Source organism: Camellia sinensis, chromosome 8, assembly GCF_055761805.1.
Source record: "Camellia sinensis isolate YWXY chromosome 8, ASM5576180v1, whole genome shotgun sequence".
Taxonomy (NCBI): domain Eukaryota; kingdom Viridiplantae; phylum Streptophyta; class Magnoliopsida; order Ericales; family Theaceae; genus Camellia; species Camellia sinensis.
In genome coordinates this window covers 163,502,341-163,574,429 of record NC_138968.1, presented here as the reverse complement: position 1 = coordinate 163,574,429, position 72,089 = coordinate 163,502,341, and the positions used below count along the sequence as shown (strand labels likewise).

At 38.4% G+C, this 72,089-nt stretch overlaps 1 protein-coding gene and 2 long non-coding RNA genes across 10 annotated transcripts; 1 reads left to right on the top strand and 2 right to left on the bottom strand.

Annotated features, from left to right (window-relative positions):
- Positions 1 to 1,525: 1,525 nt before the first annotated feature.
- On the bottom strand, positions 1,526 to 4,355 carry LOC114319104 (uncharacterized). Of its 3 annotated transcripts, XR_014338604.1 has the most exons (5): positions 4,095 to 4,355; positions 3,853 to 4,005; positions 3,622 to 3,738; positions 2,274 to 2,369; positions 1,526 to 2,052 (listed from the first exon to the last, which is right to left on the bottom strand). It is a non-coding gene; the product is annotated as an uncharacterized LOC114319104 (long non-coding RNA). The 3 variants fall into 3 exon arrangements; XR_014338603.1 differs by lacking the exon at positions 4,095 to 4,355 and having other exon boundaries at positions 3,853 to 4,082; XR_014338605.1 differs by lacking the exon at positions 4,095 to 4,355 and having other exon boundaries at positions 3,672 to 3,738; positions 3,853 to 4,082.
- Positions 4,356 to 16,677: 12,322 nt separating this feature from the next.
- LOC114319052 (uncharacterized) lies at positions 16,678 to 18,773 on the top strand. The gene is made up of 3 exons (XR_014337229.1): positions 16,678 to 17,336; positions 18,160 to 18,303; positions 18,381 to 18,773. It is a non-coding gene; the product is annotated as an uncharacterized LOC114319052 (long non-coding RNA).
- Positions 18,774 to 29,012: 10,239 nt separating this feature from the next.
- Positions 29,013 to 42,412, bottom strand: LOC114319069 (25S rRNA (uridine(2634)-N(3))-methyltransferase). 6 transcript variants are annotated; one of them, XM_082884022.1, is made up of 6 exons: positions 41,872 to 42,412; positions 40,077 to 40,281; positions 37,976 to 38,876; positions 36,677 to 36,724; positions 29,408 to 29,474; positions 29,013 to 29,324 (listed from the first exon to the last, which is right to left on the bottom strand). In XM_082884022.1, exons 1-6 carry the CDS (start codon positions 42,047 to 42,049, stop codon positions 29,101 to 29,103), a joined length of 1,623 nt encoding a protein of 540 aa, XP_082740148.1. In that variant the 5' UTR covers positions 42,050 to 42,412; the 3' UTR covers positions 29,013 to 29,100. The 6 variants fall into 6 exon arrangements, with proteins under 6 accessions (XP_082740148.1, XP_082740149.1, XP_082740150.1 ...); XM_082884024.1 differs by having other exon boundaries at positions 29,168 to 29,311; XM_082884023.1 differs by lacking the exon at positions 36,677 to 36,724.
- Between the last annotated feature and the right edge of the window lie 29,677 nt (positions 42,413 to 72,089).

Sequence of the window (72,089 nt, the reverse complement as noted above, 5' to 3'; positions counted from 1 at the left end):
ATTCATTATATATTTGATATGTAACAAAGTCAATTTTGTAGAGCTTCCTCCACTCACAACTCATTGGATCAAACAAGACAAACATGGGACAATATATATATATATATATATATTGTTGGACAATCTTCACTGTATTCCGAATAAATTAAGTTTGTCTACTTAACAACAAACAAAAGAAATAAAGGAAATGAGAGGGAATGTTTGATTACAAAAATCAAACCAATAAATAAAAATATATAAATAAAAACAGATTTTTATTTTGTTACAAAAACAAAATCAAAATCTGATTTAAATAAAACAGAAAATAAATTAACAACTCACTTGATTAATTTCTTGAACAAACTTTTGATCAAGTCCAGTGTTTAACACTATGTCCTTAAGACAGATTTGTCCTCTGCACGGTACTTTCAGATTTGCGGACGTCTATTTCCCAAAATAAAATGATCAACAATGAATAAATGCAGCACTACAATTTATTCGCACAACAAACACATTATGTGTTTACACTCTTTCTCACAAGAAAATAATGTAGTTAATGCAGCAAAATATGCAGAGAGCAAAAGCAGAATTTTGGACGAAAATTTGAGTAAGAAACCAAGTGAGGGACTTGTCTTATTTATAGATGAATTTGTGACTTTTCATTTTGAACTCAACAAGTGCAGTACCTGTTCAGACAGATGCAAAATCTATTTAGTTTGAATTAAAGAGGTAAGGCTCTGTTTTGAACAGATACAATCTATTCAGTTTGAATTTGAACAAATAACTGAATCTGTTCAATTTCTTTGGACATATATGGACCTGTTTGGGTGTAGGGAAAACTGGACAGTTTTTTTCGGAATTAATTTTGAATTTTGGATAGATTTTATTTTACCAAAAAATAAAATAAAATTCAAATTTTTTTGCCCAAAAAAATAGGTATTGAGCCGGACAAGCCCAACCCAACCTCACACCACGCACCCGGGCCCAAGCCCAACCTGCCCGACCGGACAAACGGCGGCGACACGCTCGTGTGGTTATTTTTGGGTCTAATGGGTCTAGCCCAATTTGCCCATAACCTCTCCCTTCTACAAACTTTCGGTGCCCCTTAGGGCCCTCCCCAAGTTATAATCCTATGCCTTATAAACCCACTCAAAACTTGTCCACCAAATCAATATGGGACAAGCCTTAAACCAAACCTTTAGGAAATTTCACTAAAAACACCATTTCCATGGAGCTCTCTTTGGCTTTAATTTCTCATTCACCCGATAATGGTTTTGAGCAACCAAATATATCCCATGAATCACAATGTGGCATAGAACGCGTTACCACTTAGACCCGCCAAATTTGGCGCATGGGTCCCACCTAAAAAATAGACCAAAGTTGAGGAAAAATCTAATTTCCAAAACCATTTCCAACATATATGAAGATGTAACTCGCTAAAGAAGCAAAAAACATAATGCAGCAGTAGCAGCAGCATACAATACAATATATTGCAGCCCAACACAAGTGCGACCTATAAACAAATTGCAAGTTACAAAAACCAATCTTAACCAGCCCAACACAGAAACAACATTTACTCAACAAAAAGACCATCACACTTTGGTTTGAAGCAGATAAAATATTGCAGCAGCAGAAAATACCTAAGCTATAATATTTATGCATCACATAATATATTACAAGTCATGTGGGAAACAAAAAGACTATCATACAGTAGATACCACATTCAAATATGACCTTTCAATAGCAAAGAAACCCACTCCATCTTGTCATTCTCATCTAAACTGAAGAACAAGTCAACTTTGTCTTCATTTTTCACTATCATAGATGTTGGCATCAATTTTTGGGTATTACTCATTGGCAACTTCAGAAGTTCTGCATTAACCAACCTCCTTTGTTGGGATAGGTCATGTGAATATCCTATCCTATGAGCAATCTCCACCATCGTAGTATTAGTATTCTCAATGAATGATCCAAGATTTTTTTGCCATCTCTGATAGTTCAGTGAGAATCCCCTCAGCAGGTCACGCCCTTTTTTCCCAATTTTAGTAGAGTCAGCACGGTTGGAAACATTACCTGCAGCAGACATTGAGTAAGCTACGCTACCCAAAATATTAAAAGCAACTACCAATTGACTACAAGAGCTAAAACATAAAGCATTAACAAAAACCCAAACAATAAACTTAAAACTCCTAACAAAACTACAATTTTTTTAAATCATGCACTAAATCAATTCGTTTTCTGCCCAAAGAATGTCTTTATATCATATAGGCGGCACTTTGTAACAGACAGCTTACCACAGTATAAACGTACAAAGCAAAAAATATGTTCTTTGGTTCCCACAGCAGCACACAACTAAACTCCACCAAGACTCAATCCCAAAATAGTAATTCCTAAGAACATAGAACATTGTTAATAAAGAACAAGATTAACATTAAATTATGTTTGTCTCAATCACATAAGGAACTATCCAGTGAACTTTTTTATTGCAATCATGAGGGAAAGAACTTGAAAGTACTATTCACACATATATAACCAATAATGGAATTGAAGACTTTAATTCTCATAAAACTAAAAACCCATCAAAGAAATAAAAAAAATTAACCACTTGAGCCAAGGTTCGATAAATTAAATTACTACTTACATTTAATGAGAGCAAGGATTCAAAAATGAACTAATTCAAAACAAAACACCACCACACATAACCAAACCAAACCAAAGGGGAAAAAAATAAACTTGTCCAAAGATGCTTAAGAACACCTCATTCAAAACCCAAATAATAATAGAAAAGAAAAAGATGAGGAAGGAAAAGGCAACAGGCGAGCAATGGTCCAATCCACAACGTAAGGAAATACAAATTGCAAGAAAATGTGGGAAAACCTTTTTCATAAGCTATGATTTCTTATATGCATTAAAGTTCCTCATCTTTTTCACTTCCCAGAACAAACCAACCATTGACCTCAGAAACAAATATTAAAAGAAGGATATATAAGGGAGTCATATAAATAGTGATTACGTACAGGAACCCAATTCTTTTATGAGTAGCCCACTTTCTCACCCTCGGGAACTGATTTTGTCTTAACTGGGAAGACATTTAAAGCAAACAAATAAAAACCAAACCCATGAAAAGAAATGTAAAACAAATCAACCCATTTTGGAAATATTTGAAGTTTGGGTTCCATAATTCCATTAACATTAAGAAAAATGCAATATAATTTCTAGAGCACTCATTGTAAAAAGTAGAATATGCTTCACAACACAAGCAATTGCCAAAATATATACCAGTTTCGATGCATTCTATATAGCAAATTACGAGGGATATAGCAGCATACTACTTTGTCACAAACAACCCAAAAGTTATTTTCTCTTGTTCCATCAAACAACCAATAGTTATGACACCACACTTGATTAACATTAAAAAATTTCCCATGACAAAGACTAGTAATTCCACATAATTAGATATCTCCTTCAAGCATCACAAATCACACAACACCAAAACTCAATCCCAACATAGTAATTTCTAAAAAAACAGAGAACCCTATTAATAAAAAAAGAAACTATTTGATGGGCCAACTAAAAAAAGAACAGAGAAGCACAGAGAGAACTACAGAGAGAGAAACAGAGACAGAGACAGAGAGAGCTAACAATGGCGAATTAGAGGCAGACAAAAATCTTTGAAGTGAAATTGAAAATACGATTTAGGTTTTTCGGAGGATTGAGATGTGTTGTAGCGGACGAATGACGAGCAAGCATCTCCAACAACTGTAAATTGCATTCACATCCCCAATAAGGTTTGCAATCAAAAATAATAACTTGCTTAACAAAAAAAAATATTGCCGATGCAGAATCTAAAGATGACAGAGAGCTAGGGCACACTGAGAAGAAAAGAGAGCTTCTTTTTGCCTCTCCTTCTTGCTGTTGTTGCTTTCAAGGATGAGTAGGGTAGACTCTTCAGATCGAAAATCTGAAGAAGATAAAAGCTTCTCTTTGCCTCTCCTTCCTCCTGCTACTGCTTCTTCCAATGATGAGCTAGGGCAACAATGGGTAAATCAGTAATCACGCTCCTAATACCAATAGACTAAATTTTCAATGCCAAGTGTTGGAGCAGACTATGAAACCTGTTAGCAAGGCCTATCTTACGACGTCCAGCTTATCAATTCGTTGTTCAAATCTACAAACAAATATAAAATTAACTGGGCCCCACCTATATCTTAATCTCATCTCTTCTTCTACACCCCAAAACAAATGAGGCCTTAGAGAGATAGAAGAGAGAGAGAGAGAGAGAGAGAGAGAGAGAGAGAGAGAGAGAGAGAGTTCTGTTTGGGATGGGTTTGGTTTGGGCGACTGAAACGCGTGGGTCTTTTTTGAATTTGCTTCTTGTCACGTAATTCGGACATTGTGGGGTTACGGTTATTGTGTGGATCAAACATTATTATTATTTATAACAAATCAAATTAGAAAAATTATACTGGTACTATTTATATTTTGTCCTTCTATCATTTTAGTTCATATATTTTTAATTAATTTAATTTTGATTTTTAATTTTAAATTTTGTATCAATTTAGTCTAATTGATAACACCATGAGAGTTTTTAACTAAAAATGATTACTAAATTGATTAAAATTAACTCACAGTAAATTTATAATTTGCCACTAAAAGCATAACACATACAACTTATGCGTGTGGTTTTTCATTAAAAAATTGCTAACAAATAAAATCAATTGAATCAAATTAAGATAAAATCATAAATTTAAAATCAAAATTGAGCTAATAAAAATTATAAGAACAAAAATAACACAAAGATAAAAGTACAAGAAATAACAATATAATTTATCTAATCAAATTCTATATTTTTAATTTTTTCAATTTAAACTCTAATATTTCGAATTAAATAATTTAGTCAATTTTCTCTCTTTCACTTCCATTCCCTCTACATGTACATACGTAGAAATACACACCAAAAAAACAAAAAATGAAAATCCATAGGCTTAGAACACTTGGTCATTGAAACTATGAGTGCTGGATGCACTACAACATTTTTTTAGTTTAGTGACATTTGAAAGTGCCACAAAACAGTAGTGATACATCTCCTAAAAATAGAGTTCTAAACCGAACTCTATATACTTGTCTATGAAAAAGAAAGAAGGGTAAATTACAAACACACCCTTTGAGATTTATTTAAATTATAAATTACCCTCTGTGGTTTTAAAAATTACATTATACCCCCTAAGGTTTCTAATTTCATAACAAATAGATTCTTTTATTAATAAATATCAAGTTAATTAACATTTTTTAATAACGTTAAAATTTTATTTCAATTAATAATTCAAATAATTTTATTATTATATAGGTGAACAGTTAGAAATTTCACTTTTTCAATTAATTCTGTTAAATAAAAAATTTTGACGGTGAGGTATTTGTAATTTTTCAAATCACTAGGAACAATTCATATTTTAAGTAAACTGAGGTGTATTTGTAATTTACCCAAAAAAAAAGATACAAACACCACTATCACTGTGGTGCCCACACCATTACAGCTCCTAAACATTATTCATGTAAAAAGACAAGTTGTAGGCAATGTAAGGAATCAATTTGCAAAGGGGACTTGCCCAAAGGAAACACTATTATTATTTTTTTATAATTAGGTATTCAGCTCATTTTATGCGCATCTTGATTTATCTAAAGGAAACACTATGATATTTATCATTTCAAAGAGTGTATATCATATGCACATGTTACGTAATTTAGTGATAAATGTTGCATATTTTTTTTTTTTTAAATGATGATTTTATCCCTGGTCCACTTGCGATGTTGCTTCGACTCTTGTCACTTCCAAAATTCTAAACTTGAGGAGACTCCAACCATAGGAGTTTTTCCCTTAGACCACTTGCGGTGCCACTTGGCCTCTTGACTTTCAAAGCTTTGAAATTTAGGAAAGGTGTAAAAAGAAAATGAGTGTAAGGAGTTGATTTGGTGCCTTACAAGAATATGCACTTTTAGCGATTACTTTCTACGATCAATATAAAAGTTGGTAACTAAAAGTTACCTTTTGGCAACCAAATATTAATTAGTCGCGAATGGTCATTATTTTTGGTGACCAAATATGAGTTGGTCACAAAATGTCATATTTTGGCGATCAAAAAATGAGTTGGTCGCAGAAAGCGGCATGCTTTTGGCGACCAACTACAAATTTGGTCGCGGAAGGTCACATTTTGACAACCAAAAAATAAGTTGGTCACGGAAGATCAAAAATAAGTTGGTCGTAGAATTGACGACCAAAATTTTAATAGCTAAAAATTTATTTTCCCCGACCAAAAATATTTTAGTTGCCGTATATTGAGTTTTGGCTACTAAAATAATTTAGTCGCCGAATGGAAAATAATTTTTTTTTTGTTTTGGCGACCAAAAATGGAGTAACCAAAAACTTATTTTCAGCAACCAAAAAAAATTAGTCGCCAAATTAGTACTTTTAGCGACTAATATTTTAGTCATCATTGATTGAGATTTGGCGACTAAAAAAGTTTGTCGGCGAAGGTACCTTTTCTGCGACTAATCTGGTCTTTTGGTCGCCAAAAGTTTGGGAGGGAAATTTGAAACGTGGATGTAGGAATTGAAATTTTTTTGCGACAAAAAAACTTGGTCGCCGTAAAACGACATCGTTTTGTACCAAGAAAACAGAAAAAAAAAATTAAAAAAAAAACCCTAAACTCTCCTTTGTCTCTAACTCACTCTCTGTGTCTCTCTACTTTGGTCCTAATTTCTTAAAATTTTATTTTCATACCTAATATTCTCACATCCTTATTCTAATAAACAAGGAGCATCGTTCAAACAAAAAAAAAATGGCCCTAATTTCATTCTCACTTGCCCTAACCCTAGTTCTCTCATCACTCATTCTCTTTCTCCCAGTGGGGCCGCAGATGACAACACCTGTGTGGGCAGAACTCCCTGCGGCGTCCAGGTAACCATCCTCCTCTCTTCTCTCTCCCTCTCTCGCTCTCTCCGTCTCTCCCTCAATCTCCAGTTTCGTGCGACTCTACCCTGTTATTACCGCAGCTCTCCATCTCCATCTTGGTGCGACTCATCTCCCATTACCGCAGGTGAGAGCTCTCTCTCTCATCTTCCGGATGTCCACACACCGCCGCTTTGCCGACCATACTTTTTGGCCGCCACTGCAAAGCTACATTCCAATGCTACTCCTCTTATAGCGACCCCGGTCTTTTTCCTTTAGATTATTGTATCCGGACTTAGGTTCCGTGGATCCTGTCAGTATATATTGGTTGTTGTCGTCCTTTAATCTCTTTGTATTTGAGTTATAAGATGTGTTGGGCAGGTCTGTTACAGGTCGGTTGAGTTTAGATGCCAAAACTAGTTGCCCAGATTTTGACCTGTCCGCTCGAGCGGGAGTTTGACGCTCGAGCGGGGATTCTTTTGTTGCTTGTACGCTCGAGCGGGGCTTTTGGTGCTCGAGCGGGATTATCACCCATCCAGTATTTCCTGTGCAGTGTTGGACGCTCGAGCGTGGGATTGGACGCTCGAGCGGAAATGTGTGAGTGCCGCTCGAGCGAGGAGTTGGTCACTCGAGCGGGGGCCTGGTTCTGCAAAAGTACTGGGAGTGCGTATTCGACGCTCGAGCGGGGTTTTCCACGCTCGAGCGGGGAGTCGACTACATCAGTCCGTGATTTCACTTTTTGGATCACTTTTTGACCTACTTTTCTTTCTTAACTTTTAAAAACCGCCCCTTGAGAGTCTCTCTCTCTTTCTCTCTCTCTAAACCTGCCTTCTCTCTAAGAATTGATCTACCAAGGGTGAGTATCTGACCTTGGGCCTTTATTAAAAAGTTAGAGTGGGTTGAGTGCTTCGTTTTAATCTGAGAAACTTGGGATTTGGAGCACGTTGGTCTTTGGTCATCATCTCCATTTGAGTTCCTCACTTCAAGGTAGGGATTTCCTACTCCATCTTATAAGTTTTGTTCTAAGTTTTGGTATTTTGATATGTTGGGAGTACTTTGGTAATTTTGGGAAAAACCCTAGTTGTATTAATAAATTAATTTGTATAATTTGTTTGAGGAAATTGGGGAATATGGTTGAATTCATGAAATTGAGGAATTCATTGATTAAATGGTGTAGTTGGATAATTTAAATCACTCACTTGTTGAATTGTTGTTATATTTATTTCCAGTCTAGAAATAAACTATTTTGGGCTATCGGTGGAGGATAGTCGTGTTTGTTGTAGACAGTGCATGTGAATTAGGGAAAATTGAAACTAATCAATTTGTTTTGGTCATAAATTTAGACTATTGAATTAATACAGAAAATACATGTGTTGATTGAGCATTGCATATGCATATTGTTTGGGAGGAGATAGGGGATGTACTCCACGATTTAGGGAAAGATAGGGGATGGACCTCTAAACCGGATTTTGTTTGGGAGGAGATAGGGGATGGACTCCATTAGCATCACTATTATGTGTGCTTATTATATTGAAGTGTTTTTACATGTTATTGATACAGCACTACAATGTGTATCAAACGGGAAGTATGAAGTGTTTTGATATGAGCCTGAGTCTCATTTGTTTTGTTGATATTGAAAGTAATGTGAATATGATATATAGTTCACTGTTGTAAGTTTGGCCAGGTTCTGAGCCATGTTGATAATAATGGAAAGTGAAATGTGTCTTAGACATTAGTGTCATGAGGCTGTATAATGATACAATTGATTATCTTGGCTAACCATCTATTGAATGTTATAGCTTTATTCAATGCTTATATTTGGTTTAGTATTTTTCTACTGGGCTGTGGCTCACCCTTTATGGGAACATCATTTTCAGGTTCAGGTGATAAGCTACCTCCAAGGACTTAGCTTAGAAGGGTTGGACTTTTTGAATTTTGAAGACTATCTTTAGTTAGTTGTTTTTATTTGGTAGTACATGTAAACATTCAAGCCTAGGGCTATACTTGTATTTGAGTTAGAACTCATACTTTTGTGTCCAAGTGTTGGCTTGGAAAGATGTAAGCCCGTAGGGCATTTAATTTGATGTTACATGTAATGCTTTTATTTAGTAATACTCTGATGAATGAGATAATGAATTGTTTTCTTTAAATATGGCATGTCAATGATATATATATATAATGGGTTTATTTTGAGGGCGTGACAACTTGGTATCAGAGCGTACCGGGTTTGAATACTTTGGGTATGTGGGAAGTGATTAGTATCACAATGGGTTCGTCTCGTTTGATAGAGACTTAGTGAAATGTTATATGCTTATATGATAACATGTTTATGTGATTATGTGGGTATGGAATGTAGTTCCTAGCATGTTGATTGGACCCTTGAGTTTCTAGTAGTCTTGTTGGAAAGGCACTTGATCAATGCTGCTTCCAACCGGAACTATAGTAACGCTTCGGGACTATCATCATCCAGGAATGAAATTCGTAGGTGCTTATGTGATTATGTGCTTACGTGGAATGAATTATTGTTGTCCAATGCATTAGGACGCGAGTGTTTAGCTTCGGCACATTTATTAATGTGCTAACGTCTGTGTTTCCTTTATTAGGATGTCAGGACGAGGACGAGGACGCGGTAGGCGTGGTAGGCCGGGTAGGCAGGAGGTGCCTGTGCCAGAGGAGATTCCGGCAGTTCAGGAGGGAGTTGGCCAGGCCAATGTGGCCGAGCCAGTAGGCTAGCAGGCTATGGGCGCTCTAGCCCGAGAGATAGCAGGGGCATTCAGGGAGTTAGTAAGCATTCTCAGAGCTGAGAATCAAGCGCGGGTTGTTGTTGCGGATGCAGGACCTTCCTTTCTGAAGAGGGAGTTCTTCCGGTCTAACCCGGATGAATTTGTGGGTGATCCTAAAGAGCCACTTAAGGCAGATGAATGGCTCGAACAGACAACGAAGACGTTTGAGATGCTTGGCATCGAAGACGAGGGGTTGAAAGTGACCTTGGCATCTTTCCAGCTGAAGGGAGATGCGGGTCAATGGTGGAAGTTCACTAAAGGTCGTATAGAAGGTACATGGGAGGCTTTTGTGAATGCTTTCCAGGAGAGGTTCTTATCTCCAGCAGTTAGGGAGAAGCTGAGAGACCAGTTCTGCCAGCTTAGGCAGTCAAGTTCTTCAGTGGCCGAGTTTGAGGCTGCATTTACTAGCTTGTCCAGGTTTGCACCTGAGTTGGTGGCGTCTAAGGAACGCCGTTGTATCGAGTTTGAGAAGAAGTTGAGGCGTGGCCTCAAACTGCGAGTTGGGGGAACCATGATTCGGGATTACGGGCGTATGGTCGATGCTGCAGCCCACATGGAAATCATGATGCAGGAGGAGGAGGAAGGACAGAAGGGCTCCAAGAGGAGTCAAGATGGTCAGAGTGATAGTAGGAGACAGAAGGGTTTTAATCCTCAGCAGTCTCAGGGTAGCTTTTCTAGATCGACTTTTCCTGTGCCGAGTGCTAGTTCGGGGAAAGGCAGTCAGGGAGACATTACCTGTTTCAAGTGTGGCCAGCTGGGCCACAAGTCTCCAGTTTGTCCCCAGAGGGGAGGAGTGCAGAGAGCAGCATCATCTTCGGCTCGATCTCAGAGCCAGAGTCAGGGTAGAGGCCAGCCACTCTCGTGTTATCAGTGTGGTCAGCCAGGGCATATGAAGAGGTATTGCCCGCAGTTGGGTGGCACACCTGGTGCATCTGGTTTGAGGCAGATTCAGGGTCAGCAGCCAGCTCAGTCGGGTCAGGCCTCAAGGGCCAATCAGGAGGCTTCATCGTCCCAGTCGGTGCAGCAATCTTATGCTCCTAGGGGTGAGCAGGTTGATCAAAGGTCTTCTGGGCGCGTGTACGCTGTTACCGCGCAGGATCTTGTGCCAGCACCATCAATTGTGAGAGGTACCTTCTTGTTTTGTAACTCAGTTGCTAGTGTTTTGATTGATACGGGTGCATCTCATTCCTTTGTGTCTGCTGCATTTGCATCTGTTTTGGAGTTGGAGTTAGCGCAGTTAGCATCCCCTATTTGTGTAGTGTCACCTCTTGGGGGTGAATTAATCTTGAAACAAGGTGTCAGGGGTTGTGATATAGAGGTCGCCGATCATAGAATTCCGTTTCCTTTTGTAGTTATGCCCATGAAGGGCTTTGATGTTATTTTGGGTATGGACTGGTTATCATCATACCGGGCAGTAATTGATTGCTACCGCCAGAGGGTCACTTGTTGTACCGTGAGCGGGGAATGTTTTCATTTTCTGGGGGACCGGGTTGGTAGTGTTTTGCCACCGGGGTATGATTCGCGAGGGCGAAGTGAGTTTAGTGGTCTACTTGCTAGCTTTGAAAGTGGTGAGTGTAATGAGACCCAGACTGTGTTGCCAAGAGTGGTTTGTGAGTACTCGGACGTCTTTCCCGAGGACCTTGTTAGTTTGCCACCTCACAGAGAGATTGAGTTCTCTATTGACTTAGTGCCCGGCACGGCGCCGATTTCTATGGCACCTTACCATTTTGCCCCAGCTGAGTTAGTTGAGTTGAAGATCCAACTCCAGGAGTTGCTAGATAAGAGCTTTATACGTCCTAGTGTTTCGCCATGGGGAGCACCGGCCCTCTTTGTTAAAAAGAAAGGTGGTGCTTTGAGACTCTGTATAGATTACCGGAAATTGAATCGGGGTACGGTTAAGAATAAGTACCCTATGCCTCGTATAGATGATCTGTTCGATCAGTTGAAGGGTTCCCGTTGTTTCTCGAAGATAGACTTGAGATCGGGTTATCATCAGTTGAGAGTCAGGGAGGAGGATATTCCGAAGACGGCATTCCGTACGCGGTATGGCCACTATGAGTTTTTGGTGATGCCATTTGGGCTCACCAATGCACCGGCAGTATTTATGGATTTGATGAACCGGATATTTCGGGAATTTTTAGATCGTTTTATAGTTGTCTTCGTGGACGACATCCTTATCTATTCACCTTCTGAGGAGAAGCACAAGGAACATTTGAGATTGGTGCTTGAGTTACTTAGAGCCCATAAGCTTTATGCTAAGTTTGGGAAGTGTGAGTTCTGGCTAGAAGAGGTCAAGTTCTTAGGCCATGTAGTTTCTGGGGAAGGAGTGTCTGTTGATACATCCAAGACTGAGGTAGTGCAAGATTGGGCATAGCCTAAGAGTGTGTTTGAGATCCGCAGTTTTCTGGGGTTAGCTGGGTATTATCGCCGGTTTGTGAAGGATTTCTCCAGGTTAGCTTCACCTTTGACTAGTTTGACTCGGAAGGGAGTCAAATTTGTATGGAGTGAGACTTGTGAAAAGTCGTTCCAGGAGTTGAAAGTTAGACTGACCACTGCTCCGGTCTTGATTATTCCTGAGAGAGGGTTAGGTTATGCAGTTTATTGTGACGCCTCACGAGAGGGTCTAGGTTGTGTGTTGATGCAAGAAGGGAAAGTAGTTGCCTATGGCTCACGTCAGTTGAAAATTCACGAGAAGAATTACCCTACGCATGATTTAGAGTTAGCAGCTGTGATATTTGCCTTGAAGATTTGGAGGCACTATCTTTATGGTGAGAGGTTCGAGGTATTCTCGGATCATAAGAGTCTGAAATATCTGTTTACACAGAAAGACTTGAACTTGAGGCAGAGGAGGTGGATGGAGTTTATTGAGGATTATGACTTCGAGTTGCATTATCATCCGGGGAAGGCCAATGTGGTGGCCGATGCCCTTAGCAGGAAATCTGTTGGTGACATAGCTAGTATAGCCATCCGGGAATGGGAGATGTTAGGTGCACTTGGGGAGTTTGATTTACTTCTGGGCGAATCCGTTGGAGCTGCAGCCTTGTTTTTTGTTGTTGCGCAGCCGACACTTGTGACTCGAGTGTTAGAGGCTCAGAGAGGTGACCTTGAGGTAGAATCTCTTCGAGAAAAGATTTCCAATGGGAAAGTTGAGAAGGGTTTAACGGTGTATCCCGACCTGAGTGTGAGATACCGAGACCGTCTGTTTGTGCCGGAATCTTGTTGAGAAGAGGTACTCCGAGAGTTTCATCATTCACGCCTTGCGGTGCATCCAGGAGGTACTAAGATGTATCAGGATTTAGGTCGCCAGTTTTGGTGGCGGGGTATGAAGAGAGATGTGGCAGCTTTCGTGTCTAAGTGCCTTACTTGTCAGCAAGTGAAGGCCGAGCATCAGAGGCCAGCGGGTTTGCTGCAACCCTTGCCTATTGCTGAGTGGAAATGGGAACATGTCACTATGGACTTCATTGTAGGTCTTCCGAGGACTCAGCGGGGTAGTGATGCCATTTGGGTGGTTGTAGACCGGTTGACTAAGTCGGAGCACTTCATTCCTATGCGCGTGAGAGATTCGATAGACCATCTTGCCGACTTGTATATTCGGGACATAGTGAGATTGCACGGGGTCCCAGTAACGATCGTCTCGGATAGAGATCCTCGTTTTACTGCTAGGTTGTGGCAGAGTTTGCAGAGTGCCTTGGGCACCAAGTTGACCTTTAGTACGGCTTATCATCCGCAGACTGATGGGCAGTCCGAGCGTACTATTCAGATCCTTGAGGATATGCTTCGGGGTTGTGTCCTTGACTTTAGTGAGACGTGGGAGAGGCACTTACCATTGGTGAAGTTTGCCTACAACAATAGTTTTCAGTCTAGTATCGGTATGGCACCGTTTGAGGCCTTGTATGGCCGACCGTATAGGTCTCCAGTTTGTTGGGCCGAGGTAGGTGATGCACCTTTGTTGGGTCCGGAGTTGGTTAGGGAGACGACGGAGAAGGTTGAGCTTATCCGTAGGAGGCTTGTTACAGCCCAGAGTCGCCAAAGGAGTTATGTCGACCGTAGGAGGAGGCCTTTAGCGTTTGAGGTAGGTGATCATGTCTTTTTGAAGATATCACCTAGGCGAGGCTTGATGAGGTTTGGGAAGAGTGGGAAGTTATCCCCTCGGTTTATTGGTCCTTTTGAGATCCTTGAGAGGATTGGCGAGGTTGCTTATCGGTTAGTTTTGCCGCCGCAGTTGTCCGGAGTTCATGACGTGTTTCATGTGAGTATGCTTCGGAAGTATGAGCCAGATCCATCACATGTATTGGATTGGACCGATTTAGAGGTAGATGAGGATGCCTCGTATGAGGAGAGACCGGTCCGGGTCTTGGATAGGCGGGATCAAGTCTTGCGAGGCAAGACCATTCCTTTGGTAAAAGTTTTGTGGAAATATCACGGGGTGGAGGAAGCCACTTGGGAACGTGAGTGGGAAGTCTGCAAGAAATATCCAGACATGTTTATCGATTTGTAATCTTGTATTTAGATTTTGTAATATTGTTAAACTTTAGAGCTTTATATATGTCTTAAGCTGTAAAACATTGAGAATGTTTTGGTTAATGGAAATATTTTGGAACTTGTCTCGAAATGGAAGTTTAATAGAACATTGCATATGTTGAATATATATTGAAAATTGTTGAAATTGAAAGAAAATTGCATAGTGTTAATGCAGGTGGAAATATATGTTATTTTACATATTGAGAAATGCCTCTTGATAAGAGATGAAATGGCCGGTGTTGGGTCAAGTTGTTTATTTTGAGTTATCATATTGTGGGAATTTGAAAAAAAAAAAACTTGTTTTCGAAACCTTATGCTTAATTTCGGGGACGAAATTCTTTTAAGGAGGGGAGGTTATAGCGACCCCGGTCTTTTTCCTTTAGATTATTGTATCCGGACTTAGGTTCCGTGGATCCTGTCAGTATATATTGGTTGTTGTCGTCCTTTAATCTCTTTGTATTTGAGTTATAGGATGTGTTGGGCGGGTCTGTTATAGGTCGGTTGAGTTTAGATGCCAAAACTAGTTGCCCAGATTTTGAGCTGTCCGCTCGAGCGGGAGTTTGACGCTCGAGCGGGGATTCTTTTGTTGCTTGTACGCTCGAGCGGGGGTTTTGGTGCTCGAGCGGGATTATCACCCATCCAGTATTTCCTGTGCAGTGTTGGACGCTCGAGCGTGGGATTGGACGCTCGAGCGGAAATGTGTGAGTGCCGCTCGAGCGAGGAGTTGGTCGCTCGAGCGGGGGCCTGGTTCTGCAAAAGTACTGGGAGTGCGTATTCGACGCTCGAGCGGGGTTTTCCACGCTCGAGCGGGGAGTCGACTACATCAGTCCGTGATTTCACTTTTTGGATCACTTTTTGACCTACTTTTCTTTCTTAACTTTTAAAAACCGCCCCTTGAGAGTCTCTCTCTCTTTCTCTCTCCCTAAACCTGCCTTCTCTCTAAGAATTGATCTACCAAGGGTGAGTATCTGACCTTGGGCCTTTATTAAAAAGTTAGAGTGGGTTGAGTGCTTCGTTTTAATCTGAGAAACTTGGGATTTGGAGCACGTTGGTCTTTGGTCATCATCTCCATTTGAGTTCCTCACTTCAAGGTAGGGATTTCCTACTCCATCTTATAAGTTTTGTTCTAAGTTTTGGTATTTTGATATGTTGGGAGTATTTTGGTAATTTTGGGAAAAACCCTAGTTGTATTAATAAATTAATTTGTATAATTTGTTTGAGGAAATTGGGGAATATGGTTGAATTCATGAAATTGAGGAATTCATTGATTAAATGGTGTAGTTGGATAATTTAAATCACTCACTTGTTGAATTGTTGTTATATTTATTTCCAGTCTAGAAATAAACTATTTTGGGCTATCGGTGGAGGATAGTCGTGTTTGTTGTAGACATTGCATGTGAATTAGGGAAAATTGAAACTAATCAATTTGTTTTGGTCATAAATTTAGACTATTGAATTAATACAGAAAATACATGTGTTGATTGAGCATTGCATATGCATATTGTTTGGGAGGAGATAGGGGATGTACTCCACGGTTTAGGGAAAGATAGGGGATGGACCTCTAAACCGGATTTTGTTTGGGAGGAGATAGGGGATGGACTCCATTAGCATCACTATTATGTGTGCTTATTATATTGAAGTGTTTTTACATGTTATTGATACAGCACTACAATGTGTATCAAACGGGAAGTATGAAGTGTTTTGATATGAGCCTGAGTCTCATTTGTTTTGTTGATATTGAAAGTAATGTGAATATGATATATAGTTCACTGTTGTAAGTTTGGCCAGGTTCTGAGCCATGTTGATAATAATGGAAAGTGAAATGTGTCTTAGACATTAGTGTCATGAGACTGTATAATGATACAATTGATTATCTTGGTTAACCATCTATTGAATGCTATAGCTTTATTCAATGCTTATATTTGGTTTAGTATTTTTCTACTGGGCTGTGGCTCACCCTTTATGGGAACATTATTTTCAGGTTCAGGTAATAAGCTACCTCCAAGGACTTAGCTTAGAAGGGTTGGACTTTTTGAATTTTGAAGACTATCTTTAGTTAGTTGTTTTTATTTGGTAGTACATGTAAACATTCAAGCCTAGGGCTATACTTGTATTTGAGTTAGAACTCATACTTTTGTGTCCAAGTGTTGGCTTGGAAAGATGTAAGCCCGTAGGGCATTTAATTTGATGTTACATGTAATGCTTTTATTTAGTAATACTCTGATGAATGAGATAATGAATTGTTTTCTTTAAATATGGCATGTCAATGATATATATATAATGGGTTTATTTTGATGGCGTGACACCTCTTCATCTACTAGCACAACTCTTCACTTGTATATAGCATAGATTTATAGATTTGCAGTTTCTTGTAGGATAAAGATGCAGAAAAAAAAGGCATTCATATGTGTATTATTTGTTCGGATTTAGGCCGAATCAACAAATTTGATTTTCAGTTAATGAGAATTTATTGCCAATGGTTTCAATTGCAACACAAGCCTACATACTTATTTAAATGCGATGGAAGTTTTTGTTTTTGATTGCCAAGCTTAATTGCTTTAGGAGTTGGAATTGTATTATTTAAAGTTTGCTTCTGTATATATATGTATATATGTATGTAGGTGAGGCTGGAACATGAAGAGTGCTACTGTAATTATTATAAAAATGTTTGATGGCTTTTATTTTGAATAAGTGGCATGTTGATGGTCAGTGAGATTTTGCAGATCTGGTTTATTTGACACTATTTAGTATCAAATGCAAATGAGGATAAGGAAGTCTGTGTAACCAAAAGACCAAAAGTTAGTTGGGAATGATAATTGTTACAGTTTTACTATATTGTTAATTAGAATGTGGTTAGCAGTTGTTAGGTTAGGTTAGGTTAGTTTAGTTAGGATACAACTGATGTATATATATTCTGTTACATTCAAAAAATGAAGACATAAACTTCTATAACTACTGCTGAGATTTCATTTGTGAATACCTGTTACTAATCATTAGTGAAAACCTTGCTTTGTGCTTTTGAAAATGCAGAACATGTGTCATTTATCAAAGATGTAGCTGCAACTCAACAACCGGAGCATTTGCCTCATCGTTTGAAAATGCTTCAGGTGAGAAAGTAAGGTGTTGAATGAACTCTCAACTGCTTAAATTGTGAAGTGGAATCATTGCATTGGACATGTTTCGAAATGAAGATATTTTTATTTTAAATATTTAAAAATGCATCGCAATACAACCTAGAAAGCAATTGATATATTTTGATTCCTCATCTCAATGTTATAAATGATGAAATTTTATGAAATTTTATGATGATAAAATTTCCATAAAGATATAAGTTGAGTACGTAGTTGTTGAGATGTAATCATGAATGCTTTTTGAAAGCAAAATTATACAAGTATCTAATAGAAAGTTCTTAACCACTTATGCATCCAATTGCAGCCATACTTTGCACAGTTCTTATTACTTGTATTAGCTTTGCTTTAAATAAGAGGATGTGCCTGAGGCAGTAGACTATTTAGATAAAATAGAAGAGGGGGCTCACTGTTTATGTTTGACCTCAGAAAAAGGTTAACATTACCCTTTCAATGAATATCCTTTTTTTTTTTTGTGGCTGGTTCTGCAGTTATTTATTCATGGTCAGCATCCAACATCAAAGCTTCCAATTTCTACTTGATCATTTTGTAATATGCTATAGTCTATGGTGTTATTCTTTGGCTTTCAGTTTGAACTCGTTAAAGTGATGTGAGACTGTCAGAATATAATAGCAATACTTCTAATTCTATACTCCATCATATAATTAATGTTAAAACATGTTGTCTTAATGCATAAAATTTATGTTTCATTTCTTCTGTTTCACTTTTTACTTGCCTTTGCTTCACCTGTTGATTATTTTTTCCTTTTTCAAAATAAATTTATCCTTTTCATTCATTGCAGGTTGAGAATCTTGTTGAAAGAATGGTAAAATGGTTGAAGGTTGGTGGATTTATATTCTTCAGAGAATCATGTTTCCATCAATCTGGAGATTGTAAGCGAAAGAACAACCTAACCCATTACCGGGAGCCTAGATATTATACAAAGGTTTCTACTTTATAACAAACCTTTTGTCTTGATATATGCTACTTTCAGGTTTGTCATAGTAAATTTGTTACTGTCAGGTTCTGGTGCTAGCCCAAATGCAGCTGTTGCTGCTCAGTTTGTGAGAGCTGAAATGCTTCCAAGTGGCTATTTTATTCGGGCATGCAAAGGTGGAGGGTAATTGTCGATAAAGTTGATATGTTAGTTTGGATCAGCTACCAAGCAAGTTGATATGTTAAATCATTAAAGAAGGCGAAAGGCTTCAAGTTTTGTGTCATGTTAGACTTCGAAGAGGATATAGCTTTTGAGAAGACATGCTTACTAAATTCAATTTGACTTGAATATGCCCTGTGATGCACTACAGTTACATATTTTCATCTTTATTTTAAATGGAATTTAATTATTGTTTGATGATTTAGTTAAGTTATAAGAAAGGAAATTTTTTAATTATTGTTCCTAAGTTTTTTCTTTTTTAAATGTTATTGTTCCTTAATTGTGGTTGGGTTGAATAATTTTTGTTCGATATTGGATTGAAAGTTTATAAACAAAAATTGATTGTTCTAAAAAAAAAAAAAAAGATTTTGCAACTAAAAAATTGGTTAACAAATTCTACACTTTTGCGACTAAAATCATTGGTTGGCAATTCCTTACCTTTTGGTGACTAAATTGTTAGTCGGCGATTCCTCGACTTTTGGTAACTAAGTTGTTTGGTCGTGGAATGTGACAATTGGTGACTAAGATATTTGGTCGGGAAAATATCACTTTTCGCGACCAAAGTGTTTTACCGACAAAATGGATTAGTCGCAGTAATGATATATTTAACGACCAAAAATTTAGTTGGCAAATTCAACATTTCCCGACCAACAAAAATTTTGGTCGCGAATTACTTTTGCCGATCCTCAATTGGCGACTAAAGTAGGGACCAAAAAAATTGGTCGCGGATAACTTTTGCCGACTAAAAATAGGCTTTTAGCGACAAATTTTTTGGTCGACAAAGGTATTATTTCTTATAGTGGTGGTATAAAAAGAATTACCCTTTACATATATATATATATAGTGCACTTCTTAATTCTCAAAAAACAAGACCAGAAACTTACCCATGCCATGCGTGGCTTGGATCTAATTCTCATATGGAGTGGGATTCAACTCAATCATTGAATTTTTTTTGGCATGGATATTTTTCTGAATAAATTGCAACGTGGAAGCCCAAGCAAGTCATGAAATTGCATTGATTAACATTGCCCTTCAATGTCTCCAAGAAATGGCGTAGAAGACAAACGTACAAATACCTATTACTAGGGGCTTTTGCGGTTCGGTTGTTGCCGAAGAATCTGTAATTCACCATCCATTCTGTTGGAATGACAGATGCAGGCAGATAAATGCGAATCGGTTTGGCGGTTTAAAATTTTACAAATTTTGAACATAATTTAACTTGTCAACATTTTTTTTTACTTTTTTTATAACAAACCAATTCAACATAACTAAAAGATTATCAAGTAAATTGTCAAATACCAATAATAAATACATATAAGAACATCATGCATTATTAAAACCATTTCATTACTTTTTTTTATTAAAAAATTATTTAATTTGATTTTTTTTAAAAATGACAAAATTAAGCTTTATACTTTCCACACAAAAATACCAACTATCAACATTTGTCATTTGATAAAAAGATTTTTAAATTGAAAACACAATAGAATATCTAAATTTTGTTTCAATTGAAAATACAAACAAAATATCTAAACAAATTGAAAATACAAAGTCTTACAAATTATTAAGGGTGCTCACTGTTTGGCGGTTCGGTTGCGGCCAAAGAAATTTGAAATCCGCCATCCGTCGAAAACTAAGCGGATTGAAAAAAATCAATCCGCAACCGTCTGTTTGTCATCACATATCCATCCAAAATGCAACAGATAGGTTTGGTTTGGTCAATTTGGACAAATCAAAATATCTACTGCTCAGCCTTACCTATTACTTTGATTTTGTTCATACACACAGAGAGTGAAAGTAATATCAGTTTATGATTGATAGAAAAGGAAAATTATATTCATATATAAAAGTCATACAAAAAATTTTAGAAAAATAATGTGACAATATCATTATTATAAATAAATACATCTGTAATAATATTTTGTTTTGAAGTGAATGGTCCATAATAAGTTACATCATTATATACAAAAATTGTGCATGAATTTTTTATTTGTATAGGATTACTCTAATATAATAAGATTTGTACATTTAAGTGGGGTCATTGCACATTTTGGATAAAGAATCTACTATTTTACACCAATCACTGTATATGTAATGTTCACCTACTCTAAAAATGTGTGAAGAAATTCCTTCTACGTAACTACTCATCTACCCATGGCCAAATTAAAAGACTTCTCTTTTTTTTAAAACTCAATTAAAAGACTCAAGTCGATCACAATTGAATTGGTAACACACATATATGAATAATGTGAGATCCTATAAACCAATGCAATGATACATAATAGAATATTATGATCATAACATAACCTCAAGGGTAGGACAGGATATAAGGTTATTCGACCCGCGAAAACTGTTCAATGTGAACTGTCCGCGCATATTTGGGCAGCTTTGCAAAATTGTTAGGGTCGGATGCGATTTAAAATTTTCCTATTTTGCGGATTGCGAACGGATCGCGGGTTTTACTTGCACTCGCACTCACCCGTCCACATTTATATATAATTTTTTTTTATTTTTTTAATTTAATCTGGACTATCAGATTTTCTTATAAGTTTTGTAAGTGTGTAATCATAATCTTCTCTTCTCTCACTCACTTTAATCTAATTATCAAACCTGTAGGCTCTAACATTATAACATTATAATAATATCACACACTATATTATTTGAAATACTTATTATTCAGTTGGAATTTTTTCAATTTTTTACAAATCTAGTTATGTGATTTTTTTTTTTCTATATTAGTTTTTATTCAATTTTCATTCTATTTTTTTGTAATCCAGTTGTAATGGAAGATAGTGTTAAATCTCCCGCAATCAAAAATATTTTTAAAATGGAAACAAATAAGTCAAAAAATAAATTTTTAAAGGAAAAAGCTCAATCCGCACATTCACGAACCCTATCTGCACAAACTGCAACTCTCATTGCGAGCAGTTACGAGTTCCATTTTCTCAAACCGCAAACATGTGAAAGGGTCCAAACCGCAAACCGAACCGTTAAAAACCGATCTGCCAGCACTCCTACTCAAGGGGGTGGTATGGTGGTTAAGGTCAGATCTGAGAGTACATTCTCTCTAAAATCAAGTTCAAAATCTCTGAAGTATAAATAATTTTTTGAAGTTGGTCCATAAGAAACCTTACCCTACTTTAATTGGACCCCCACCTAATGAATAGTAGAATTGATTTTTCAAATTAATCGTTGAAATGAACCAAATACTGAATTATTTTAAAAAAATATGATCATAGCATTATTGATAAAATAGTTGAGTTTTTCCTCAAGTTCACATGTGCACTCAAGGGGCTAAAATAAAATTGATAAACAAATTATTATTAACTTAAAATTATTTTATAAAATTTTGTGCTAGGTTTAAAGAAGGAATAGAGAGAGATGGAGAGTGGAGGATGGAAGCCGGTGGTGAAACAAAGAAACAGAGTGATTGGAAGGCTGTATGGAGATAGAGCAAGACTAATCACTGTTTTTGTGGATAACTTACCAGAATCCATTGATCCAAAAGGCCTATTTACTTTGTCCAATAAGTTTGGAGTTGTAAAGGATGTCTTTATTCCAAACAAAAGGAGAAGGGTATCCAATACAGGGTTTGGCTTTGTGAGGTATGACTACACAGTGGCTGCTACTGTGGCAGTTCAAAAAGCAAATGGGCTGTGGGTGGATGACAGAGCACTAAAAGTTAAGCTGATTTCAATAGTGATCAACGCAGAGTGGTGAAACAGACTACTCTTGGAGCTTCGAACACGTCCAAACAGAAGGTTGCTTTTAAGGGTGGAAATGTACAAAATAACAGAGGAGTTAGGAAAACGTTTGTAGAAGCTCTTATTGGCAAAAGTGAGGTGGGTCAATCAAGGCTATTGGTAAAAGCCCGGGAGGTGGGGAACGGATGGCTGTATAGGAGTGTGATAATTAGATTACATCATCATGTAACGAAGGCAGAATTCAAACAAGAATCTCGTCATAGGGGATTGAGGAAAGGAAGAATCAGAGATGGGGGAGGTAGGGATACTATTATCACTTTCGGCTCAACAGAGAAGAAAGCTGAGGGAGTGAGACTAATGCAAGGATGGTTAAATGAGTGGGGTGATTTCGTTTTGAATTGGAAAGCTGGTATGCATATTGAGCAAGAGAGATCTACTTAGGTCTCATGTTATAGAGTTTCATTGAATCTGTGGAGTGCAGAAACATTTACTTCTATTGGAAGATTATGGGGAAGGTGGTTGGGTTGGATGAAGATATTGGTGACCCGTTGTCGTTCGTCTGCAGCAAGGTTCGGATTGTCACGAAATGCATGGAGGCTATAAATGTAGTTATCAATCTGGAATCCAGTAGTGGTGTGTACCCAGTTAGAATTTGTGAAGAGCAAATGGTATTTTCCAGATGCATGAATCTGGATAGCCATTGTTCTGATGGGTTGCATGGCTCCGGTGGGAATAGTGATGGTGTATCAGTATTCGACCATAGCAGGGATGAAGGAGGAGTTAAGGTGGCACCACATCTGGAGTTCGTAGTGGACAAACAATATGATGCGGACAAGGCTTCAAGAGATAATCTAAGCGACATGGAAATTGGTGGCAGTGATAGCTGGCACAATGTATCGATGGTGGCTGAGACTGTAGAAAGCTTTGGTAATTCAAAAGAAGCCTTCGATAAGATGGTTGCATCAAAAACAACATCTGCAAACAGGTGTAATGATGATATAGGTGTAAGGCTCGATGGGCAACTTGATGGGCACGTGATCTAGAGCACTAAATTGGGAGCTCTAGAGCATCACTAATGATGTGGCACAGTGGCCCCCACCAAAGTGATGTGATGTTTTGGCTTGAGTTTTTTTTTTTTTTTTTAAACTCATTAGAGTTATTAGTGGTCCAAAAATTAGTAATCACCACTCCAGTTGGATTTATGAAGAGCCTTAGTGGAACGGACAGGAGTTGGCCAAAAGTCTATTTAGAGGTGCGCTTTTCTCAGGCCCATTTGGGAGAGTTTGTGCTTGGTGGGCCGGTAGGGCCATGTTCCAGTCAGGGCAATGGTCTTGGACTAGTGGGCCAGAATTTTAGTTATACAAAGGTCTTAGCCCATGATGGTAGTGTTAAGGCAATAGGAAGGGGATCCACTCAAAAAATTATGAAATCTGCTCTATAGCTCGTAAGAAGTTTTGGGGAAAAAATAGAAGTTTGAAGGTACCAAGCTTTTCAAGGAGAAGAGGGCAGAGTGAGTCCTTAGCAAGAAGAAATTCCCAAAGAGAAACTTTGTTCAAATAGGCTTTAGTTGCTCTTTCTAGATCGTTAGCTAACCGAAGCACTAATAGATCAAGATGTGATGATCTAATTCTGAATGAAGCTCAGGCAACTCTGCATATAGGTAAATTACTTGGGGTGGAGTTTGAGCAAGATGAAGCAAGTATTGTCGATCATCTTATGGTGCTTGAACAACGGGACAAAGAAAAAGTGGGGGCCAGAATTGGTACATCGGTGTAAGCTAGTCTGGAGCTGCTGTGTAGTGTGGTTAGCAATTTTAATGAAGATTCTTTCGTGGAATATTAGAGGGTTGGGTCGGTCGAAAAAGAGGGGTAAAATCAAGAAATTAGTAAATGAAAGAAAAATTTGGATGCTTTTCCTGCAAGAATCGAAGAGATCGACGTTATCAGAATGGGATATTAGATCTTTTTGGGGAAGGGCTCGATTTGAATATATGGAAGTTGGATCACAAGGTAGTGCAGGTGGCATAATTTGTGTTTAGGATCCTGAGTTTTTTCAATTAAAGGAGTGTTGAGGCAGCGGGAATTTTCTATTCCTGGCAGGTACTATATATCATTCTTTTAATTGTGTTTTGATAAATGTATATGCTCCTTCTGATGTCTGTAAAAGGGGGAGGTTGTAGGAAATTATTAAACAGCTTAGAGGCAATTTTCCTAGCCCTTGGTGTCTAGGGGGTGTCTAGGGGGGATTTCAATGAAATCAGACTGATAGTGAGCGTATAAGTGTGTCAAGAAGGGGTAGAGAAATGAGAAATTTCAATGTCTTTATTGATTCTTGTGAGCTCACAAATCTCCCAATGATTGGAAGGAAATTTACATGGTGCAATCCACAGGAGGGTGCAATATGGAGTAGAATTGATAGGTTTTTGTTGGACCTTGAATGGATTGAGAAGTTCAATGTTAAATTGTGGGGGTTGCCAAAAATTGTATCTGATCATTGCCCAATTTTGTTAATGGAAGATAAAAGGGATTGGGGCCCCAAACCATTTAGATTTTTGAATGCTTAGACTATTAATCCTTCCTTTTCTAAAGTGGTAAAGAAGGTGTGGCAAGAGTCACAAATCACTGGGTGTGGTGGGTTTATAATGCTTAAGAAACTCCAACACGTTAAGCAAGCTTTGAAGTGTTGGAACAGTGAAGTGTTTGGAGTTATACCTGTGAAGCTGCAGCGTGCTGAGGAGAAATTACATGAATTTGATCTAGTAGCTGAAACCAGAGAGCTATCTAATGTGGAGAAATTAAGTAGAAGGGAAATCAGAGATGAGGTGTGGAAATTGAGTAAGATGCAAGAATGGATTTGGCTTCAGAAATCAAGGTTAAACTGGGCGCACAAAGGGGATAAAAATACTAGATTTTCCCATGTTATGGCGAGTTGCAAGTAGAATAGGAATGTCATTGGCTCTTTAAACTTTGGTGGAATTGTATATGATGAGCCAATCAGAGTCAAACAATAAGTGTTTAATTTTTTCAAGACTCATTTCACTGAAGTATGGTGCTCTAGGCCAAAATTGGTGGGTAGTTTCAAATCTATTGGCAGTTTAGCAGTGGCAGATTCCATCGAGGCAGAATTTTCTGAGACAGAAATTTGGGCTGCAGTGAGAGGTTGTGATGGGAATAAAGCTCCTAGGCCAAATGGGTTTAATATGTTATTTTTTCAGAAATGTTGGAAGGTTGTAAAGAAGGAGGTTCTTCAATTTATGTAGGATTTTCATCGGTATGGTAAACTGGTGGGTGGTATAAACAGCTCTTTTATTACCTTAGTGCCTAAGAAAGATAATCCAATTATTCTTGGGGACTACCGACCTATAAGTTTAATTGGGTCAGTGTACAAGATTCTTTCTAAGGTTTTGGCTAACCGACTAAAGATGGTGATGCCTAGAATAATCAGTGAGGAGCAGTCAGCGTTTGTGGGAGGTAGAAATATTCTCGATGGGGTTTTAATTGCAAATGAAATTGTTGATTGATGGAAGAAAACAAAAAGACGTGGTATTATTCTGAAACTTGATTTCAAAAAGGCTTATGATTCTATTAATTGGTCCTTTTTGCTTTCTATGATGAAGACTTTTTGGTTTTGGAGCAAAGTGGCTGACTTGGGTGCAGAAGTGTATCTCAAATATACGAGTTTCAGTTTTTGTGAATGGTTCCCCTACATCGGAGTTCAGACCATCTCAAGGCCTTAGGCAAGGGGATCCTCTCTCCCCTTTCCTTTTCAATATGGTAGTTAAGGGTCTTAACATTTTGTTGACCAGGGCTAGGGAATTAAATCTTTTCAACGGTGTTGTTCTTGGGGCTAATGAAATTTCTGTGTCCCATCTTCAGTTTGCTGATGATTCTATTATTTTTTGTGAGGCAGACTGGGGAGAAGTGGTGAATATCAAGAGGATTCTTCGATGCTTTGAAATGATTTCTGGGCTTCGAATTAATTATCACAAGAGTGTGATTAGTGGTATAGGGGTGCAGAATGATTTGCTCGCTGATTTTGCTGGTAGGTTGAATTGTAAGTGTCAAAAGCTTCCTTTTAAGTACCTTGGGTTGCCTCTTGGGGCTAATCCAGGCAGATTGAAGACTTGGAAGCCTATTGTTGATAGATTTAAAGTTAAGTTGGCTAGCTGGAAAAGAAGGTTCTTATCCCTTCCTGAGAGGCTCACTCTTATCAAGGCAGTTTTATTTAGCCTCCTAATTTACTATCTCTCATTGTTTAAGATGCCTGAAGGAGTTGCTAAAGAGTTAGAAAAGATTCAAACTGCTTTTCTATGGGGTGGGTCTGTGATCAAGAGCAAGCTACACATGGTGAAATGGTCTGAAGTCACTAGGAGTGTCATTAAAGGTGGCTTAGGCATCAAGAGTCTTCGAGATGTTAATGCTTACCTACTACTAAGGTGGTGGTGGAGGTTTGGTAGAAAGGAGAATTTGTTGTGGAAGAAAGTTGTATGTGGAAAATATAACATTCAAGGAAGCAAGTGGTACCCAAATACGGAAGCCTCCCAGAAGCATTCTTGGTTATGGAAGGATATCCTCTCTGTAGCAAATTTCAATCCTGCTCTGCACAGTTTCTTTGTTAGCAATACTTTCATATTGGTTGCTAATGGAGCTAGAACTCTTTTCTGGGAGGATAAGTGGGTGGGTGTTAGATGTCTAAAAGATGAATTTCCTCAACTTTATAGTATCTCCCCTAATAAACTGAAATCAGTTAAACAAGTTATTGAATTAAGGAGGACCCTACATGAGTGGGAGGAATGTTTCAATAGAGTGCTTCGAGCTTGGGAAAAGGAAGAGGTTGCTCGTTTGGTTACCTTGGTTAATAACATTCGTGAGTTGAGAGTTGATAAGGTTGATGTTTTTTGTTAGAGGGCTGGAAATTCTGGATGTTTCAGCATCTCATCTGCTTATAGGTGGTGTGAAAACATTTTGCAAACTCGTGATTATGGTATTATCTCCAAGATGATTTGGCAGAATGTATCTACTCCTAGAGCTAAAGCTTTTGTGTGGCTAGAGTGGAAACAAAGGTTAAAAACTTCTTCTTTCCTTCATCGGATTGGTGTCATTCCTGCTACTGTTAACATCCTATGTGTGTTTTGCAAAGCTAAAGCAGAGTCTGTTAATCATGTTCTATTGTGGTGTCTTTTTGTCTGGAGGGTGTGGGCTGGTATCTTTCTCTGGTGGGGGTCACAATGGGTTATGCCGACTTCAGTGGAAGGAGTATTGTAGTTTTGGGCTGGGTTTACGAGCAACAGATTTGAGAGAAAAGTTTGGAATGTTTTACCTCTTGCTTCCTTGTGGTCTATTTGGAAGCATAGGAATGAGGTGATGTTTTTTTATCTACAACCAGATCTGACTGGTTTATGTGATCTAATTAAAACCAGGGTTCCTTTGTGGGTTAGAGCATCTGATCCTGGGCTGCCTTTCTCGGTCAATGATTTTTTGTTTAACTTGCAACAAATTAAGTTTTGTAGCATAGGAATAGAGTGAATCTGTGCATGATGTTGTTTCTGTTCTTCACTCTGAGTTTTGTTGCTGATGTGTTTTTCTGCTGCTGCTATGTTGTTACTTTTGTTCCTGCTCTTCACTCTGAGTTTTTGTTGCTGGTTTTCTGTTTGTTCTTGGTTGGTGCCTGATGTTTGTCTGGTGTAATTATGGGTGGTGCTGTGTGGTTTTCTTTGTTTTTCTCTGTTTTGGTCGGTTCTTTTGGTTGGTTTCTCACCAACTCATTGTCATGCTAGCAGTTGTTTGGGCTAGCTTATTGGTGCCAATTTTGTTGGGATCAATTTGCTCGCTATAATGCTTTTGCATACAACCCCTTTTATTGATGTAATTGTGTTTACTATCAATAAAGTTCTTTGTTTACTGATCAAAAAAAAACTTAAAATTATTTTATTATTATTGATTGCCGAGAAAAAAAAGAAAAAAAAAAAATCGAAGTTATGATTACAAGTTGCCCCTTCTGGATAAATTTAATGGCCCCGCAACTGACTACAAATCCTTGATTCAAAAACATAAATCTTGTTTTCCTGAATACTATCATTTCAGAAGATGCAAGCACACAACAAGGCACTTCTCATTTTTCAATATGTTTAAATTTAAAAAACACAGAGCATGTCCAATTACTAATTAGAATTTAGAACAAACATACAAACACTGCAAAGCAGTTCAATCCAATGTACCCAAAAAAAAAAAAAAAAAAAACTGTGGACTAGTAAGAATACTAGTATCAAGGTTGTTAAAAACAACATCCTAGGTAGAATTGGTGAGAGAGTCTCATGGATCGGACGTAAAATCGGCTCGATAATTGTAAGATTCTACTTTCTATTAAAAAAAAGGATAAAAATACAAATTAAAATCATACATATTAAAACTAAGGTGAAAACACTGCTGGAAAAATGACTTTTAACGGCGTTTTAAAAACGCCGCTATATGTCTGAAAAACGCTGCTAATTCCTTTAGTGATGCTTACCACCAAACGCCGAGGACTCGGCCATTGCTGGAAGTTTATGACGCTTTAAAAACGTCGTAAAATTAGTATAGGAGGCGTTTATACAAACGCCGCTAAATGTGGCAGCCAATGGTCACATGACGTCACACAGGCATTCAGCGACACTTCAAAAACGTTGAAATAACTTTTTTTATTATTTTTTAAAAATAACTATAGTGGCGTTTTGAAAAACGCCGCAATAGATTTTTTTTTTTTTTTTTTGGAACTACTAATTTTGTGAGATTTAACTTTAAAAATATACCTGTAAAATAGAAATAATGAATAAAACTTTGTATAGACATATTTCTGTGAGATTATTATTCCCTCACATCTATAATAGTATCCAATACAACATCCTTCAAGAAAAAAAATTCAATAAGTTCAATCCCAACAAACCAAGCAGCCATCTCATGCACAGTTTCACATCATCCAACAACAATCTAATATAGAAGGCAATTAGAATTGTCTTAAAACACAAATTGACTCTCTCTCCTGAAGAATATAAGTTCCAAAATAAAGCAGTAGAAAAATAATTGTGACATGCAAACTCTTGATCCCTCAGGTTCCTCCTGCAGAAACATTCTTGTACCAACACCCACAAAGAAGGCTAAGAACAAAGTCAAAGATAAAACATAAAAGATTAGAAAGAGAATTTTAATACTCACCCATAAACCATGTGAGGAATAAGATCATTAGGATTGTGTTTGAATCTGCTATCAGGTCAAACCGATCCTAAAGTCCAACCATGAAATAAAAGAACTTATTAGTGCTCCTGTGACAATATTTGTTTCATGTTCAAGACAGTGAAACATCAACTAAAATCATGGAAGGCCTAGAAAAACAGCAGCTGCCAATTGTCCCCAACACTCAGTTGATAAGTGAAAATCTCAATGGCCGAAATCCAAAAATTAATGACAACAAGCAAAACAAATTTACATGGTGTAATAGTAGTTTCAGAAAATGACTCCACTTTAACATATAAGAAATAACAGGGAATAAGTACACCGTAAAAGAAATTAGTGGAGAGCGGTTTGAATGCATTACTTAAGAAATGGATAAAGATAAACAAGGTACTGGATATTATTAATATTATTTTTCCAATATTATTAATATATTTGCCACTAACAATGTTCTAATACTAAGTCTTATGCTCTGTTTTTTAAGCATTTTTTTTTTCCTAGAAAACATTTTTTGATGTTTGGTATCGGAAAATGTGTTTCGTGATCAACGGAAAACAAGCTTCTTTGGTGGAAAACATTTTTCAAATTTGAAAGGTGAAAAATATTTTCAAGACTAAAGTCTTGCCAACACCACCCACCACTAATAGAACCACTAGCACATTAGTTTTAACATCACAACCAAACATATAATTTTTTGAAGAACGTTATTTTTTTCGGAAACAAACACAGTTATGTTCTAAGTTCTTGGATTCTGATGTTCAAAAAAATAAAAAAGCTCTTAGTTACTTGTTCTTTTAAAGCAACTGAAAATAATACACAAGTGTTATGATCAAGGTTGTTAAAATCGGGATCCTACGTTGGATCGTTGGAGGTGTTTATAGGATCGGATCGTAGAATCGGATCGAGGATCGTAAGATCCTACTGAAAAAGACAGATTATATAATAATTTAATTTAAATAAATATTTCTTATAAAGCATACACAAAATGAGCTTATATTCTATTAAAAAGAAGTAAAGATATTGTGAAAAATATAATACTCCATGTAAAATGTACATATAATATTATACAATAGAAAACTCGATGGTAAAAGTATTGTATTTCATCAAAAAAGAAGATGAAGAAGAAGAAGAATTCTACAACAAAATACTTTACAATCTATAATGATGCATAAAAAGTGAAGAAAAAATATTTAACAAAGTTGATATGAAAATAGATTAAGAACTCAAAAGACTAACTTAACCGAATGATAAAGTTTGTCGTTAGCATCCCTGGTGGAGCGGATTCAAGTCACAAAAATAATCTCTCCAAAAACTGAGATAAATTTGTAATCATCTTACCCTCCTTAGACTCCACTAAAGCTAAGTTTGTTTTTTCGATTATTTAATTTTTTTAAATTACCGCAATATTTAAATATTTGTTTCCTAGTTTGTTTTTCTTAGTCTATTTGATTCAATACTACTTAATTTTTATTATTTTATTTTGACCACATAAATTGGTATTTAGACAACAAACATAAAATTTACAATAAAATTGATAAGACAACCACAACAGCAGCTTCAGCTCCAGCATCTCCAGCTCCAGGTTTGGCTTCAGCTTCAGATTCAGTTGCATCAGTTGCTTCAGATTCAGTTGCATCAGTTGCAACTGCTACAGCTCCAGCTGTACATTCAGAATCAGTTACATCACATGCATTGTATAGTCAGTTAGGAAACCAGTTAGGAATTGGTTAAGTGGTTAGAAATTAGTTCAGTAGTTACAGTGATTAGTTATATTTCAGTCTCAGCATTGTATATAAATACTGTTATGTAATTCATAATTGATAAGAAATCTGAATATCCTTTTCTTCATGGTATCAGAGCTTCCATAGCTCCCACGAGCACTCTAAATTTCTGATATCAATTTCTCTGTAGTTCTTCATCTACAAGAAGCTTCACAACTCTTCAATGACTTCTTCCACATCTTCAATGACTACCTCAAGCACTCTTCCTCCAAATCTCAGTCTTCTCATCTCAAATCTCAATTCCTTTATAACTGTCAAGCTAGATTCATCAAATTTTATCATTTGGAGAAGTCAAGTTCTCAATATTCTACGTGCTACAAATCTGATAGGGTTTGTTGATGGTTCTTCTCTTCCTCCATCATTAACAATCAAAAATGTTGATGGAGCTGAAGAAATCAATCCAGATTATGCACAGTGGAAACAGATTGATGCACATCTCCTGAGTTGTATTACAGCTACACTCACACCTGTGATATTTTCTTCTATTTTGCATCTGCAACACAGTGCAGAGGTCTGGAATGTTCTTTGTAAAAGATTCACTACTGTGTCTCGTAGTCATATTCATCAAATGAAGAATCGTTTGAATAATCTGACTAAAGGCTCTCAGACAATTGAAGAATACTTGTCTCAGATTAAAACTCTGGCAGATCAACTTGCACTTGCTTCTTCTCCTATAGAAGAAGAAGATCTAGTTCTTCTCACCTTGAACGGTTTACCAGATGAATTTGATGCTTTAAAGACTACAATTCGAGCAAGAACCGAAGCTATTTCGATGGAGGAACTTTCTTCTCTCCTCTGTTCAGAGTCTCTGCATATTGATTCCAAAACAAAGAAGATTCAGGCACATGAATCCCCCATTGCATATGCTACTACTCGTGGCTCTTTTGGCCGAGGCAGGTCTTCATTCAGAGGTAACAAAGGTGGTTCTACATTTGGCTTCCGAGGTCGATACTCTCCTAGAGGGAGAGGTAGACAATTATCAAGAGGACATCATCACAACAACTTGATTTGTCAAATTTGTGGTAAGACTAATCACTCAGCCTTGGATTGTTGGCATAGGTTAGATGCTACTTATCAGCCACAGCCACAGTCTCAGCAAACTGCCTCTCCATCTTATCAATCTTCACAATCATCAACTGGAACATCAACTGGACTGTCAAACTCTCAAGCTTATGTGGCCTCTGCTCCATCTCACTATGACTCTTCCCCATGGTATCTTGATTCAGCTGCATCTGATCATATGACTAATGATCTGTCAAATCTGAGTCTTCATCAACCTTACCAAGGTTCTGATCATATCACTGTTGGTAATGGTAATTCTATCCCTATTCTTCACACTGGTAAAGGTCTTTTGCCTACTCCACATCATACTTTCAACCTCAATAAAGTTTTGCACACTCCTATTAATTCTAATCTTGTGTCTGTGCATAAACTCACTAAAGATAATCAATGTACCATTACATTTGATGATTCTTCCTTCATTATTCAGGACAAGCACACGAAGGGCATCTTACACAAGGGCCTTAATTCCCATGGTTTATATCATTTTCATGCACCATCCAAGCCTGCCTATTCTTCATCAGCTGCTGCTGTTTCTCCTTCTTCTATTTCTCATAATGCTTTCTTTCATTCCACTGCTACTGCTGTGCCTGAAACTGTTTGGCACCAGAGGTTGGGTCATCCATCACCTCTCAAGTTTAATAAACTAAAGTCTTCTCTTTCTGTTGCCTGTAATAAAACCAAGAATAATGATTTCCCGTGTGTTCACTGCTCTATGGCCAAAAGTCATAGACTACCTTTTAATCTTTCTAACTCCACTGTAAATAAACCTTTTTCACTAGTTCACAGTGATGTTTGGGGACCATTTTTACCATCTGTTTCTGGTTACAAATACTATGTAATCTTTGTTGATGAATATAGCAAGTTTACTTGGCTTTTTCCCTTATGTTACAAGAGTGAAGTTTTTGCTAAATTTGTGGAATTCGCAGCTTATGTTGCAAATCAATTTTCTATTCATCTAAAAAATTTTCGCACTGATGGTGGCACTGAGTTTGTTAATTCATCTATGACTCAATATTTTCGCACTCATGGTATTCTCCATCAGATTTCTTGTCCACATACACCTCCTCAAAATGGAGTCTCTGAAAGGAAGCATAGACATATCACTGAAACTGCTATTGCTTTGCTTCATCATTCATCCATTCCTATCAAGTACTGGTTTGATGCCATTTCTACAGCTATTTTCTTGATTAATCGTTTGCCTAGTTCTACCACTCCTCATGCTTCTCCTTATGAATTGTTGTTCCATCAATCACCAGATTACTCCTTTATGCGTGTGTTCGGCTGCCAATGTTTTCCCTGGCTCAAACCCCACACATCTCATAAACTACAACCTAAATCTACTTTATGTGTCTTTCTCGGGTATCATCCTTCTTACAAAGGCTACAGGTGCTTAGATCCTTCCTCTGGGAAGGTGTATTTGTCTCGTCATGTCATCTTCCATGAGCAAATCTTTCCATTTCGTACCACCTCTGCCACAGCTACAGCTACAGCCTCTACTACTCCTCTGTCTCAGACTTTGTCTCAGCTCCAGTCTTTTTTCTGGTCCCCTTCTTTAAATTTTCAGTCTTCCTCTCTTCCTAAGTCTTTTTCTGTCCCTCTTCCAACTGTCCTGTCTCAGCCTACATCGTCATCTGCTCATCCTTCTTCGTCTCCTGTCTCTACTGATCAGGTTCTTTCTGCTGGTGTCCAGCCTCCTTCTTCTATTCCTATTTCTTCTATTTCTATTGATCTTCCTCTTCCTCCTTCTATCCCTAATACACACCCTATGCTCACTCGATCTAAAACTTCTTCTCAAGCCTTATTGGCCTCTTCTTCTGCTGCTTCTTTTGCCTGTTTTGATACTGAACCATTGAACTATCAGCAAGCTCTTCAGTCCTCTGTCTGGCATAAAGCAATGTCGGAGGAATATAATGCTCTTCTCGCCCAGGGTACTTGGTCATTGGTTCCTCTACCTTCTTCTAAATCTGCCATAGGCTGCAAGTGGGTTTTTCGCATTAAGCGTAATTCTGATGGCTCTATTGCTCGTTATAAGGCTCGTTTGGTTGCCAAGGGGTTTCTACAACAAGAGGGTATCGATTATACTGAAACTTTTAGCCCTGTCGCCAAACAACCCACCATTCGCATTTTACTGTGTGTTGCCTTGCATTATAATTGGCCTCTAAAGCAACTTGACATAAGTAATGCTTTTCTTCATGGAACCTTAGAGGAGGAAGTTTACATGACTCAGCCACCTGGTTTTCTTAGTGTTGCTCATCCCCATCATGTTTGTCTCTTAAAAAAGGCTATCTACGGTTTAAAGCAAGCACCGAGAGCTTGGTACTCCACCTTCTCTACTTTTCTTTTATCTCAAGGTTTCATTAACAGTCACTGTGATAATTCCTTATTCATTCAACGGACAGCTTCTACCATCACTATTCTCTTAGTCTATGTTGATGATATCCTAGTCACAGGCAATAATTCTTCTCACATTGCCTCTCTTATTGCCCACATGCATACTGTCTTTGCTATGAAAGAGTTGGGGAATATTTCCTATTTTTTAGGGGTCTCCATTCAGGATTGTGGTGATTCTTATTTTCTGTCTCAACATAAGTACGCCTCTGACATTCTTCTTAAGGCTGGGATGGCCAATTGCAAGCCTTGCCATTCACCAAGTTCTGTCAAGCCTTCTCTCTCTTCAGATTCTCATATTCCATTTAGTCAACCTGACCTTTATCGAAGTATCGTTGGGGCTCTACAATATCTTAAAATCACCAGGCCTGATTTGTCACTATCAGTTAATCAAGCCTGTCAACATATGCATGCTCCAACTGTTGGGCATTTTGCTTCAGTCAAGAGATTGCTTCGCTTTATTCAAGGGACTTTAACTCATGGTCTCACATTCAGTCCTAGTTCTTTTGATTTACAGGCTTTCTCTGACTCTAACTGGGCTGGTGATGTTCTTGATCGTCGCAGTACGTCAGGCTATTGTGTGTATCTTGGTTCGAATCTTATTTCTTGGTCAGCAAAAAAATAACCCACAGTGTCTCGTTCCTCCACAGAGGCAGAATACAGGTCTTTAGCGCATACTGCTGCTGAACTCACCTGGTTGCAAATGTTGCTTCGTGAACTTCAGCTTCCTTCCTCGGTTGCTCCCATTTTATGGTGTGATAACCTCTCGGCAATTGCCTTAGCTTCCAACCCTGTGTTTCACACTCGTTCAAAACATATAGAGGTCGATTGTCACTTTATTCGCGAAAAAGTTGCCCGCAAACAGATTTTACTCCGTTATGTTCCTTCTCTGGATCAGATTGCTGATATCTTTACAAAACCTCTCTCTGTGTCTCGGTTTCAATATCTTCAAGCCAAGCTTCTGGTCTCTCCTTCTCCCATCAGCTTGCAAGAGGGTGATAAGACAACCACAACAGCAGCTTCAGCTCCAGCATCTCCAGCTCCAGGTTTGGCTTCAGCTTCAGATTCAGTTGCATCAGTTGCTTCAGATTCAGTTGCATCAGTTGCAACTGCTACAGCTCCAGCTGTACATTCAGAATCAGTTACATCACATGCATTGTATAGTCAGTTAGGAAACCAGTTAGGAATTGGTTAAGTGGTTAGAAATTAGTTCAGTAGTTACAGTGATTAGTTATATTTCAGTCTCAGCATTGTATATAAATACTGTTATGTAATTCATAATTGATAAGAAATCTGAATATCCTTTTCTTCAAAAATATGTCATACAATACAAAACAAGGCTTGTAAATTGGATCGGATAAGATCGGATTCGGATCAGGATTCCGCGATCCTATAAGATCCCACTACCAGGATCGAAAGATCCTACCTATAAGGAGTTTTTTACACGATCCGGATCGATTGTACTCAAATGGATCGTAAGATCGTAGGATCGTAAGATCCGGATCGGGATTCTGATAACCATGGTTATGATAGAACAAACGAAAATGAGATATACGTAGTTCATCTACAACCCTAAGTCCACGAGCAAAGAATGGGGGTTTCAAGAGCAGCTGCCTCACTCTCAAAGCTGTTTGTAAGAAAAACTCACTCCAATCTCATACCCCTAATCCCCATAATAACAGATAATATATACTAAGATCAGAATACAGCAAGAAACGGTTCAGACCTAACAGATTAATCAGGTCGTGCAGGTTGCAAATGGGGCATAAACACAATCCGGGTAGAATATGATATACCCACAATGATAAATAATCAGGCCGAAAGGATAATTATGTTACATTTGATAATGATGTGTGTCTCATTTTGTGAGACTGCAACTCAATGTTTCAGGTGCCATCTGATTTGCATACTTCTTGCAACTAAGAACAAGAGACTGAGTAATAATGACCAAGTGTTTTATGTGTTTGGGCAAAACTACTATATTTTAAGGATGTTTTTTGGCTGACAAATGAGAAAATTTGACCTTCTCAGATAAGAATGTCCCCAGTAAAGAACCTCCCAAAACAGCCAGCTGCATGAAATAATTTTTAATGGATCAGATCTATCAATGTAAACATCAGCTCGTTGAAACACAAAAAAAAAAGAATGAGAACTAAATAATCACATTACCAAGTCTGACAAAACTTAAAATTTTAAACTATATATGGTTAATTATATTTAGACTGTCATTATTAAACCTTGCCAACATAGCCTAATCGCAGGCCACCAAAGTCACCGAAATCGAAAAATTAAGAGAAAAACATGTATTTTATTTCTTTAACCAAAAAACTTGTAATTTGCACATGTTGCCAAATCACTCTTTTATCTTCCAGACCCAAAAGCATGTTTCAAAACTAAAGTATTTCTGCTTCTTTGCCAAAAAATTCTGCAAGTTGATTTTTCAGTTATGAAAGGAACTTGCTGTGTTGCTGATGCAAAGATGAGTTTAAATTTTCTTGAAGTTTAGAAGTTCCAAAGTTGCAACTCTATGACCAGCTAGTAGATTTTACAAAAACATGGATCCATTTCTTGTTTCTTAGATTAGCTACCTTCCAACATGCTTAGTAGATTTTTTAAAAAACACCTAGAAGGGGCAACCATAGATCCATTTCTTGTTTCTTAGATTAGCTACCTTCCAACATGGTAGCTACCTTCCAACATGGGAACACCCATAGAAAAACATGAGAGCAAGAGAGATGGCAAGGAACTTCAGAATCCCTATTGCAAGGGAGTTGGGAGTTGGGTGAGAAAAAAAGAAGTGAAGAAGGTATTTACAATAGTCTACGGAAAACAGGAAGGTATGAGGGAACAAAAATGACAACTATGCAAATAACTATAAATAAACAATAAAGAACACCCAGAACAAGAATATAATAAACCTAGTCAAACTACAATATTAAATAATACCTCTGTATCAGTCCCAAAATAGAATTGAATTAAGAATGAGTTGTCTACAAAGTATTTTAAAAATCTTTGAAACGACGTTTTTGAAAAAACGTCATAACAAAAACGTCGTTATAGGCCAATTTTCTTGTAGTGAAAATCACAAAATTTACGATCATACTTATGATCCTATCTACGATTCTATACGATCACGGGCGATTCCATACAATACTACTTGCGATCCTATTATAATATCGATCCTACAACGATATAGATCATTTTAGCAATGTAGGATTGTAGGATCGTACGATCCTATGATCCAAATTACAATTTTAATAACCATGACTAGTATAAGAAAAAAGAGAGCAGTAAGAATACATCCCACCCTGTCACTACTTACAGTGTCAATCTTATTGCTGTTGTCAATGACATCATTCATCGGCATAGATTTTTTAACGATACATTTCATCCTGTCACGACTTACAGTGTCAATCTTCCTCACCATTTTATCGTGGTTGTCAACAACTTCATTCATTGGCATAGAACTTTTAACGATAAATTTCACCCTGTCACCACTTACAGTGTCAATCTTCTCCACCATTTTATCGTCGTCGTCAACGACATCATTCATCGGCATAGAATTTTTAATGATACATTTCATCCTGTCATCACTTACAGTGTCAATCTTCCTCATCATTTTATCGTGGTCATCAACGACATCATTCATCGGCATAGAACTTTCAACGACACATTTCACCCTGTCACCACTTACAATGTCAATCTTCCTCACCATTTTATTGTGGTCATCAACAACATCATTCACCGGTAGAGAACTTTTAACAATACATTCCACCATGTCACCACTTACAGTGCCAATCTTCCGCACCATTTTATTGTGGTCGTCAATGACATCATTCATTGGCATAAAACTTTTAACAATACATTTCACCCTGTCACCACTTACAGTGTCAATCTTCTTCACCATTTGATTGTTGTGGTCAATGACATTATTCTTCGGCAAATAACTTTTCTTGAGAGTGAATTTGAAAGTGAAACAGAGTTTGAGAGGGAATGGCTTGTTGCAGTTGATATCACCACCTCTCTTGTTATGGTATCCTGGGTAGTTCCCCTTTTCAAACTCCACTTTCTCTTTCAAATAAAAGCCAGCTTTTGAAGCTAGCTTTTCCAAACCCCATGTGTTGTAAGGATAGTCGTCCCTGTGTGTGACATGCACTTCACCACCTTCCTCCAGCAAATCTCTTGCATTTTCAAAAAAAGCAGTCAAAAGCTCCCTGTGCATCCTGTCTCTCAATGATACACCCAAATCATGTTTTTTTTAATTATTTATAAACAGAATTCTATAAAAAATAAATAAATAAATAAAAACCTGAAACTCAACTTGATTGATAGCCACATTTATAAAATTTTGAGTCATATTGATGGGTGTTTTAGCTGGAGTACTTCAACTGCCAGACCTCAATTTTTTTATTTTTTTTATTTTTTTGAACTAAGCCAGACATCATTTGTCACTAAATTTTGATGAAAAAATTTTTAACATAAAAATTATTTTGATAAAAAAATATTTGGGAAAATTACCTCTCAGTTATAATTTGAGAAATTATTACATATGAAAGGAAAATTTTATAATTTTAATTATTAATATTGATAAAAATTTATCACTAATTTGTATTTATTTTTCAAATTTTATACTAAGCTGAAATTCTCCCAAAATATTTTCCTAAGAGTGATTATGATATTAAAACTAATATACTAATGATTATAACTTTTCTTAAGGATGGTGGTGGTCGTGATAGTATTTATTTGTGGTGGTGATGCTGGTGGTGGAAGTGGAAAAAGGTGGTGAAAAAGATGGAGGTGGAAACAGTTGTGGCAATGTGGTAGCATAAATAAGACTTAATTTAGAAAATATTTTTTACCTTTTGAAAGTAAAAAAATATTTTTGTACCAAATAATTTTTTTTTTATTGACTAAAAAATGGCATTCCAATGAATTTCAGTGTTTTTAGTTCAAAAATAAATAAATTTCATTTTTCAGTGTACATAACATTAGTAGATAGTTGAAAAAAAACTCACTACACTTAGGCTCCATTTATTTTGACATAAAATATTTTTGTCAAAAATATTTTATTTATTTTTTGTTGTTTTGTTGAATAAAAAGCAAGTAAAACATTTTTTAAAGAAAATATTTTTGCATAATTTTCCCAACAATAACTTACCTTTAAAATTTTTGTAAGTCGATTTTTACAAAGTTAGCTCTCACTCACTACCTTTTCATTCAAATAAATATTTTAGCTCACTAAAAAGTCATAAATGACACTTTATTGAATTAAAATTTCTCTTTTAGACAATAAAATATTTTTGTTTCAAGTGTTAATCAAATGCCAAAAAACAAAAACAAAATATTTTTTTTTTGTAAAATCAATTTATAAGAAAAATATTTTTTGTATAATATATTTTTCGTCGAAACAAATGAAACCTTACCCAATAAGCTCTTCATCTCTTTCACAAAAGCCATGAAAATGGCCTGCATGAGGAAAATTAAATATTACAACATCAAATTTCATGCGACTTAGTGTGGGATGGTTGCCCATCTCATACACACCCACTTCATGCAAAATTAGGCATCCTAATCTCTCTAATGTCTGCAATTCTGCTTCACTTGTCCAGTGTTTCACCTTTAACAACTCTGCATAAAAACCAAATGTTAGGTCCCTTAGTGTTGCCAATTCCGTGAACAAACATAGTACATCGAGTTGTAAAGTTTCCTGGAAATTTGGCTTGCTCGCTCAAGCGAAGGAAGTTTGGTTCAAGCAAAGAAACCTTGGTCCCAGTAGTTTTCACGGTCTACAAAAATACTGAGAAGGGTTATTGCGCGCATGAGCGAACCTTTTGGTAGCTCGAGCGAAAACACTTAAGGCAAAACACGCATATTAGTCTAATCGCTTGAGCGACAGTTTTTGCGCTTAAGCGACCATCGCGACTCTATTTGCTATAAAGCTGAGTTTCAATCAGATTTACAACTTCCCGATCATATTTTTGGGAATTAGGGTTTTCTTCTAAAGTATTTTTGCTAGTTTCTTCGATGTTTGTTTGAGTTTAATTCATGGTTTGATAAGTACACATCAAAGGAGTGTTTGATTCTTTAATACAAGAGTGTTCTTCTTCGGTGGATTCTGGAGGTTCAACTGTGAAGTCTTTGAAAGAGTTCGAAGCTGCTCGTAGTCGTTGATTCGATATGGATGTTGTGGATTCGACATCAAGCTGCTCAATTTCAAGACGAAGGCATTGGTGAAAGAGACATAGATTGTTGAAAACAAGTTTATAGAGGTTGGGTAAATTGTTTGGTAATTTTGTGTTCTTTCTTTCTTCATAGCGGATTGATTAGTGATGTTTCGCCATGATTTTTTATCACAATTGGAGGTGCTCCAACTGTGATTTTTTTCACGTAAAAATCGTTTGTGTCGATTTATTATTTGTAAAATAACAATTTAAATCACTTTCGTACATGCTAGATGATTTAGTTTGTTAATTTTGGTTGCTTGGGTATTGTTGTAATTAAATCTATCACAAATCACGAAAGTTTTGCACCAAAATATAACACAAAAAAAAATATTAAATGCATATATAGATGTCCTCATTGTGTTTTTAGCTCAAAAATGAAAAACTTTTTTCTTATTGATTAAAAAAATCTAATGTCACATCAAAAAAATTTATTAAAAGAGCTAATAAAAATTTGTCAGTCACTACAAGGAATTAGGGATTTAGAGACTAATTTTTAGGCATCAATTGAATTTTGTCCCTAAAAACAATCTTTTAGGAACAAATTATTACCGACGAAATATTTAGTTTTGAAAATTCAAACATTTAGGCACGGAAGGAAAATCATCACTAATTCTCAATTTTAGTGACGTTACAAAAAAAATTTGTCACCAAAAGGTTAATTTGACTTTTCTGGGACAAGGCTTTCCTTACCATTCTAGCGATGATTTTAATTTTGGCACTAAATGTAATTGGAGGCAAAAATACTAGTATTAGGAATGAAATCAATTGGTCTGTAAAAGTGTTATATGTTGTAGTGATATATTAAAAATTGGCCAAAGTGCATGTAAGATAACCACAAACATCCAATTTTTAAAAAAGAAAAATTGACTAACACTTTATGTATTTGTTGTTCGCAACACATAAAAATTGAAAATTTTGATAAAATATTGAAGGGATATAAAGCATCCAAAATTATAACCATATTAAACAAAACTTTATCTCTCATTGGACTCACCTTGAGAATGAAGAGAAGTTGCAACCATGTTAACAGCAGAGCCAAAAGCTCTAGCTAAACATGCTGAAAATGAGAAGTCACCTTCACCAACCAGTAGTATCTTCTGCCCATTGTTGTAGTGTTGTATCCATCTCACTCTCTCCTTCCTCCTCCTCCTCCTCCTACTACCACTACTCATCTCACTCTCTCTAATGAATGGGTTGGTTTATGGTACTCATCTATAACCATAATATAAAAGCGCAAAAAATAGCGTGAGTCTAACGCTGGAAATATCCTCACCATCAGGTATAAGGACCTGGTTGACCAAAGTGCCCTCATGCTTCTACTTTAATTGTGAAGACTCTTGCGGTTTTCTACTTTTTGACTTACCAAAATGCCCTCATATTGCTTAATGACTGTTTGTCATCGGCACAACACGGCCACAATTGCATTTCCAAGAGTTGCGCCTATTAAAAGAATGAAGTTGAAGCATGTTTTCCAGTAGTCACGCCCCTAGACCATGTGTTTCATTCATATTATTCTTATTTTCATTGAAAATAATATTTAAAACAAACATTATTGAAGAATTTATCTTGCTCTCTCTTCCTCCCATGTTTTGTGATCGCTGGATATGATTTCAATGATAGTGATTGATGTCAAGGCAAATCAAAAGCTAAAGCAATAGGCAAATCAAAAGTTAAAGCAAAAGGAAAAGCATGTTAGGTAAAAAGAAAAAGCAAAAGCAAAAGGACAATTAAAAGAAAAGAATATCTAAACGAACTACCTTGCCATTGATGGTAAAGTTTCACTAATTTCACTGAATCTTGTCAGTAAAATTGCACTATCCAATGATAGAAAATTCAGTGCTTTTTTTATTTCATATTTTTCTCAAAATTTCAAATTCTTTTGTTGAATAGATCTCGACTAGAAAATTCAAAAAATATAAATTTTAGGAAAAATAAAGTTATATATGTGATGTTCCTAAATTTATAATCCATTTTATATTCAAAACCTTTAAATATCCTCCAATTTACCATTATTACTATCAAATTCACAAGAAAATATAAATTGAGAATATTGTCTTTTAGTCAAAAATAATCTTTTTCTCATTGAGTTATTTCAAGTAAATTGTACTCATTCGTGTGTAATAACAGTTTAAATAAGAGTAAGAGAATACGGAGGTAAAGTTCCCCAATGACATACACATTTCAAGGGCAATCCCTTGATAGCACAAAAGGTGGAAGTTCAGCCCCAAAAACGCACTAGCTCCAGAGCTTCAACACATAATATCATTGCGCTTATGTGCTCCAATCGAAAGTCTCCATCATCTTGTCACTTAGGGCATAGTCATACTATCAAATCCTTTAAAAAAATATTTTTAAAAAAAAATTATATAACAAAATTAACAGAAAAAATAAAATCCTTAACTACTCTCTTATACAATAATAAAATTACTTGAATTATTAATTAAAATATATTTATGATATTATTAAAAATATTAATTGACTCAATAATTTATTAATAAAAATAATTAATTGTTATGCAATTAAAAATTTAAAGGGACAAGATGTAATTTTTAAAATTTTAAGAAACAATTTATATTTTAAACAAATATAAAAAAATGTATTTATAATTTATCCAAAAATTTTATAATGACAAGTCATGACAACAATGCTGGGGACTCCCAGTAGGGGGTGACCCCCAGCCCCCCACCCCTACGTGGGGGGTTGCAAGTGGAAGACAAAAAAAAAATATAGACCAATCAAAAAATAGTGGGGGTGGTGGGGGTCTGGACCATTTTCCCAAGTCATAATTGCATTAGTATTAGCAACATACATAAATGAGTACTAGGAATCCCAAATGTTTTACGAAAACTTTTACTTAAATATCTCGCATGAATGTAGAACCAATATAAAACCTATATGATATGAGTTCTATACCTGATGGAACAATCTTCTGTGAATAATAAAAAAAAATTGAAACAAATCAAACAAATAAAATAAATTACGTACCAAATTTATTTTTACCGAACCGAATGAATATTTAAAAGATCAAGTCGAGTGTGTGACACTCTATTCTTAAGAAAAATTCACCCCACTATGGTGCTTACGGACTAATAGCGTCTATCTCCCATGATACAATGATCTTCACAAATTTGTAGTAGCACTCTAAACAAATTTGTCCGGCGAACTAGAACCTGTGTTCTATACTCTCTAGATTTTTTCCTAAAAATTATATGAAGAATAATAGATGCAAGAGAGCAAAAGGAAGGCAACAAAAATTAATTTTTGGAATACTAAAATGTTGGAATAGATCTAGTATTTATAGGCAAAATACACTGTCCGAACAGGTGCAGTAAAGAGCCGAACAGGTATGAACCTATTTTCAAACAGATCTACAGCCAATTTTTTTGAATATGTTCGGCAGTTGTGGATCTATAACTGCTGGGTAGTTATTTGGCAGTTTCAAACAGTTGACTCTATTGGAAATTTCGGACTGAGAGAGGTAAATTTGGACAGAACATTTTTAAATTCAATTTTGGCACCAAATTTAAATTTAATTTCATTATGTTTTTTTAGAAAAAAAATTCAAATGAATTTCGTCCAAAAAAGTAATATTAGAACCGACCTACACTCGCGCTTGGCTGGGCCGGTCGGACGGCGGCGGCACGCACGTGTTGTGGTTTTGGCTAAGGTTCAATTTGTCCATAACTCCTCCCTTCTACAAACTTGGGATACTCCTTAGTAGGGGTGTGCGCGGTACGGGTCGGTGCGGTTTGAAAGAAAAATAGAAACCGTATGGCGGGTGGCGGATTGATAAAAGTGTCACTAGAATTTGCCATTTTCCTTATCAAAAACCGGCGGTTCGGTTGGCAAATAATAGCGGATTTGCCTTGGCGGTTCGGGCGGATTGGCGGTTTATAAAAAATATAATTCAAATTACAAAACTTAAATCAAAGAGTAAAAAAAAGACGAGAGATACCGTGATGTTAAGCTTCTTGCGAAGCTTTCTTCTGATGCAGCAAGTGTAGCAACAACATGATAATATCAACGACTATGCCATCAATTCATTACAAGCATCTGTGGAAGCTACAATGATAAAATACAATACATAAAATTAATATTATTCAGGGTTTACAATATATTGAAAATGTTTACTGTTGAAAAGTATTTAGATTGAAAAGTGAACTGATGCAAGTTTGCAACATGGCCAGAAAAAAAAGATTGAAAAGTGAATTGGAATCCAACTTTATTTTGGATTACTGACATCTTGAATTTCCCCCGAGCAGTAATGTAATATTATATTCTAAGGTATAGAACAACAAGCAAACTTAAGTAAAAAAGAATTTTTAGAATCTTATAAAACATGATTTAATAGCGGTGCGGGTCGGTGCGGTTTGGAAGAAAAATAGAAACCGGCGGATTGATAAAAGTGTCACTAGAATTTGCCATTTTTCTTACCAAAAACCGGCGGTTCGATTGGCAAATAATAACGAATTTGCCTTGACGGTGCGGTTCGATGCGGTTTTGGCGGTTTCAGCGGTTTCGACGGTATTATGCACACCCCTACTCCTTAGGGCTAACCCAAGTTAGTACACCAAATGCTTATACACCCACAAAACCTCTCTTAAAGTTTCAATGTGGGACAACCCATTTCAAGGAAACTCACATTTACTTCTTTAATTGTCCATTCCACGAACCCGAAAACGACGTCAACTTCTTATTCACTCATAAATGGTTTTGACTAACCGTCTCCACCGTATGACTTGCCATGCGGCAAGGAACACGTCACCTTTTCAGACCCACCTCAAAAGGCGTTTAGGGCCCACTCAATTTTGGGCTCAAAGTTGACCGAAAATAAGCCTTATAAAACCAAAATTTTGCAACAATACCTATATAAAATATTTTGATATAAGTATTGGTAAAAGTCTTTAGCATTTTCCTACATAAATAGTAAGAGAATAGTATCTTTTTCATGACCATCTCGTGAATCAAATGGTTTACAGACAGACCTTAATTTGGTCAAAAAAAAGACAGACCTTAATTTTTTTTCTTTTGTGTGCCTCAGGTGATTATTTCCCCAATCATAGTCATCGGAAACAAACAACCTTCGTTCCCTATCCTCCTCTTTCCACTACCGCCAACAATGATCCTTCTTCATTTCCACAGCTGCTCTGGTTCTTTACCATCCATTTCTATTGTTGCCATCACCATGGAGCTAGGAAAAAATTATGAGTGGCCATGGCTCTTGTTTCTGTGAAATACTATTGTCATAATACTTTAAAATATATATATTATTCTTTTGCATTCTTTTCTTGTTTTGCACCCAAAAAAGCTTCTTTATCGTATGAGACATTATTTCCATAGTATTTATATATATATATATATATATATGTAATTTATATATCATATTGTATGTATGTGTGTGCATGTATATATGGTAAAAAAAAATTATTCGCCCTTTCACCCCTTTAGTAATAAAATCCTAATTCCGTCCTGGCCATCACTCTCCAACATCACCACCTCAAAGTTTTATTTTCACCAACATTTTTTTTTTTAATGGATAAAACCAAACCAAGCCTTAAGTCTCATCAACATGAATCCTTCTTCTCCACGCGGCCATATCAAAAGTCATTTTGTTAATCAAATTAAATAGATCCATATCTCTATTTACAACACTAGCCAACGTTATTCTAGGCCTACCCCGTTCCCTAACACTCTCATCTACCGTTACAGCATTGCATCTCTTCACTACTACCTCTGTTAGTCTCCGTTGAATGTGACCAAACCATCTCAATCAATTCTCTCTCAATTTATCTTCTATCAGTACTACTCATACCCATTCCTGAATACACTTATTCCTAATTCTCTCTTGTCTAGTCTTGCCACACATCCACCTTAGCATCCTCATCTCAGCCACACTCAGCTTATCTACATATTGTTTCTTGGTTGCCCAGCACTCCTTCCCATACAACATCGCTGGTCTAATAGTCGTTCTATAGAACTTACCTTTTAGTCTAGTAGGTATTCGTTTATCGCACAATACCACAGACACACTTCTCTACTTACACCATCTCGCCTTAATTCCATGGGCCACATCCGCATCAATCTTCCCGCTGTTGTGATAATCGACCCTAAATAACAAAAATTTTGCTCTTAGATAGTTTTTGGTTCTCAATCTTCACTTCTCCTCTGCTTTCATTATTACTGTTACTAAATTTACACTCTATGTATTCTATCTTAGTTCTGTTTATCTGAAATCCTTTAGATTCAAGAGCTTTTCTCCAAATCTCCAACTTTGTGTTAACTCCTTCTCTAGTCTCATCCACTAGCACAATATTGTCTGCAAAAAGCATACACCATGGAACGTCATCTTGAATATTTATCGTCAACTCATCCATAACTAAAGCAAAAAGATAAGGACTTAAGGTAGATCCTTGGTGTAATCCTATAATGATAGGAAATTTATTTGTCTCTTCAATAAACAATCTAATAGTGGTCACCACGTCTTCATACATGTCCCTAATCACATCAATGTAATATTTTGTCACCTCTTTCTTCTCTAACACCCACTATATTATATCCCAAGGTACTCTATCATATGCTTTCTCAACGTTGTAGACACCCCATTTTTGACCGACCTTGAGACTCAGACGTCACCAGTTGAGCACTTGGTGATGTTGCATATCGCGCTCGTTCAGAAGTCTCAGAGTCGCGGCCGTGAGCCCTGCCTCCTGACTCCCGAACCTTCTTTTGTACCTTGCCTCGGTTCGCGAATCAGACTCGGTTTTCTCTGTTTCTTTTCCTGAAGGGAGGGAGAGGTCCCGTAGACCATCTCTCAGTGGCCGTGGGCTACATTTTGTGGCCGCAGGCCATTTTGCCCATTTCGGAGTCCGGTTTTCGGTTTTTCGGGATCGTTGGCCATGTGCCCCGGTTCGGGACCGCTTAACCATCTCCATTTGCTCTGATTTTTGGCATACTTCTTATTTTCTCCCTTTTGAGGGACACTGGGGTCCGAGAAACCCACTTCGTGGTCGAATACCACTTTCGGTGCTTAACAGCCCATTTTCGGGACCCCGAACTGCGTGTTTTGGTCCCCGAGCTTTCGTTTTGCAACGGTTTTCGTTCATTTTTGGCAGGTACCTCTGTTTTATCACTGGAGAGGTCACTGAAGGGTGGGAGGCCAGCAATTGTTGCAGCAACCAGTTATCTCTCCTCCGGAGCCTCCCGGTACCCGTTTTTCCAACTTCCGAGCTAATGTTGAATACCTTGGAGTTAATGTTGCCAACTTTCAACCACATATCTGTGATCTACACACATGGGAGGCCCCTAAAAGTTGGTGGCCGGCCATTAAGGTTACCTGACCCTTTTGACCCCTTTCTTCCGGGCTAATGTTGAACCCCTTGGGCCCATATTCTTGAACTTTCAACCACATATCTGTGATCTACACACCTGAGAGGCCCCTAAAAGTTCATGGCCGGCCAGTAATTCAACTTGACCCTTTTGACCCCCTCTTTCTGAGCCAATGTTGAACCCCTTGGACCCACTTTCTTGGAATTTTAACCACATGGTTGTGTTGTACACACATAGGAGTACCTTACCAGTTGCTGGCCGGCCAGAAAATATGATTGAACCTTTTGACCCCTAGCCGGCCGGCTAGGGGGTGTGGCCGGCCGGCCACCTGCAACAAAAGTGATAGGCCGGCCGTGTTCCTTGCACTGTGCACTTTACAGCTGTGGGGCAATATCTCCCAGACAAGATATTTATCCGGGGGATATTTTGTGGGGAAGTTTTGCTCTCCTTTTCCCCCACCTTTACACCCCCTTTTGGACCCTTATAACCAGCTGGTGGCCTCCTTTGTTGGGGTTAGAAAACTTCATCTTCAAGCTTCCATATAGAACTCCATTTCTATACCTCTCATTTCTTCAAAAAACCCTAAGTCCCTAACCATCATTCCTTCTACACCACCAAGCTCTACCACCACCATCTCATTTCCAGCAACAAGGAAGGATTCTTAAAGGCTAAAGAAGCTGCAAATTTATCCAAGAAGCAACAAAAGTTTGAGTCTTCAAGGGTAAGTGATACTTTTACCCTTTTGACCCTTTTTCTTGATCTATTTCTAAGCCCCACTTTATTTTTGTTTCAAGCTCCGGCCCTAACAGAAAAGGGCCCTATTTTGAGCTCATCTTCACTTTTCCTTAAGGGCTCAACCCTGTTTGAGCCCTCCATGACGCACTTGCTTCATTGATCCTCTTGCATGTCACAATCTTGCATGCTATTTTTGGCCCATGAGCAATTTATTTTCGAGCATGTTGTAAACTGATATTAGGCTTATTTTGAGCCCCTCTTCAACATTGAAGAAGGGCTCAACACCATTTGGGGTTTCCATGTTATACCTACCTTTATACTCCTCTTTTCTTCCCCATTCTTGCATGCAATGGCAGCCTACCATGCTTTTGTTTTTGGCCATTTTACAGTTCTGAAAAAGTTCTTATTTTGGTCCATACTTCATGTTTAATTTAGGTCCTTTCATGGTTTGGGGCTTCCATAGGTCACTTCATGTTATATCCCTCTTTTATTCCCCATTCTTGCATGTTTAGTTAGCCTACCATGCTTTTGTTTTTGGCCATTTTACAGTTCTAGAAAAGTTCTTATTTTGGTCCATTCTACATGTTTTGTTAAGGGTCTTTGGCTGTATGATGATTATTTTGCATACCTCATGTTATAGCCATTTTTGAGCCTTATTTTGCATCACATTTCTATCATATTTGTATACTGATTTTGAGGCTTCCATATACTGTAAATATTCATATTTTTGGTCCCTATTCAATGTTGTAGAAGGAAATTTTTCAGTTTGGGTTTTGCTTGTATCACTTGCTTCATTACCCCCCTTCTGGCCCCTATTCTTGCATGCTATTTTTGCCATACCTATGCTTGCTGTTTGGCCTTGTTTATAACTGTGAAAGTGCATTTTTTGGGACTGTCCAGCTTCTGTATTTGCATTGCATGTCCATATTGTGCATGTTTGGCATAGCTATAGGTCACTTCGGGTACCTAAATTCACATTTCGGGACAATTCCATGCATTTCATGTCATTTCGCCTTATTTCGGGACTGTTTTCCCCCACTTTTTAGTGCTGAAATCCCATTACTATGTTTGCATATCATTTCCCATGCCATAGTTCGCATTTTTACATTGCCTCGGTTTGCGTGCCCGTGTGCACGCATTTCGAGGCACTCCATTTTTATCCGCCGGCATCCTATGTGAGTGTGGCTGAGGCTCACTCATGTTGGTATAAGCCCATTTGTCATTTCCATGTCATTTCATCATATTTTGTCATCGCCTCGGTTTGCGTGCCCATGTGCACGCATTTCGAGGCACTCCATTTTTATCCGCCGGCATCCTATGTGAGTGTGGCTGAGGCTCACTCATGTTGGTATAAGCCCATTTGTCATTTCCATGTCATTTCATCATATTTTGTCATCGCCTCGGTTTGCGTGCCCGTGTGCACGCATTTCGAGGCACTCCATTTTTATCCGCCGGCATCCTATGTGAGTGTGGCTGAGGCTCACCCATGTTGGTATAAGCCCATATCATGTTTCTATTGCCTCGGTTTGCGTGCCCGTGTGCACGCATTTCGAGGCATCTCATTTTCATTACATTTACCATTGCCTCGGTTTGCGTGCCCGTGTGCACGCATTTCGAGGCATCTTATTTTCATTGCATTCATGTATTTTCTCGGTTTGCGTGCCCGTGTGCATGCATTTTGAGGCATTTCATTTCCATAGCATTGTGTATGTTAGGATTGTATCTTAGTTGCATTTCACGCATGTCATGCATATTGCATCGTGTCCGGAATAGGAGTTAGCCCGGGCACGGGAAACGAGGTATATTTCGTACTCCGAGTGACGGAATGTGTCTCAATTTCCCAGTCACCGACACTCCGGATTATCCATGATGGAGTTAGGTTTTAGCTGTAGTTTCATGTGCATTCATCCTATATTGAGTTGTGCATTTCGACTCCTCGGCCATTATGCCTCGGTATGCGTGATTGGTGGCACGAGGATCGAGATATGCATATATCTGTGCAAATACATTGCTATGCCCCTTTCCTGCTCTCTGTTGCAGCAAAATGAAGAATCAGCAACCTTTTGGGGCTTGGCACGCATTTCAAGAACAGGTGTAAACAGAGGCTAATTGGGGCATTCCGGTGGATTTCCGCGCAAGACAATCCGGACATGCATCATCCACCAGAAGCAAGGCAGTCCCTGGCTTGCATGCCAGTTTTATTTACTTTCTTAGTTAATTCATTAATTAATTAGGATTTTGTAATATTTTGGACTGTAATATTCTTTTATTCGGGACTGTAATATTGGGACTGTATTATTTATGCGGACCCTCTGCGCGAGGGCACAACTGTAATAAGTGTGCGTGTGTGTGTTGTATGTCTTCCAACCCCACGTCTTTCTTCCCTTTTATTTTCCTGCTTATGATGGTTAGATTAGGGCATATTTAAATTAGCATACAGTATGACAACATGTTTGCATTCATTCATCTGTATTGCATGCACCGGGCTCGGCGTATCATACTAACTGCATTATACTTTCAATTCCAAAGTTGAATACATGATAGTTGTTACATTTCATATGCCATCTTAGAATAGCCGAGCCTGCTATAATTGCATTTTGCATGTGTTGCATTAGGCATTTCTGTATAGTTAGGATCATGCATGATTTCTAATGAATTCCTATTTTGGCTTGGAGTACTCGATAAGCTTTATGCTTTAGCATCCTTGCATGCGTGTGAGTGACTGCCATGAATAGCATGCTTACTATGAGGCTAATTGCTTATGTGATATAACTGCCTGAATGCCTGTGGGTGAAGGTTGGGTTATTTGAATTGGAATAATTCATCAAATGTGTGTTTTAAGCCCACTAGATAGTGGCAAAACCATCTTTTCTAAACCCACCTGCGGGTGGTAAAATCTGCATTTTAAGCCTACTTGCGAGTAGCAAATCATCTTTCAAATAAACAAGCATGAAATGTTTTGTTCCAATTCGGGCGATCCAGTCTATACTTATATGCTGTGTGCATCACATAGTAACCTAGGCTAATAACTGGAATAAGGACTCACAATGTTTTCAAAAATTGATATCATGGTTAGTAGAGGCCGGTCTATGACCGGGCGAGCGGGGGTACTCACGAAGTGACCTTCCCCAATCGTACCCAAGTTCCCGAGCCGAGGCAACTTTGGTGATGACGGACACGTGGCCTTTTGGCACCGAGTCAGGGTTTCCTAAATTTTCCAAAATAAAATATTTAGGTGGCGACTCTGTATCTAGCAAAGCAGTCCATGTTTGGCACTTCTTTCAAAAAATCTGTTTTCTCAAAACGATTTGCCGGATTTGGACTCTTTGGTTCAGACTTAGAACCGCGACGTTTTAGAGTCCGAGCTGTAGTGACCCCAAATGAACAGAACGGGACTTAACCCTCCCGGGGCGTTCGGGGACGTCTACAGTTTCTGGCGACTCCGCTGGGGATTTAGAGAACTTGACTCGAACTCATGATATCTGTTTTTGACTACACTTGTGTGATTCTTTGCATTGCATTTGCATTGGTGCGCCTAGGACACCGTGTTTGCCATCTGCTATTCCTGAACGGTTTGCCGGAGGCTTGTCTTGTCAAGGCATGACCATAAGGCTGACCGGTTGTGGGCTCTGCCAGTATGGGAACACAAACCCCGATTTTACCGGGGCACCCTCTTTGACCATTCGACCTAGTGCATATTCGGATCCATAGTGACCATTCCAAACTAGGACAGGTTGCTTACCCGTTTATAGGTTGTTTGAAACTGCTGCGTGCGTAATAAAACCCTAGCTCCTGACAAAATAGGACAGGGAAACCCTACCCCAACATAGGGGTGTTTTGGCTCTCACTCATCTGTTATGTGCTTTAGAGTGCGTCTCTACAGGAATGCATGTATCAGTGTATGAGTTTGGGCATCAGGCCTGCGGGCATCCATCAGTATTTGGGAGTCAGCTTTACCTGTGGGTATCAGACTCAGATTTTGAGGCCGAATTTTGGGCAGAATTCAGTAGAGGGCACACTCATTCAACTATGCTCGTATCTGTTCAGGTGAAATCAGGCTGAGGTGCTGTCTGTTTTCTCTTTTGCTAGGTAGTCTTGGAACTGTCGGTTCAGAAGGCTCCGATATCCCCCGAGGTTCATCGAACTTGTGCTGATAGACTTTGCCAGGTCAGAGATTCAGTTCAAGGGTAATCAGTGTTCTTTCGCTGAGGCAAGGTAAAGAAAAGCCGGTCAGGGCTCATATGTTCATCTAATCCGTCAGTCGCCAGTCACATCACCTTTGTTCAGACTCAGCAGGCCGTGATGGCACAAGGTTCGGAAGAGTTTGCGGCCATGACAGCAGCGCTAAATCAGGGAACTACCATGCAGGACAAGACCAGTGCTGAAACGCAACGCCCATCTGGGGTATCTGTTTCGTATCCAGCTTCGAGACCCCAGTTGAACTTTGACCCACTTCTACCAGCTGAAGATTTGCAGGGTCCAGATCCCCGAGAAAGGTTGACTCGAGCTCGAGTTTCCACAACCCCGATGCAGCCTACTGAGAGGCTTCCTTTTTCTGATGTTAATGAATTCAATCCGACTGCAGTGAAAATTGTGAACCTTGAGAAGCAATTCAAGAGGGCACAGGGCCTCAACTCCATTCACGACATTGAGGATTGGTCCACCGAGGTTGCCGTAAGGCTCCCAGCCGAGAGTACCAATGCTGGTGGTAGCACTATTTCCAAACCTGCTGAAGTCAACACAGTCGCCATAGCCGACCCTTTTGCCAAGGCCAGCCTACAAATAACCAGCTCAGCCCGAGCTCAGGGTAGATTTTTCACACCCTCCATATGAGCCTAACCAGGGCATTCAAAGTTCTGATGGAAAGAGGGCACCTCAAACCCCTTAATCCTCAACCTTCGCCAAATCCACTCCCTGCCAGACATAACCCCAGCAAATACTGTGTATATCATCAACAGCGCGGCCATGGCACCGATGGTTGCTACCGCCTTCGTCATGAGATCCAGAATCTCATTGACAACCAGACAATAGTTCCACCTCAAAACCCCAAGGACCAAGTGCCTCCTCCACATCTCAACCTCAGCCAAACACTGTCACCCACCTACAACCCCAGTATATACACCCCGACCCATATACTCAAACCCGAGATGTTTATCCCGGAAAGCATGGGCTTAAGCACGATGGATGCACTTGGACCCCAATCATCTCAAACCCGTGAGCCCACGACTTCTGAGCTGAAGAGAATGATCGAAGATCTTCAAAGAATTGTGATAGGTTTGGCCTCCGGGACATTGGCTCCATCATCGACCACACCACATACCGGGAACCTCATGTCGAAAGACTCCCCGATGTTGGGACGGGCTGCGTTTGAGGAAAGCCAATCTCTTGACAAAGTGGAAGCGACTAGTAGGAGCAAAGTAGGGGCAGACATTGGTCCCCATGAACACCTTCGGTGGGATATTGAGGCTTTGAAAGCTGAAGGACTGAACAAAGAGCAAGTCCTCGCAGTTGTTGCAAAAGCTGTGGATGACACTTTCGCTGCTCAAGTTGGGGGCGGTTTGAATCAAAGGGAACATCGGGAGAAGGACTGTCATACTAGAGATGATCCTGCTGTCTCTAATCCTCCACTCGGAAGAGATCGGCAAACCAGGCCAGCATCTGCCAATCCCTTTGCTGGTGCGCCCAGCAAAAATCCACAAACCTTGAAATACCAACCCCGAGGTCGGAGGGTCTTCCATGCCCTCTATATGCCTTTGTCCAAAGCTCTCCAAATCCTTGTTGGACAAGGCCATCTCAAACCCCTTGAGCCTCGGCCTCTCCCGAACCCTCTTCCGGCTACACATGATACTACCCAGTACTGCGCGTACCATCAACAAACTGGCCATACTACCAACGCCTGCTTCCGTCTTCGCCATGAAGTACAGGATCTATTTGACAATGGGGTCATCCCCGCACCAGGTCCTGCAAAGTCTATCGGCACTTGATCAGTGAATTTGTAGGGGATAATGTGATGTGATTGGAGGGATGAACCACCTGCGGACAGCGCTCAGTTTACTCCAGATATGGTGGATGGCATGCACTATCTTGAGCATTGGCGAATGCCGGTTTCCGACTCGGGTATTGGGTCAATCTGGTTGTTTTGTTTTGAGTCTGTCTTTTTGTTTTCAGTCAGTCTTTTTTTATTTTGGATCTGTCTTGTTGTATCGAGTCAGTCCTGTTGTACAGGAGTCGGGTGATTCCGGGGGGGTGTTACCTCGGGCGTCACCATTTTGTTTTGTGTTTGTCTTTTTCGTTTTGTTTTGAGTCTGTTTCTGCCAGGGAGCCAGTTGTACCAAAAGATTTGAATGAACAGCAGCAATTTTTGCACTTCTGTGTTCGCTTCTGCCATGTGCCAATTGTGCCAGAAAGTTTGAATGAAATGGCAGTGCATTCCACCTGCTCTCTTGTGCCCTAGAATCATTGCATTGACCTAAGTTTTTCAAAACTTTTTAAACACTGTGTTGAAAACGAAGAGGAAGGAATTCCTCAGGATTTGCAAAACTTTGATCATTTGAGAGAAAGAGAAGCGTGCTAAGCCCTTAATGAATGAAATCATGCTTGTTAGCGTGAGTACTGAGAAGGACCCTGGCTTGATCCAGACTGGTTTCACACTACCTTCAGCGCGAGCGATTTGTCGCTTTCTTAAAAACTTTCAAAAACAAAATGTTTTGCGCGGTCTTGCGAAGACCTGTGTGGAATCGCTCTTGAGATTGTGCAGCCTAGGATCGCTCTCAGCCTCGAGACTCAACCCCTTCGCTTCCAAACCTTGAACTTGAAATCAGAAGGTTCGACGGTCAACTACGATGTGAGGCCTGTGTGGCTAGATTTGAAGCAGCCCTCGAACAAGAGGCACCAAAGTCAGGTCAAGAAGATCAGATCTCATCAGAAGAAGCTTACAAAGCAAAGTAGCAGCCATTCTCCTGGATTCAGATGACTCCAGGACCTCAAAACCATTTGGCATGGACTTGTTATACTTTTACCCTTGAGAGGCTCGCTGGGTCGAAAACCCGGAAGGGCGACCCAGGCAAAAGTTAGAGCAAGAGAAAAATACAAAAAAGAAGAAGCAAAAAAATGCAAAAAGAAAAAAAAAAGAGAACAAAAAAGAAAGATGCAAAGAAAAGAACAAAAAAAAATCAAAAAAGGAAAAAGAAATGAAAAGAATTGAAAAGAAAAGAAAAACAAAGCTCGCAAGGTCGAAAACCCGCAACGGGCGCCTTGGGAAAAGTTAGAGCCTAAAAAGGAGAGGTTAATACCCGAGTATACCTTAACCCCGAACTACGTGAGGCTTGATTCCCATCTTTGGGATACGTAGGCAACTTCATTTTGAAGTCCAGCCGTAAAACACTTCAAACTCAATCATGTCCATGTAATGGTTCTGATAATCTTTGCCTTCTCTATATCTGAGAGTCTGGTTGCGTTCGTCGCTCTGAGGACTGACTACAATACACTAAGGTGCCATTCAGACAAGGGGCAACTTTCCGTTGCCATTCAATGCGCTGCGGTGCTATCCAAACAAGGGGCAACTTTCCGTTGCCATTCAATGCGCTGCGGTGCTATCCAAACAAGGGGCAACTTTTCGTTGCCATTCAGAACGCCGCAGTGTCGTTTCAAACGAGGGGCAACATTCCGTTGCCATGCAGTGTCCTTCAGACAAGGGGCAATTTTCCATTGCCATGGATCCGAGGTTGCGCATCTCAAAAGTAGGTCCCATGCTCGTTGAGCAGTGGTCGTTTACGAAAATAGTTTTTGAGAATTTTTACTGAGGTTGACTAATCTTCTCGAAAAGTATTCCATTTTCAAAACTGGACCATTTCTTGGACCCAAAAAAGGAAAACTCTCAGTGCTCACTGCCTAACTTGCATGATTTTAAATCAGAAAATTGAACAAGTATGTTAATCTAACTCTCATTTTGGTCAAAAATTTTTTGTAGGAGAAAACTAAAACTAAAAAACGGTCAAAATGATGAACTACGGGCACAGTTGAGTCAGGCTTCCTGTCTTTTTCCCATTGCCAACATACTTGCCAGAAAGGCCACTCTACCCGCCAAAAAAAAAGGGGGATGACCGAAGTTAACAACAAAGGGCTGAAAGCTCTCTCATCCTCCAAGCAGCAAGGTATCAAGCCGAGTGCGAAGCACAATTCGGAATGGATCAAGATGCTTCATTCCCTCATCCGGCGCATCGACAGATGTCACCGAAGGAAAAAGCCGCGAGCTGATTATGTTGGGCGTGAGCCCGCAACTTCCTGTTCATCCATCAACCACCCAGGGGAGGGATGAAAAACGAGAGATTGAAGAATGGAGAGATGTACGATGAGAGAAAAAGTGAGAAAGGGGCTTTTTCAGAAAAAACAGAGCTTGAGGGCCGAGTGATGTGAGAACCACAAATAAGAAAGGGTGGGAAACACTACCCGGTGAAACAGGCTCCCTGTGCACATTTGAGTGTCGTGTCTTTTTGTTTTATCTCGATTCTTGTTTTGAGTCGTTTCGAGTGTTACCCGATGTGTCTAGGTTGTGTGCCTTTTATTTCCGTGTTGAGTTGTCTTGCTGTGTTCAGTCGTAGGCTCGATACCCGGTCAAGAGCTCATTTATCAATTTCAAAATAAAATCGTTTTGCGCTCCGAGTGTCGTGCCGTTCTCCACATCTGTGCAAAACAAGATTCATTCTTTCATAAAACCGCAGGGTTCAGCCCAAGTCATGTCAGAACAGCAAAACAAGGACCTATCCGAAGCTATATAAGTTCCGGACTGCGAAGCAAAAGAAAATAGGGAAAATTTTGAGCATCTGAGTGTGTTTCACCTTCGGAAAATTCTGAGATTGCATTCCATATGTACCTCTTCAGGCCTTGCCAGTGCCCTGAAGAATGAGCGTGCCTCTACTCCAAGCTTAAGCATGCTTCATGTCAGAATGGCAATTAAAGCAGCGGCAGCAGATGTTACCTCTCGCCAGTATGAACAGGGTGTGCCCCTTTGAGCTAAGTGTGTTGCAAAGTCCTCTAAGAGATAAATCAGAGGCACCAGGGTACATGTTTGATGCTCCTCTACTACATAGAATGTGCACTTTCATATACACTATTGTTGCATGCGTGCCACACATCATTATGATTCATGCATAGAATATGCTTGCTCTCGATTCTGCATAGAATTCGCTTTCAATATTGCATAGAATATGCTCCTGTTTCTTGCATAGAAAATGCTCATATCTTTTGCATAGAAAATGCACTCTTCCATACTCGCATAGAAAATGCACCTCATTTGCATGGAACATGCATTCACTCGCACTATCTTGTGCACTTACACTTTGTATCTCACTAGCACTGTCTTGTGCATCTTGTGGTTGTATTTCACTCGCACTATTTTGTGCATTGCATTTCAATCGCGTTGTTTAGCGTATCGCACTGTCTTGTGCATTTCAAAATCAATCGCGCTGTTTAGCGTATCGCACTGTCTTGTGCATTTCAAAATCAATCGCGCTGTTTAGCGTATCGCACTGTCTTGTGCATTTCAATCGCGCTGTTTAGCGTATCGCACTGTCTTGTGCATTTCAAAATCAATCGCGCTGTTTCGCGTATCGCACTGTCTTGTGCATTTCAAAATCAATCGCGCTGTTTAGCGTATCGCACTGTCTTGTGCATTTCAAAATCAATCGCGCTATTTAGCGTATCGCACTCTCTTGTGCATTTCAAAATCAATCGCGCTGTTTAGCGTATCGCACTGTCTTGTGCATTTCAATCGCGCTGTTTAGCGTATCGCACTATCTTGTGCATTTCAAAATCAATCGCGCTATTTAGCGTATCGCACTGTCCTGTGCATTTCAAATCACTCGCACTTTCTTGCGCATTGCACTGTTTTGTGCACTTTACTTGCATTTTGCATGCATTCCATCGCGCTATCTTGCGCATCTCACCTGTACTTGTTAGTGCATTGTATCACGCTATCTTGCGCACCTTATTCGTACCGCACTGTTTTGTGCATTCACCTTGCTCGTACTGTTTTGTACACCTTTAGCATCGCACTATTTTGTGCATCTGTTTAGCACTGTTTTGTGCATTCACTCTGCATCACACTGTCTTGTGCACTCCCGGTCTAGGAGACCTTAAATCCTCTAAAGGTGTAATTCCTTTGGTGTTTGTCGTGCCCGAACGACTTCCGGTGGTCTGGTATAGCCACCCGCCTGTGTTTGCAGTGAGTTCCTAGGAGACCAACTGAGACGGTGGAAACTAGAGTTCGAATGGCTGATGCCTAGAACGTAAAGGTTCGGGATTTACGTGACTAAAGTCTGGTTTAAATACCCAGAGGCGTGTCCTCGGCTTGAAATCTGTATGGAAGCCCCATAGGTTGAGATAGCGTGTATGCACCTCAATTCTGGATACTGAACCAACCTAGTCTGTCACCCCGTTGGAGAATAGGGAAAGCTGCGACCATGGTCAGGGAGAAAAGTTGTACCTGCAGTTCAACCAAAAGAAGCGGAAGATCCCCAGTAGCATGAGGTAAGTCATTGCCAATTGCCCCTGTAAGGTACCTTTACCTCTTAGCTATTACATTGCATTTTAGCCACTACGTTACAGTGCATTGCATGAATCCCCGACTTTCAAATCGGCTTCGCGTAGCGTATAAGTCCAACTTTCAAACCGGCTTCGCGTAGCGTATAAGTCCAACTTTCAAATCGGCTTCGCGTAGCGTATAAGTCCACTCTTCAAACCGGCTTCACTTAGCGTATAAGTCCAACTTTCAAATCGGCTTCGCGTAGCGTATAAGTCCAATTATCAAACCGGCTTCGCGTAGCGTATAAGTCCAATTATCAAAATCTCCCTGCATATCATTTCGCATTTTGCCCCTGCCTGCGGGCATGCCTGCGGGCACATCTCTGTTTATCTTGTACGTTTGTCTAAGTCTTCGGCCTTGCCAAAAATGGGTCGTCTCTGGGCTTTGACATTCACTCCCGTCATTCTTATGACTTCCGAGTTCTGTCAAAGAGGGCCAACTGTAGACACCCCATTTTTGACCGACCTTGAGACTCAGACGTCACCAGTTGAGCACTTGGTGATGTTGCATATCGCGCTCGTTCAGAAGTCTCAGAGTCGCGGCCGTGAGCCCTGCCTCCTGACTCCCGAACCTTCTTTTGTACCTTGCCTCGGTTCGCGAACCAGACTCGGTTTTCTCTGTTTCTTTTCCTGAAGGGAGGGAGAGGTCCCGTAGACCATCTCTCAGTGGCCGTGGGCTACATTTTGTGGCCGCAGGCCATTTTGCCCATTTCGGAGTCCGATTTTCGGTTTTTCGGGATCGCTGGCCATGTGCCCCGATTCGGGACCGCTTAACCATCTCCATTTGCTCTGATTTTTGGCATACTTCTTATGTTCTCCCTTTTGAGGGACACTGGGGTCCGAGAAACCCACTTCGTGGTCGAATACCACTTTCGATGCTTAACAGCCCATTTTCGGGACCCCGAACTGCGTGTTTTTGTCCCCGAGCTTTCGTTTTGCAACGGTTTTCGTTCATTTTTGGCAGGTACCTCTGTTTTATCACTGGAGAGGTCACTGAAGGGTGGGAGGCCAGCAATTGTTGCAGCAACCAGTTATCTCTCCTCCGGAGCCTCCCGGTACCCGTTTTTCCAACTTCCGGGCTAATGTTGAATACCTTGGAGTTAATGTTGCCAACTTTCAACCACATATCTGTGATCTACACACATGGGAGGCCCCTAAAAGTTGGTGGCCGGCCATTAAGGTTACCTGACCCTTTTGACCCCTTTCTTCCGGGCTAATGTTGAACCCCTTAGGCCCATATTCTTGAACTTTCAACCACATATCTGTGATCTACACACCTGAGAGGCCCCTAAAAGTTCATGGCCGGCCAGTAATTCAACTTGACCCTTTTGACCCCCTCTTTCCGAGCCAATGTTGAACCCCTTGGACCCACTTTCTTGGAATTTTAACCACATGGTTGTGTTGTACACACATAGGAGTACCTTACCAGTTGCTGGTCGGCCAGAAAATATGATTGAACCTTTTGACCCCTAACCGGCCGGCTAGGGGGTGTGGCCGGCCGGCCACCTGCAACAAAAGTGATAGGCCGGCCGTGTTCCTTGCACTGTGCACTTTACAGCTGTGGGGCAATATCCCCCAGACAAGATATTTATCCGGGAGATATTTTGTGGGGGAGTTTTGCTCTCCTTTTCCCCCACCTTTACACCCCCTTTTGGACCCTTATAACCAGCTGGTGGCCTCCTTTGTTGGGGTTAGAAAACTTCATCTTCAAGCTTCCATATAGAACTCCATTTCTATACCTCTCATTTCTTCAAAAAACCCTAAGTCCCTAACCATCATTCCTTCTACACCACCAAGCTCTACCACCACCATCTCATTTCCAGCAACAAGGAAGGATTCTTAAAGGCTAAAGAAGCTGCAAATTCATTCAAGAAGCAACAAAAGTTTGAGTCTTCAAGGGTAAGTGATACTTTTACCCTTTTGACCCTTTTTCTTGATCTATTTCTAAGCCCCACTTTATTTTTGTTTCAAGCTCCGGCCCTAACAGAAAAGGGCCCTATTTTGAGCTCATCTTTACTTTTCATTAAGGGCTCAACCCTGTTTGAGCCCTCCATGACACACTTGCTTCATTGATCCTCTTGTATGTCACAATCTTGCATGTTATTTTTGGCCCATGAGCAATTTATTTTCGAGCATGTTGTAAACTGATATTAGGCTTATTTTGAGCCCCTCTTCAACATTGAAGAAGGGCTCAACACCATTTGGGGTTTCCATGTTATACCTACCTTTATACTCCTCTTTTCTTCCCCATTCTTGCATGCAATGGCAGCCTACCATTCTTTTGTTTTTGGCCATTTTACAGTTCTGAAAAAGTTCTTATTTTGGTCCATAATTCATGTTTCATTTAGGTCCTTTCATGGTTTGGGGCTTCCATAGGTCACTTCATGTTATATCCCTCTTTTATTCCCCATTCTTGCATGTTTAGTTAGCCTACCATGCTTTTGTTTTTGGCCATTTTACAGTTCTAGAAAAGTGCTTATTTTGGTCCATTCTACATGTTTTGTTAAGGGTCTTTGGCTGTATGGTGATTATTTTGCATACCTCATGTTATAGCCATTTTTTAGCCTTATTTTGCATCACATTTCTATCATATTTGTATACTGATTTTGAGGCTGCCATATACTGTAAATATTCATATTTTTGGTCCCTCTTCAATGTTGTAGAAGGAAATTTTTCAGTTTGGGTTTTGCTTGTATCACTTGCTTCATTACCCCCCTTCTGGCCCCTATTCTTGCATGCTATTTTTGCCATACCTATGCTTGCTGTTTGGCCTTGTTTATAACTGTGAAAGTGCATTTTTTGGGACTTTCCAGCTTCTGTCTTTGCATTGCATGTCCATATTGTGCATGTTTGGCATAGCTATAGGTCACTTCGGGTACCTAAATTCACATTTCGGGACAATTCCATGCATTTCATGTCATTTCGCCTCATTTCGGGACTGTTTTCCCCCATTTTTTAGTGCTGAAATCCCATTACTATGTTTGCATATCATTTCCCATGCCATAGTTCGCATTTTTGCATTGCCTCGGTTTGCGTGCCCGTGTGCACGCATTTCGAGGCATTCCATTTTTATCCGCCGGCATCCTATGTGAGTGTGGCTGAGGCTCACTCATGTTGGTATAAGCCCATTTGTCATTTCCATGTCATTTCATCATATTTTGTCATCGCCTCGGTTTGCGTGCCCGTGTGCACGCATTTCGAGGCACTCCATTTTTATCCGCCGGCATCCTATGTGAGTGTGGCTGAGGCTCACTCATGTTGGTATAAGCCCATTTGTCATTTCCATGTCATTTCATCATACTTTGTCATCGCCTCGGTTTGCGTGCCCGTGTGCACGCATTTCGAGGCACTCCATTTTTATTCGCCGGCATCCTATGTGAGTGTGGCTGAGGCTCACCCATGTTGGTATAAGCCCATATCATGTTTCCATTGCCTCAGTTTGCGTGCCCGTGTGCACGCATTTCGAGGCATCTCATTTTCATTGCATTTACCATTGCCTTGGTTTGCGTGCCCGTGTGCACGCATTTCGAGGCATCTCGTTTTCATTGCATTTACCATTGCCTCGGTTTGCGTGCCCGTGTGCACGCATTTCGAGGCATCTTATTTTCATTGCATTTACCATTGCCTCGGTTTGCGTGCCCGTGTGCACGCATTTCGAGGCATCTTATTTTCATTGCATTCATGTATTTTCTCGGTTTGCGTGCCCGTGTGCATGCATTTTGAGGCATTTCATTTCCATAGCATTGTGTATGTTAGGATTGTATCTTAGTTGCATTTCACGCATGTCATGCATATTGCATCGTGTCCGGAATAGGAGTTAGCCCGGGCACGGGAAACGAGGTATATTTCGTACTCCGAGTGACGGAATGTGTCTCAATTTCCCAGTCACCGACACTCCGGATTATCCATGATGGAGTTAGGTTTTAGCTGTAGTTTCATGTGCATTCATCCTATATTGAGTTGTGCATTTCGACTCCTCGGCCATTATGCCTCGGTATGCGTGATTGGTGGCACGAGGATCGAGACATGCATATATCTGTGCAAATACATTGCTATGCCCCTTTCCTGCTCTCTGTTGCAGCAAAATGAAGAATCAGCAACCTTTTGGGGCTTGGCACGCATTTCAAGAACAGGTGTAAACAGAGGCTAATTGGGGCATTCTGGTGGATTTCCGCGCAAGACAATCCGGACATGCATCATCCACCAGAAGCAAGGCAGTCCCTGGCTTGCATGCCAGTTTTATTTGCTTTCTTAGTTAATTCATTAATTAATTAGGATTTTGTAATATTTTGGACTGTAATATTCTTTTATTCGGGACTGTAATATTGGGACTGTATTATTTATTCGGACCCTCTGCGCGAGGGCACAACTGTAATAAGTGTGCGTGTGTGTGTTGTATGTCTTCCAACCCCACGTCTTTCTTCCCTTTTATTTACCTGCTTATGATGGTTAGATTAGGGCATATTTAAATTAGCATACAGTATGACAACATGTTTGCATTCATTCATCTGTATTGCATGCACCGGGCTCGGCGTATCATACTAACTGCATTGTACTTTCAATTCCAAAGTTGAATACATGATAGTTGTAACATTTCATATGCCATCTTAGAATAGCCGAGCCTGCTATAATTGCATTTTGCATGTGTTGCATTAGGCATTTCTGTATAGTTAGGATCATGCATGATTTCTAATGAATTCCTATTTTGGCTTGGAGTACTCGGTAAGCTTTATGCTTTAGCATCCTTGCATGCGTGTGAGTGACTGCCATGAATAGCATGCTTACCATGAGGCTAATTGCTTATGTGATATAACTGCCTGAATGCCTGTGGGTGAAGGTTGGGTTATTTGAATTGGAATAATTCATCAAATGTGTGTTTTAAGCCCACTAGATAGTGGCAAAACCATCTTTTCTAAACCCACCTGCGGGTGGTAAAATCTGCATTTTAAGCCTACTTACGAGTAGCAAATCATCTTTCAAATAAACAAGCATGAAATGTTTTGTTCCAATTCGGGCGATCCAGTCTATACTTATATGCTGTGTGCATCACATAGTAACCTAGGCTAATAACCGGAATAAGGACTCACAATGTTTTCAAAAATTGATATCATGGTTAGTAGAGGCCGGTCTATGACCGGGCGAGCGGGGGTGCTCACGAAGTGACCTTCCCCAATCGTACCCAAGTTCCCGAGCCGAGGTAACTTTGGTGATGACGGACACGTGGCCTTTTGGCACCGAGTCAGGGTTTCCTAAATTTCCCAAAATAAAATATTTAGGTGGCGACTCTGTATTTGGCAAAGCAGTCCATGTTTGGCACTTCTTTCAAAAAATCTGTTTTCTCAAAACGATTTGCCGGATTTGGACTCTTTGGTTCAGACTTAGAACCGCGACGTTTTAGAGTCCGAGCTGTAGTGACCCCAAATGAACAGAACGGGACTTAACCCTCCCGGGGCGTTCGGGGACGTCTACAAACGTCGATAAACACCATATGAATGTCTCTTTTCTTTTCTCTATACTTTTTTATTACTCTGCTCAAAAGATAAATCACTTCCATTGTTGACCTGCCAAGCATAAACCCAAATTGATTCTCTGACACCTCTGTTATATCTCGTAATGTTCTATTTTGTCTCTCTAAAATTTCCTTCTCATTGGATTTGGCCTTTAGCTTATTAGGAAACATAGGAAATGTTTGGGACCCTTTTTGGGGATGACCCCATACCTCTTGGAGATGACCTCACACCCTTAAAATGATCCTGACCCTCCATGTATGTATAGGTCACTCATGTATGTGTGGAATCTACATCATAAGTGATTCAGATTTGTAGAAGTCTTGTGGGGGTGGGGTCTCAATCACTACTTAGGAAACATACCCAGAAGAACCTTATCATCCAAATCACAACAATCAGTCTCATTCCTTTAACCTCACTATCCTTTCCAAACTCCTCTCTGTCTGTCATCCCATGTAAACTGTGATAACCTCGTCCTATGCTATGTTAATTAGTCATTATTATGTTTGTAATTATGTGCTTAATTTGAATTTTGGTGTTAATTGCATGATTATATGTGATTTTGGCTTTGTATCTGTTCACCGTAGGAAAATCTGTTACTACAACAAAATGGTACTTTAATGACAAAATCACTTCGTCTCCAATAGTGAAATTTTCGTCACCAAATTGATCTATGACAAAATAATTTCGGCACCATGTTCGTCATCAATTCGTCGTCACTAAAAGTATCTGATGACGAAAATTTATTTTGTCACCTATTATTGGTATTTGGTGACGAAATATTTCGTCACTAAATGTTAAATATTTTGTCACCTATAACGTCCATTTCGTCACTAGAATTAAATAAAATTTTATTATATTTGTTTTGGGTGACAAAATATTTCGTCATTAAAAATAGCGATAAAATTTTTAGTGACGAAAATATCGTCACCAAAAGATGGAAAAAAAAAAAAACCCTTCAGTGATGAAAACTTTTGTCAACAAATATTTTAATTTAGTGATGAAATAATGAATATGTGTGACGAAATTATTTGTTGGGATTAAAAAGTTTTAGTGTCAATTTTTTTTCGTCGCCAATAATAAATAAATTTTAAAAATTGAGGGGAGGGTTATATTTGCAATTTATATATTTTTTTCAATAAACAATACCTATACATTTTAATAATCTATTAAATAAAATATCTAATACAAATCAATATAAAATTAAACTGTTCATTATCATAAAACTACCCAAGCAAAATACATGTCTCATAGTATCAAGAAATTAATATATAACATCCAAACTATAACATCTATTCCAGTAAAATCAAAAACTACAACACAATCAAAATAACTTGTGCATTTTAATAACCTGCTGAATATAATATCCATTACAAATTATTACAAAAACCTGTTCATTTGGTAACATCAACAAAAACCTGTTCATTTTAATCTATTCAATAAAATATCAACAAAAAGATAAGATCCATCACAATATAATCATAACCCACAACAACATAGTCAAAATACATGTTTGGTAATAACAACAAAAAGGACAACTACACTGTGATGGATTTGTTTGGTAATATCAACAAAAAACTCTTGCTATGCAGCTTACCAAATTCGTTCATCTCCAATCTTCCATATAAAAAAGAAAAAAAAAAAAAAAACAACAACAACAACAACGAAAGGTTAAGGTAACCATTCACTAAATATGTTAATATGCAACCTAGAAGAGAAAAAATAAAAATTTCAAAGTAAATTTTAAACCAAATTTTACCGTGCTTGTTCCGTAAATTTTTACAACTTACATTAATTCCTCCCAAGGTGTTCATGATATTTCTTGGCCTTTTAACGACTATTTCAAGATTTACTTCCTAACGACCTATTTTCAAGCCTAAATGTTTTCCAACCGAGAGTCCTATGATTGTTCTGTAAGTTTTCACAACTTATGTTGATCCCTCCCAAAGTGTTCATGATAATTTCTGATAATCTCAAGGTGTTTGTGATGTTTTTCGGGTCGTTAGATGCATATTTCACTTTTTTCCCGGGACCTTGTGCCTAAATGTCAAAAGTAATTTTTTATTCTACCCTAGTTGAAGAAGAAATGTTCTACTAAATTAACATATAAACATAAGTTAGTGATTGTTCCTACACGATTGAAACACCAATAAAAACAACAAAACTTAACATTAGTAAGAAGAAAATTAATTTTTGACAATAAACATAAAACATTATACCATGAATTCTTTACTATTCCACTTCTTGTCAATTAGAGATGTCCATTGATTAAGAATAACCTAAATTTCGTCAAAGACTGAAATGATCAAATCTGTATACTATTTCTAGTGAATTTGGAACAAGCTCAAGCACGTATCCCATTTATGCCATGTCATGCAGGTAAAATAGTATAGAAACAAAACAAAGCATCAAACCATGTTAGAGCTATGACATTTCAGCATGAAATCTTGATCTGCTCAAACTAGTTGGTAGCAAATCAAATATAATGAAGAAGCGATCTATATTTCTCTGTCACCATTGGACACATCATTAAAAAAAAAAAAAAAAAAAAAAAAAAAGGGGGTCAAAAGTTCCTTCCACAGTAAAACTCGAAATGACAGTTACCTGACTCCAGCTACCAGGCGCTACACATAGATCCACCACATGCTTCACTCTTACAAATAATATTTGTATCAACCAAACAGCAAAAGGTGAGAAGGTTTATGGAATCATAACCAAGAAAATGGAACCACAGATGAATAGATAACAAAAAAAAAATATTAGAAAATAAGTTTCCATGGTTTCCTATTGGTGAAAAATACAAAATTAAAGCCTACATTTTGCACTAATTGAAAATATTTTGCTGTTATCCTTAATAAAATATTCTCTTGGAAGAAAAGGAAGACATTATTTATCATTTTGAGAAACTACTTTTAACTTAACAAAGCATAATCAGTCCCCGTTTGTAGTAAAATTGCACCAGGGAATTCCTTCATAATGTAAAACAATTGAAGAAAAAAAAGAACGGACAATGTTTGATCCAGCTACTAAAAAGAGCCCAGTCCCTAATAATTTAATACCCCGCCATATTAAGGATGGAAATAAATCAACATTAGTAAGATTAGTGTAGTACCTTCAAATATGTTGAATTCTTCATTAATTTGAAGGAGCTTGAAGGCACTTCGAGCAGGCCAACCCTCTTCTTTTGCTTTTCGACAGTAGATATCCTGTGAACAAATCCACCCATTATTAGAAGTCGAACATCAGACAACCCCAGAAATGGTAAAAAAGAAATTCAAACATAAACAAACAAACTCACCCTCTTATCCCTTGATGCTTTGCCCATGTTGAAAATACCTGATTGTCTCGAGGTAGTAAACCTAAACTATAAGACCAATATTTGTACCAAAAAATAACAAAAGGGCAGAACACAATGCTGTGACAAAGCAAGCGCAATTCTTCACTTCCTTTGGATCAATCACAGTTTGTGAAGGAATAATGAGAGAACGGGCCACAAAAACTGAAGAATTTATATTTCCCAATCAGAAAGATGTTTAGCAAGAAAATGACGTAAAGAATAAAGTATGTTATCCTCCTTTCCTCTCTTTCAAACATGAGATATTTTCTCCCTCTCTCTCTCTCTCTCTCTCACACACACACACACACACACACACACACACACACACACACAAAAATTGAAGAATTTAGATTCCCCAATCAGAAAGATGTTTAGCAAGAAAATGATGTAAAGCAGAAAGTATGTTACAAAAACTGAAGAATTTAGATTTCCCAATCAGAAAGATGTTTAGCAAGAAAATGATGTAAAGAAGAAAGCATGTTATCCTCCTTTCTTATCTTTAAAACATGAGAAATTGAAAATCCATATGCTAGCAATAAATAACACAAAAAATGTTCTAATTGTTCATTAATTTATAATTCCAAATTTTACATTCTACTAAAACTAATTTCTTACCTTCATATGCATAATAGTGTTTAATTTTTTCAAGAAATAATTTCATTTTCACAATTCAACTCATGCATCACATGGGTTTGCTGTTAGACATAAACTACAATAGAAAAACTCAGCTTCCAACAAATTATGGTAAAATCCAAAAGTGAAAATATGCTTCTTTTCGCCCAGGTGAGAGCTACCTAAGGTGAGAGCTACAACAATTGTAGAAGTGTGATTTTACAGTTGAAAGAATTACAAGACTTGATCTCAAGAGTTGCATCTTGGTCTTTTGGCATATCAGTCAGGTTCATAAAACACACGTTAAAAAATATTTATCCCCCATTTTATTCTATTTTTCCCCTTAAACTCGAACACCCATGTGAATATTCTCTCACATTAGCAACCCTTATTAACAAAAGTTACACTACTCATATTGAATCAATTTCATATTTTCCATTAACAATAAATGAAAAATCCTAATATGACAATATTTTGAGAACCCAACTTCTAATCAGTCTTTCCATCAAACACCTTGAGTGCATTTCGAAAACCTACCTCATCTACCTAACCAAACGAAGATAGAGGAAGCATAAAACAGAAATTTTTCCAAGGAAAGACAATAGAAGTGAAAAACAAAAAAACACATAAAAAAAGAACTTATAGTCCTATGAAAGAATAAAATCAAGTTTCCATGAACAAAGACAAGTCCTAATATGATAATATTTTGAGAACCCAATTTCTGATCGGTCTTTTCTACTGCAGTAACTTAACCAAACGAAGATTGAGGAAGCATAAAACAGAAATTTATGTTAAGAAACGACAATACAACCACAAAATAGTCCTATGTGACAGACAACAATAAAAAATTAAAAAAAAAAAACCAAATTTCCATGAATAAGGGCACCAAGAGCAAAAACAACAATCCACAAAAAAATCAAATAAGGCAGAACCAGTTTAAGAGACTTGGTAAATTGACATTATTAAGTCCCATTTAAACATTCATAACAAGCATCCAAGTTAAACACTAAACCCCAAATTGAAAAGCCCCAAATTTTGAAATTGAAAAACCCTAAGCCCTAATTTCCAAATTGAAAAGCCTCAAATTAAAACTCAAAACCCTAGTATCTAAACATGCACCTGAAATTGGATGATGGGAGGGAGAGGTGCAAGAGCTCCGATCGAAGGGAGAGGTGAGACGGCTCCGTTTGCTTCGTTCGCGGCCTTCGTCGACCGGAAGGAGAATCGAAGACGAACCGGGCTGCGAAGGAGGTAGCTCCGAAGGACTGCTCGAGCAACGCAATGGCCGTCACGAGCGAAGCAATGGCTATTGCTCCGAAGGACTGCTCTTCCCTCCGTCTCTCTTCATGGTCTCTTTTCCCTCCATCTCTTCTTCTTCTTCGTCTTCTCTCTCTCTCTCTCTCTATCTCTCTCTCTCTCTCACATCTCCCTGTTAGTCTTTCTCTATTTTTCCCTTTTTCCTTTTTTTGGGACCAGGGAGTAGAAATTTAGACAAAATTTTATGAGAAAATTTTAGTTGTGGCAAAATTTTGACGAGCTTGTTTCAAATATTGAGAAGAAATTTGAGACAAAATTTTGTAGTAAAAATTGGTTTTAATTTTTATTTTTTTAAGTTTTATTATTTATGTTTGTAATTTTACCTTTATTACGGTTTAATTAATATTTTGAATGAAAATAAATAAATTTAAGAAATTTTATGATTTTAATCAATAAATAATAATTCTATTAAAAAATAATTATTATTATGTTCTTAATAATTTGTTATTTAATTATTAATATTTTTTTTGAACTGATTATTAATAGTTATTTCAAATCATAACAAATTTAATTAATATTAGGAAACATTCAAAACTACGTAGTTTTGATACAAAATATGGCATTTTCCTTTCTGTGACCACAATTTATTGGTCACCAAAGGTTTGGAGATCCTGTTTTTTTTTTTTCCCCTTTCCTGCAATTATTTTCCATGATCATAATAGGGAGGGGGAGAGAGAGAGAGATACCTGTTGTAGCGAGCGCCAACCGACGACATGCGGGTTAGCCGGTGCGACAAAGATGCACGGACGGTGTGACGGAGATGAATGGGTAAGGGGGTGACAAAGAGAGATATAGAAAGTAAAATACATGCATCTAAACAGAGAGATATCTATCTCTTGGTTCAATTTTATTTTTTATTGATTTTAAGTATTTGGTGACGAAATTTGGTTTTCCTCTCTAAAAATAATACATTTGGAGATGAAATTATTTCCTCTCTAAAAAATTTTTACAATGGTGACGAAAAATTTCGTCTCCAAAATGGCGCCAAATCTTCCGCCAAATTTTTCCAGGGTGAGAAACTGTTTTGTGACAAAAAATAAAATTTAGAGACGAATAAATTTTTTGTCACCAATTGTTTTATTTGATTTTAAGCATTTGGTGACGAAATTTGGTTTTCGTCTCTAAAAATAGTACAATTGGAGGCGAAATCTTATTTTCATCACTAAAACATGTAAATTTGGAGATGAAATATTTTTTCGTCATGCGTTTTCGTCACCATAGACCTTTTTTGTTGTAGTGTGTTAGAATTTGTGCTTTGAACTGAAAATTGAAGGCCTTATCGGCTATGGAAACCAAAATTGGTTTATTTATTATGATGGCCATAATTTTTAGAACCTACGGTGAAATTTAATTAAAAGTTGATTCGGATCAAAATAATTAGATTAATTTGGTGTAATTAAGTCTATTTGATTAAGCTTAAGCTTTGATTAGCCAATAAGATCAATGAGGCCTATATATATATATATAATAAGCAATGTTATTTGAGGTCACACTTAGACATAAAATCTGTTGGAGCTATAGAGAGAGAGAGAATCATCCTTGTAGAGAGAGAGAGAGGAACAAAACTTTGGAGAATTGCTCAAGGATTGAAGAATTAAAGAAGACAACTCATAATCTTGCAAGAATTAATGTTCTTGAGGCCTCTAAGTAAGTTTTTGAACCTTGGTTTATGAGCTTAAGTCAATAATTATGTGTATTCTAGAAGATAATGAACCAAAATGCAAGAATTGAGCTTGGAATAAGGAAATTGGTGCTAAATTATACATGCATGCATGAATTTGTTATGATCTCTTATGT

Excerpts from the sequence above, each read along its gene's own strand:
- LOC114319069 (XM_082884022.1), bottom strand. The coding sequence starts at position 42,049 with ATGAGTAGTGGTAGTAGGAGGAGGAGGAGGAGGAAGGAGAGAGTGAGA. Across the intron at positions 38,877-40,076 it reads AGAGATGAAGAGCTTATTGG|GATGCACAGGGAGCTTTTGA; the intron begins GTAAGGTTTCAT and ends ATTGAGAGACAG. Across the intron at positions 36,725-37,975 it reads ACAGCAATAAGATTGACACT|CTGGCTGTTTTGGGAGGTTC; the intron begins GTAAGTAGTGAC and ends TATTTCATGCAG.